The sequence below is a fragment of the Oncorhynchus gorbuscha genome, linkage group LG15, assembly GCF_021184085.1.
Source record: "Oncorhynchus gorbuscha isolate QuinsamMale2020 ecotype Even-year linkage group LG15, OgorEven_v1.0, whole genome shotgun sequence".
Lineage (NCBI taxonomy): Eukaryota > Metazoa > Chordata > Actinopteri > Salmoniformes > Salmonidae > Oncorhynchus > Oncorhynchus gorbuscha.
Window position 1 is genome coordinate 13,579,026 of NC_060187.1, and position 70,811 is coordinate 13,649,836.

Below are 70,811 nucleotides of genomic sequence, written 5' to 3' on the forward strand. Positions count from 1 at the left end.
TGTGTGTGTGTGTGTGTGTGTGTGTGTCTTTGTGCGTGTGTGTTTAATATGAACACCCTTTCTCTACCTCTGACAATCAGCCTCATCCAGGCTCCATTGATGGGACTGTCTCCCACGAAGCTGGCACTGTAGATGCCCTCGTTGGCACGAGCCACGTTCTCAAGGGTTACTACAGTCGTACTGTTGGACACATCACCCCAGTGGGTCATGTAGAAATAGTTTCCTGGTATAGAACACAGTATGAGTCAGTACATAGGACAAGATCTCATTAACATCATTAATCAATTAATCAAGCAATTGGCTATATTGCCATGTCATTTTCTCATTTAGATGAATCTACCCCCCCCCCATGCCATCGCTCCCTCCCTCCCTCCCTCCATAACTCACCATTGTACTTCCAGGTGACATCTCTCCTCTGGGAGCTGAGGACCTGCATGGCCAGGTGGACTGTGTCCCCTTTGTTAGTCGTCACTGTGAGGTGGACTGGGACAAAAAGACCTGGAAGGAGCAATACAGAAGATGTGTTTTCTCTCTCTCTCTCTCTCTCTCTCTCTCTCTCTCTCTCTCTCTCTCTCTCTCTCTCTCTCTCTCTCTCTCTCTCTCTCTCTCTCTCTCTCTCTCTCTCTCTCTCTCTCTCCCTCTCTCCTCCCTCCCTCCCTCCCTCCCTCCCTCCCTCTCTCCCTCTCTCCATCTCTCTCCCTCTCTCTCTCTCTCTCTCTCTCCCTCTCTCTCTCACACATACTCTCATTCTTTCGCTGAGAGCCTCTTCCTTACCTTTGCTGTAGTTGTTGATGAGAGTGACTGTGATCAGGTTTCTAGTAGGACTAGTTCCCTTTGATGCATGACAATAGAAGATGCCCGTCTGGTCCACTATACTAACAAACTCGTTGGCCACCACCTCCTTGGTCTTGGGCCTCGTGACGCTGTATTGGGATGGGGAGGGGAGGATGAGAATGCTGTTGTCCTTCTTGATGTCCAGGTCTAACTCTGCTGCGTCCCGCTCCCCTATGAGGCAAGATATGGAGAAGCGCTGAGGGGTGGAGGCCACGGCGTTGGAGATCATCGTCAGGTCTGTAACCGCACCTGTAAGGACGAGATGGCATCGCTCACATGATACAGTAATCTACACTATTTTGAGATAAAACAACAAAGGGAAGCTACTGTAGTAATCTACTGATGTTATAAAAATCAGTTCATTAATTCTAACCCAAACCAACAGACATTAGGCCAGGGCTATTTCAATCTTACCCTACGAGGTCCGGGCTATTGCTGGTGTTCTGTTCTAGATTATTAAGAATTGTGGAAAAAAGCAATGGAACTGGCTTCGAGGTCCAGATTAGAATTTGAGGGCCTGAGGGCATAACGCTACACCCTGGGGACATTTTTCAGTTACGAACTGACCTAGAATCAGGGCCCCCAACATAAATCATTAGGAGCCAAATAAGAAAACACATATATGGTGGCACAGAAATGGTGCAACATAAATCCGACCACATTCCTGTTCTGTGGCATTTGAGCCCTGATCCACGGAACAATAGAAGGAAACAGGGATGAGCTCCTGCTCCCTCAGGAGGATGCATTCTGCACTCCCCTTGAACTTTTATAGTAGCCCATAACTTGTTGTGTCAAATCAATTCTGATGTTCAGAAATCTAAATTACAGTTAGTTGCCTTGCATAACCTACGTTATAGCCTTCTTTATGGGGCTCAAACATTCAGTGGTAATGATTACAACATCTAATAAGCACCTTGAGTAACGTAGCTTATACCTATTTCAGATAGAATGTGTAGTATTTTACCTGTAAAAAAAATACCAGGCAATGTTTATATGGGCCCCTTTCAAAAAGAACCTTATTCTTGCATGTATACATACCGCTTTTATACATATCAGTGGGTAACTGGTCAATTAGGAAGAGAAGAGGGATGGGGGGGATGTTGTTAAACCTTGGGGGCTGTTTGTATTTCAAACAGGGAGGTCTTAACCTAGTGGTTAAGAGTGTTGGGCCAGTAACTGAGAGGTTGCTGGTTCAAATCCCTGACCCGACTAGGTGAAAACACTGACACTGTGCCCTTGATCAGGGCACTTAACTGTAATTGGCTAAATTAATCAAATGTAAAAATGAAAGCCGGAAAAAAATCATGAAAAAATATCCCAAAGCTCCACCTGTGTCAAGGTCAAGCCACGCGTTGTGTAAGAGCTATTGAAGACCGAGATCCGAAATCGTAATATATACAGTATACAGTTGAAGTCAGAAGTTTACATACACTTAGGTTGGAACTCGTTTTTCACCCACTCCACAAATTTCTTCTTAACAAACTATAGTTTTGGCAAGTAGGTTAGGATATCTACTTTGTGTATGACACAAGTAATTTTTCCAACAATTGTTTACAGACATATTATTTCACTTATAATTCACTGTATCACAATTCCAGTGGGTCAGACGTGTACATACACTAAATTGGCTGTGTCTTTAAACTGCTTGGAAAATATCATGTCATGGCTTTAGAAGCTTCTGATAGGCTAATTGACATCATTTGAGCAATTGGAGGTGTACCTGTGGATGTATTTCAAGGCCAACCTTCAAACTCAGTGCCTCAGCTTGACATCATGGGAAAATCTAAAGAAATCAGCCAAGACCTCAGAAAAAAAGTGCAGACCTCTACAAGTCTGGTTCATCCTTGGGAGCAATTTCCAAATTCCTGAAGGTAACACGTTCATCTGTACAAACAATAGTAGGCAAGTATAAACACCATGGGACCACACAGCCGTCATAACCCTCAGGAAGGAGTCGCATTCTGTCTCCTAGAGATGAACTTTGGTGCGAAAAGTGCAAATCAAACCCAGGGACCCTTTGAAGGGACCCCTGTGAAGATGCTGAACTGGTACAAAAGTATCTATATCCACAGTAAAACAAGTCCTATATCGACATAACCTAAAAGGCTGCTCAGCAAGGAAGAAGCCACTGCTCCAAAACTACCATAAAAAAGACAGACTACGGTTTGCAACTGCACATGGGGACAAAGATCGTACTTTTTGGAGAAATGTCCTCTGGTCTGATGAAACAAAAATATAACTGTTTGGCCATAATGACCATCATTGCGTTTGGAGGAAAAAGGGGGAGGCTTGCAAGCCGAAGAACACCATCCCAACCGTGAAGCACGGGGTTGGCAGCATCATGTTGTGTGGGTGCTTTGCTGCAGGAGGGACGGGTGCACTTCACAAAATAGATGGCTTCATGAGGAAGGAAAATTATGTGGATATATTGAAGCAACATCTCAAGACATCAGTCAGGAAGTTAAAGCTTGGTCCAAATGGGTCTTCCAAATGGACAATGACCCCAAGCATACTTCCAACAAAGTCAAGGTATTGGAGTGGCCATCACAAAGCCCTGACCTCATCCTATAGAAAATTTGTGGGCAGCACTGAAAAAGCATGTTAAAGCAAGGAGGCCTACAAACCTGACTCAGTCACGCCAGCTCTGTCAGGAGGAATGGGCCAAAATTCACCGAACTTATTGTGGAAACTTATGGAAGGCTACCTGAAACGGTTGACCCAAGTTAAACCATTTAAAAGCAATGCTACCAAATACTAATTGAGTGTATGTAAACTTCTGACCCACAGGGAATGTGATGAAAGAAATAAAAGAAATAAAAGCTGAAATAAATCATTCTCTCTACTATTATTCCAACATTTCACATTCTTAAAATAAAGTGGTGATCCTGACTGACCTAAAACAGGGAATATTTACTCGGATTAAATGTCAGGAATTGTGAAAAACTGAGTTTAAATGTATTTGGCTAAGGTGTATGTAAACTTCTGACAACTGTATATATATGTTTTATGGATTATTCATCCACCCCTGTTTCAGAATATACCATCTTCATAGTCATGGCATGCTTGGTTCAATAGCTATTGATAAGAGAATATCCACTGAATATCCCGTATGAAACCAATTTTACCTTGGTCAAAAAACAAGCAGGCATTATACATTTGTGTGATCTTTGACTGTGTGTGAACGGGGTATTACTGTGTTTTTAGGATACAATTTATTTAGGGTTCAAAATTGAATGGATCGGAATAAGCTTGTCCCCTCCACTTACCTGACACAGGTATGAGGCACAACAAGTACAAGATATCAATCATAATTGTAATCCTCAAAACCGCAAATCACAAATGAGCAGTGGCTTCTCCAATCCAATTCTTCGGTTAAAAGCGGACACTTCTACATTCCTAGCGGCGGTCCCCAGCGTGCCAAAGAACCGCGCGTGTTTTTGCGCATTTCCATCAATTCCGGTAACTGTTTTTAACAGTAAAGTAATCCTCGCAGTTATATCTCGTTCCCTATGAGTGTTCCAGATCATGTCACATTCTCCAGATCCAATCTGAGCGTTCTGACTCTGGGTGGGAGAGGAGAGGAAGGAAGAGCGTCACGAGGGGAAAGAGGTCGTTACTCTCCAAAAGCCTTGGTTCTGATTTCAGGAGTTGCAGAGTTTTGCATTAGTTTGTGGATTAGCCTACTTTCTACTTGTCATAGAATGTAAATTCGTTTTCCAATCAATTTCTATATTTCCACCAAATGTGTTGTTAGCCAAGTCAATAATTCACCTAGGCCTAAAAAAAAACATTTTGAAAAAGGATCCTGCAACAAATGTCATCATTGTTTTATTTATTTGCACAGTTTTGACGATGCCCAAGAATGGTTGGTTTTAATGCATTTAGATGTGCATGTGTTTTTTTATTTCCTTTCAGACATATTCTACATCTCTCTGCTCCAGGCTGGTCTCATAGACTAGACATAACATAGTAAACGAAAATCCGGGACACTCAAATTAGAATATGTTAGGTTTGGTATGGTTACATAAGACATAAGGTTACTTAAGGGAAAAACAATAGTAGGCTTGTTGGTTGGGGTAGATGGTTGGGCATATAACTAAAATGTTGCCTGTTTGAATCCAGCCTGGTCTCATAGACGTAACATAGTAAATGTATGTCAGGGACAGTGACATTGGTATATTTTTTTAACCTTTATTTAACTAGGCAAGTCAGTTAAGAACAAATTCTTATTTTCAATGACGGCCTGGGAACAGTGGGTTAACTGCCTGTTCAGGGGCAGAACGACATATTTGTACCTTGTCAGTTCAGGGGTTTGAACTTGCAACCTTTCAGTTACTAGTCCCACGCTCTAACCACTAGGCTACCCTGCCGCCCTATGTATACGTTTGGTATGGTTACATAAGACAAAAGGTTTCTTAACGCAAAAAAATGAAAGTAAGGTGGTTGGTCAGGGTGGATGTATAATGCAAACCTCTAGCGACTCAAAGGATGTGTGTTTGAATCGGAACACAGAAAACTTTGAATTGTATCTTCCCCTAAATGCTGACACTGCCTTTTGCATGGTAGTAATAGTAGGCCTATGCACACTGAGTTTTCTTTAGCTGCAAATCTGTTCTGAAAGGCCACAGTCAGATCTGTGTAATAATAGTAGATGGGTAATGTAATAACTGTGTTCTTTACCCCCAGTAAGTTGGTTGTGATCCCTGCAGCTGGTGGTCATTTGGCCTCTCCTTCACTGTTCCAACCAGCCTGAGGAAATGATTATGAACAGTCTGCTTGTTGAGTCTCTGCTATTCTATCATTACAGCTGTAATCAGATGGATCAGGTCCCGTGTCTCACTTTTTAATACTCATTTAGAAAAGTTGAAATATCACTCACTTCTCTTATTTCTGGACGGGCGTGCTTTGAAATGGTTGTCTTTACGTTTCCTGATGCCCTCAGATAACTGAAGTTGACTCAACGTCTTATTGTTCGAAACTTCCTGTTTTCGATAAGAGAGTTCAAGATTTGCTTAAAATGGAGTGTATTTCTGAGGGATTTGAGGGCTTGGTTCAGATAAATACAATTCTGATATAATCTACAACTCACTTGTTACATTTGTCTTATGTGATTGCATGAAACTGCTCAAAATAGGTGAGGACACAATATTTCACTGTATCATTGAATAGCATAATCATAATACAAAAAATACAAAAATACTTTGATGAGGTGTCCAGAGCAGGAGACTATTGTTATGTCTCCAGGTCAGAAAGTTTCCATTTTGATACAGGCCGAACGGAGGGCACTTCCCAGTGTTGGCTCAGGTTAGTTTTAGTCTGTGGTTCTATGACGGTGACCTCCCTGTCCCTGATACTGTAAATAGACCATCACCTTGAGAGGCCCTTCCTATTTCCTCTACACAGGGTCACAAACACTACACTCACACGACTGACTCATCACACATGACAATGAGGACAGAGACTCATCTTATCAGTCACACTGACTACAATTTCTGTCAGGGACACAAGAATTCCACACTTTTTTTTGTAATACAATTTCTTCCCAGAATGAATTACAAATAATTGCACAACTTTTTCTCAGAAGGAAATAAATCAAATCAGTTTCGTACCAGTTTTTAGGAGGAGATCCAACTTGGCCGCGGTGCAAACGCTTTAATGTGTTCCAATACTCTCACTGTTCTCAGAGATGGATGGAAGGTAGAGCACATGGACAGACAGATGCAGAAACAAACACACACGTTGGTGGTTGCAGAGTGAGTGAACCCACGGGGGAAAAGACTGGATACTGTGTCGACATAGTCACTGTGGCTGCTGGGTGCAGCGAGGCGTCAAGAAGCCTGAGACAGGGTGTGTGTGTGCATGCATTTGAGCACATGAGTGCCTGCCTGTCCACCGATGCATTTGTTTGTGTGTGTGTGTGTGTGTGTGTGTGTGTGTGTGTGTGTGTGTGTGTGTGTGTGTGTGTGTGTGTGTGTGTGTGTGTGTGTGTGTGTGTGTGTGTGTGTGTGTGTGTGTGTGTGTGTGTGTGTGTGTGTGTGTGTGTGTGTGTGTGTGGATATTGCAGGGTGGAGCTCAGAACGTGGCTCGATACTCCTCAGACATGGCTCATTGTCCAGAGAGCTATTTGTTGTCCTGAGGTAATTATGAGTGGTGTTTGTTGTCCTGAGGTAATTATGGGTGCTGTTTGTTGTCCTGAGGTAATTATGAGTGGTGGTGTTTGTTGTCCTGAGGTAATTATGGGTGGTGTTTGTTGTCCTGAGGTAATTATGAGTGGTGGTGTTTGTTGTCCTGAGGTAATTATGGGTGGTGTTTGTTGTCCTGAGGTAATTATGAGTGGTGGTGTTTGTTGTCCTGAGGTAATTATGGGTGGTGTTTGTTGTCCTGAGGTAATTATGAGTGGTGTTTGTTGTCCTGAGGTAATTATGAGTGGTGGTGTTTGTTGTCCTGAGGTAATTATGAGTGGTGTTTGTTGTCCTGAGGTAATTATGAGTGGTGTTTTGTTGTCCTGAGGTAATTATGAGTGGTGGTGTTTGTTGTCCTGAGGTAATTATGAGCGGTGTTTGTTGACTTGGTTTAGAGGACACCGCCAGACAAACCACCCCACCTCCCCTCGCTAGGGTCAAAACACAATATGTGTACCTCACACAAGGTCATCAGTGGGAGAGCAAACAATCAGAAGAGGTTTATGTATTTATGGTGTTTACATTGTTTTCTGTTATTGTTAATGTAAAGAGCAGTAGGATATGCTGACCACTGGCTTTCATTGTGTTGCATGTTGCACTATAACTGTATTACAGTGTTATTGCTTGAAGATAATCTGAATTGAAACACCAAACCTCAAAATCAAGTGGACAAATCTGGTCTGTGGGAAAATGTTAAACAGTAGAGGTGAATTTACAGCTGCACACTCCCCTCCATGTTTTAGTACTTTTTGGACATTTTGTTGTGGTTTTAGACATGACGTTGTTGGATGTCGGGTATGGGCGGACTGGTCATCTAGCCTTTCGGGCAAATGCCAGATGGTCTTGTCCATTTTTACTCTAGTGGGCACCTAATTATTATTATATATATCATTTTTGCAAAACGATTGTTATCTGGCTTATACTTGGGGCCTCAAGGGAAAACATGGGCCGGTATGGTGTGTTAGAAATGCCAGGACTGATTTCTGGTCCCAGTCCGTGCCTGGTGTGGAGTGGGGTGACGGTGGTGGGTGTTGGGAGTGGGCCTGGAAGTGAGACTTTGTGAGAAAGTTTGTATTAAATTCCCATTTCCACCCATTGTGTGAGGAGCTGGCAGAATTCCATAAACACTGACCCACTCCTGCAAGCTCATGCGAGCCGGGTTAGGGATGCAGTGTACACTTCTCTGGCCCCTTGAGACCCCCTACCCCCCTTCCCTCCTCCCCTGTCTGTGGAGGAACCACACCCATGGGACCCCAATCCAGACCCCTGGGGGTTCCAGGGAAACCAGTGATTACATTACAGAGGTGAGTGGAGTGGGTCAGAGGGCAATCAGTGTGATTATCTTATGTTAAACCCCCTTCGATGTGTAATATAATGTGTTAAAACATGTGTCTGCTCCCTGTCATCTGAGATAATGAGCTGTAAAACGCTGTCTGTCATCTGTATGGAATCTGTACATGTGTGCTGCTCATCTGTAGGATGTCTGTCATCTGACATCTGTATGGACGCTGTCTGTCATCTGTATGGACGCTGTCTGTCATCTGTATGGATGATCTGTACGACAAGCCATCTGTAGAATCTGACTTCTCATCTGTGGGGTGTGTGTGTCTGTCATCTGTATGGACGATGTCTGTCATCTGTATGGTGTCATATCTGTGTGTGTCCTGGTGTGTCCTGGTGCTTGGTGACAGCCAGGTCCAGACACTTGTCATCTTGCCCACCTTGTCACCATTCCCTACTCCAGGCGGTCAGTGGAATAAACCGCTCAGCAAATCCCACGCCTGCCACAGCTCTGTGTAATAATAAACAGCATCCACCCGGCCGTCGCCATCATCAGAGATGAAAATGGTGCTGTGTTTAGAGTTAGTCAGATGGGACGACACTGAGTGAAGTGATGTGTGACAGTCAGCAGAGGGATATGAGGTCAGGTCAGCAAGTGCCGCTGGATTCTGGGAGGAGGATACAGGGTCATCATAAGAGGAAGTGCATAGTTGCTTGCTAGTATGTAGCACGTCAGCCTCAAGGCCTAAAATCATATGAATTAATTTATGTTGGCTACTATGAGCCCAGAAAACCCCACTTGCATGGATGTAAACACATGTACACACGCACACACACACACACACACACACACACACACACACACACACACACACACACACACACACACACACACACACACACACACACACACACACACACACACACACACACACACACACACACACACACACACACACACACACACACACACACACACACACACACACAATGATCCTGTCAGTGTGACTAATACCTTAAAATAAAGTGCAATGATAAAACAGTTAACATTCAATTGAAACACTCCTCATGAATCACACAGCCATTTTATATATATTGTATTGTAATTGGCACTGTACTATGTATAGGACCTAGACATTGTGTGTATGATGATATGTAAGCTATGTGTGATGTTTTAAATTGATGTATTTCAGTCCTTGACTAGTAATGCTCTGTAATATGTAATATGTCCTCAGAGTAGCTGATGCTTTTGCAGTGGCGGTTGGAGATGCTAATAAATACCAATAAATACCAGAATCAAGTGAAGTCCCCATGGAAAGAATGCTCTGCTGTGTTCCATCCTTCCCATTTCCTCTGTTCCTCAGCAGTCTTCTTCTCACCACACAAATGTATTGAGTCCTTCAGATACAGCTTGGCACGCTATCCTATCTGGTACGGTCATGGCTAGAAGGGCTCCTCCAGCTTTCGGTCAAATTAACGTCAGATTTGACTTTTCGGAGCAGGCTAGGAGAATTAACATAGCAGGTTAGGAGAATTAGGTTAGGAAAGGGGTTCGGGTTAGCTAAAATGCAAAACAAAATGGACATTCATTTGACAAAAGCTGTATCCCTTCTATGGCCATCTGATACCCAAACCCAGTATTTCCCTGCTGTAGAAACACAAGATGTATTCGTGTTTTTCTTCCGCTTGATTTACTAGACAGCTTGTTAAACTTGTTTCAAATGCTTCCAATTAAGTAATTGGCAGTACATTTACTCCACAACCCATTGCCACCCACACATTAGTAATAATTGATACAATCAATCAATATGAAAGTGTATATCTTCAGTTCAGTGATCTCTAAAAGGACTGACACAGTGCAGTGGATTCATACTGGCTTCTCTCCATAATAAACCGTTCTACACCCTCTCCATGTGTGTCAGTTGAGTGGAAATTGGCACGACAATATTGGTCTATGTGTTTGGAACTGAGTGCCGTGTTTCCAGCCGTACCCTCATTCCCTTTGTCTGTCCTGATCTGGAAAGACAACATGGGCCTCATAAAGCCTGTGGCAGCCCCCAGCTGCTGCCCCGGTTGAGTGTGAGGCAGAGGGGGAGAATGGTTTGAGGGTAGGGCAGGGGAGATGATTGGATGAGAGTGAGGATGAGGATGAGGAAGGGGAAGATGGGTAGCCATTGGTCCTGCACCAGCTCTCGAACAGGGTTGACCCATAGTTCCAGGGAAAAAGAGCACCAAACAGGGGCTTCCCTTTGGAGCAGGGCACAGAGTTCGGTTGTTCCTGCTGTACATACCTGAATCTACACAGACCATACACTCATGTCTGCATTGACAACAAAAAAATCAAGAAAATACCAGGATAATAACCTCTCACTCAAACGTCAACAAAATAAAGGAGATTATCGTGGACTTCAGGAAACAGCAGAGGGAGCGCCCCCCTATCCACATCGACAGGGACAGCAGTGGAGAAGGTGGAAAGCTTCAAGTTCCTCGGCGTACACATCACTGACAAACTGAAATGGTCCACCCACACAGACAGCGTGGTGAAGAAGGCACAACAGCGCCTCTTCAACCTCAGGAGGCTGATACACGCTCAAAAGCATGTACTTTCAGGAACACGCACAAACTTTCAAAAACATGCAGGCAAACACACACCACCCAAACTCCCCTGTTGACATTATGGGAAATCAACAGATCAAACTATATATAATAATAATAATAATATATATGCCATTTAGCAGACGCTTTTATCCAAAGCGACTTACAGTCATGTGTGCATACATTCTACGTATGGGTGGTCCCGGGGATCGAACCCACTACCCTGGCGTTACAAGCGCCATGCTGTACCAACTGAGCTACAGAAGGACCACAAACTATGAAAGTGGAGGTGCAAATAGAAACACAACATTCAACATTTTCAAAGATTTTACTGAGTTACAGTTCATATAAGGAAATCAGTCAATTTAAATAAATGAATTGGGCCCTAATCTATGGATTTCACGTGACTGGGCAGAGGTGCAGCCATTGGTGGGCCTGGGAGGGTAAAGGTCCACTCACGTGGAAGCCAGGCCCAGCCATTTAGAATGAGTTTTAACCTACAAAAGGGCTTCATTAAAGATGGAAATAGTCCTCAGTCCTCCCCTTATGACGGTCTCGCAGGTGAAGAAGCCAGATGTGGAGGTCCTGGGTTGGCATGGTTACATGTGGTCTGCAGTTGTGAGGCCAGTTGGTCATACAGGTCAGTCAGGATCACCACTTTATTTTAAGAATGAGAAATGTCAGAATAATAGTAGAGAGAATGATTTATTTCAGATTTTCACATTCCCAGTGGGTCAGAAGTTTACATACATTCAATTAGTATTTGGTAGCATTGCCTTTAAATTGTTTAACTTGGGTCAAACGTTTCAGGTAGCCTTCCACCAGCTTCCCACAATACGTTGGGTGAATTTTTGGCCCATTCATCCTGACATAGATGGTGTAACTGAGTCAGGTTTGTAGGCCTCCTTGCTCGCACACGCTTTTTCCGTTCTGCCCACAAATTTTCTATAGGGTTGAGGTCAGGGCTTTGTGATGGCCACTACAATACCTTGACTTTGTTGTCCTTAAGCCATTTTGCCACAACTTTGGAAGTATGCTTGGGGTCATTGTTCATTTGGAAGACCCATTTTTGACCAAATTTGAACTTCCTGCCTGACTGATGTCTTCCGATGTTGCTTAAATATATCCACATAGGTAGGTAGGTACAGAATATAAATGTAGGAGGAGGTACAGTATATAAATATAGGAGAAGGTACAGTATATAAATACAGGAGGTACTGTATAGATATGTAGGAGAAGCTACGGTATATACTGTACATTTAGGAGGAGGTACAGTATATACAATATAGGAGGTGGTAGGGTATATACAACAGCCCAGAGAATAAGACAAAGACAGAGCTTGATTCTTTGGAAGAAAACACAGATGTATTAAAATGGGAGAGAAAAGCATGTCTGATGTTCCCACGAGGGAGGTGAAATGAGCAGCAAGCAAGTGAGAGTGAGAGAGACAAAACCATGAGCTCTGTTCGTCAGCTTGAGCACAGGAAATAATGCTGCTGGAGCTGATATGTGTTCAGGAAGTGGCTGGAGCGTGGGGCAGGAATCACCCAGCGTGCAGCCCAGTCAGGCAGAGGCAGCCTGGAGCAAAGGCATAGACAGGAAAGCCTATGTGTCTCCTGTCTGCCTTCGGGGTGTTTGCTCAGCCCTCTGCCCACGGCCCAGGGAGCAGGGACTATACTTCCCATCAGCCAGTGGGGAAAACAGCTGGAGCAGGGACTATGTAGTTCTCATCAGCCAGTGGGGAAAGCAGCTGGAGCAGGGACTATGTAGTTCTCATCAGCCAGTGGGAGAAAACAGCTGGAGCAGGGACTATGTAGTTCCCATCAGCCAGTGGGGGAAAGCAGCTGGAGCAGGGACTATGTAGTTCTCATCAGCCAGTGGGGAAAGCAGCTGGAGCAGGGACTATGTAGTTCCCATCAGCCAGTGGGGGAAAGCAGCTGGAGCAGGGACTATGTAGTTCTCATCAGCCAGTGGGGAAAGCAGCTGGAGCAGGGACTATGTAGTTCCCATCAGCCAGTGGGGGAAAGCAGCTGGAGCAGGGACTATGTAGTTCTCATCAGCCAGTGGGGAAAGCAGCTGGAGCAGGGACTATGTAGTTCTCATCATCCAGTGGGGAAAGCAGCTGGAGCAGGGACTATGTAGTTCTCATCAGCCAGTGGGGAAAGCAGCTGGAGCAGGGAGTATGTAGTTCTCATCAGCCAGTGGGGAAAGCAGCTGGAGCAGGGACTATGTAGTTCTTATCATCCAGTGGGGAAAGCAGCTGGAGCAGGGACTATGTAGTTCCCATCAGCCAGTGGGGGAAAGCAGCTGGAGCAGGGACTATGTAGTTCTCATCAGCCAGTGGGGGAAAACAGCTGGAGCAGGGACTATGTAGTTCCCATCAGCCAGTGGGGGAAAGCAGCTGGAGCAGGGACTATGTAGTTCTCATCAGCCAGTGGTGGAAAGCAGCTGGAGCAGGGACTATGTTGTTCTCATCAGCCAGTGGGGGAAAGCAGCTGGAGCAGGGACTATGTAGTTCTCATCAGCCAGTGGGGGAAAACAGCTGGAGCTGTGGACGGTCGCCACCGACCCAGCATAGAGTGCTTCCAACCAAGCCAGCGATCTAAGGAGAGTGTGCTGTATTAATAGTGATGCATACTGATGCACAGACAGTCCTTGCTCTGGTATCTAATCTAATGTGCAGTTTTCTGCAGAAGCCTGTTTGATGTCCTGATATGTCTTGTGTTTTACTGTTTGACAAGCTACCTAGATGTATATCATCAGGATGTATGAGGTAGCCCAGGTTTGATTCCCACCGGTTCAAGGGCACACCCCTAAAGTATACCCGTCACCTTGTATATTTACAGTACATGAACACCTGCTGTGGGGTTTACTACAGAGATGCAGATACAGATCTCTTTTCCTATTGTATAACTATGCAGAAGGGTGATTAAAGCTCTTTTATATCTGAGGGCCAACCAGTCCTATGAAGTGTGAGTCCACTCAATTCTATGTGTGGGTGCTTCCCAGTGGGTTTCTACTCTGCATCAGACTATTGTCATAGCCTGCTAGTTCACACACTGGGTGAAGAACCCAAGCCAAACACTGAAGTGATAGAAATAATTTATTAACACATCACTTGGACAAATCACTTTCCTCATAGAGCCCACAGTTTCTGGCGGTTTCCACCTCAAAAAGAAAGTGAATGTTCTTGCAATTGAATACAAATGTAAAATATCTAAATTTGTTGGATAATGAAGTCAAGCAATTGAAATGTAACAAAACTAGCAGTTGTGACCTTAGGCACCTAAAATAGAGAAAATAAAGAACATTATGTGTCTTCACCTATTGTGTAATATGTGGCAGCCAATCTAATATCCAGACAACACAACCTGGGCGTAGCATGGTAAATTTAAATCAGTCTCACTCCGTTTTGTATGATATGTTACAAATTCAAAATTGCTGTGGCTAACGCTAACGTTAGCTAGGCATCCAACGTTAGCTAGGCTAGGGGATAAGGTTAGAGGAAGGGTTAGCTAACATGCTAGTAGGTGCAAAGTAGCTAAAAAGTATTAGCAAGGTTGCTAATTTGTTAAAATGCTGAAGTTGTTTGAATCTCATCACAGACACGCAACCTTTGGGTTGCTGGACGTTTGCGTTACACACCCATCAATCCACTGTGGCATACCATCCTCCTTTTGTCTTTGGCTTGTAACCATACCAACAGTAACATATCAAACTAATTTCAGTGTCCCAGATTTACCTTTACTATGTTACATCTAGTCTATGAGACCAGGCTAAACAGTGAAAAACAGAAGTCCCTTAATGACATTCTAAGTGCCAAAAAACCCCAGCCCAGACTGTCTGCTGGATTGTTTGTGTTCTAGCCTCTCCCTGTCCCCCTCTCCATTGTAATGTACTGTACTGTACACACGTGTTGTTATTTCCCCTGCTTTACAGAGGCAGTGAGGCCATCACAGCTGTCTAACAGAGGGAGCTTGACCACTGACCTCAACTGCCATACCACGGGGACAAACAGCATGAGTCCCTGGAGGTACGGGTGGGAAACCCCACGACTCCTTCACTGCTGAGTGGCCAGTTTGCAGGGTCATGTTCCATAGGACACACAGTAGCAAATTGTTTTACAATAGAAGACAAAAGCAAGCATTTCTTATTAGACCAGTTCAGGTAGTCCCTCCGTTTGGCGCCTAATGAATATGACCCTGCTGTCCTGCCATCTGCCTCCCCTAAGGAGCCGAGGCCTCTGAGGAAGGTGCTAGAAGCACAAGAGGATTGGAGGCCTGGAGTGCATAGTGCAGGTTCGGCGCAGAGAGCAGGACAGGATGTGGCCCTATTGTTTTCTGGATCCCCCTCTTTTCCTTCCAGGGTTGCAGAAGGCCGCTCTCTCTCCCTCAAGGCCCGAACATCTTAAGTAAACAAAAAACACTTCACATGTATCTTGTCTGTTTCCCTCTCTCAGATCCAGACGTTTTGAGAGATAGGGTGGTTTTAGAAGAACAAAGCAAAATGTGTCTGTGGGGTGCGCTTTATTAAATGTGCAGTAGCGTCTGTGCTATATCATATCCTGACTGTGGATAGACTATGTTTGTGTAAAAGTAAGCTTATGTAATGTGTAAATGTGAATGTGTATTGACGTGTAAATAACATGGGTTCTCAGCTGTGAACCCAGATAACAGGAACAGTGTTCTGTGTGATACTGACTACTATTGTGTATAAACATTCTGACATATGGGAGGACAAAGCATGTAATTTTATAGCAACCACGTTGTTATTGAATTGACTATCGACTCTGATCAGGTCTGGTGTAGTACCATTGGATAAAGGGAAAGTAGGAGGGAGAGGCGAGCACACCTATGTAGTTACAAAGTTACTCATTAACTCAAGTCCTTCAGAACACGATTGAGGTGAACACACCCCTTTCAACCTTTGCACAACATGCCTCCATTTTATAGAAAAGGCGTAATACAAACTTACAGTGACAATGCTGCATTAATGTGAGCTTTAAGGAAGAGGACATATTGTTACCTGGGTTTCAGGTACATACAGACCAGGCTGACCAGGTAGGACACTTCTGATGAGCGGACTTTCTCTAAATGTTAACCTTTTGGGCTGTTTCCATTTGTCAACACTGAGATCATATGACCTCCCGATTCTCTTATTGATCATTTAGTACTGTGGTTATGGTAATACAGTATGTTGGTATATTTCTATGACATACTAGTATAATAACCAAATGCAAACAACCTTTTGATCAATCTCAACTACAGTATATCAATAATTATGTTTTGATGGCTATTTACGAGATATAATACCATGAAAGTGGATGAATGAGAGAGAAATGGATATAAGGATGCATGTTGCTCAGCCAGGCAGTCGTGCCCACGTGTTGTTACCCAACATTCGCTGTTTTGATCAAATAAGGCTAAACCTTTGACAGCCAACGTCTTGATAATAATGTAAAACATTGTTCATTTGGGGAGGATGATGTGGTGAAGTCTAGTTACATTAACAAGGAGACGCATTAAGCTAAAGGTCTGTCCAATGCATTACTCTTTGATCCCACTGACCTCTAAAGCTGAAGATATTAGTTTCTGGTGTATTTGTTTCTAGAAGTTGCTTGGCTCTATTGCTGACACTGTGTAGGCTTTTAAACAAATGTTAGAAAGGATTGTGCCTATTGCCAGTTGCTTTGTTTATGACTTGCTGTGGGATTAACAGAGTTGCAGATGTGAAACTCATTAACCCACAACAGTCTAAGCCGGTGGAGGGTTCTACTAAGCTATATGGAATTGTTTTAAGAAGGTCACACCAGGGATCATTAGCTATTTGATTTTGAATTTGAAGACCCCTTGAAGTATAAACAAATCAAATTAAAACATTATGTGATGAAAATGTTAATTTGGCCTTACTGGTATTAGCCCATACAAACAAATTGAATAACACATTCACCACATGGAAAAACAGATAGTCCCCCAAAGAATCTAAAGGAAGTTTGTTCTGAAGTATCGGTCCTATATCTCTCAGAAACATTTTATTACATTTGTACATGCATTTTAACCCCTTATTTTTCGTCATGAAACAGTCTCCACATATACACTACATGGCCCAAAGTATGTGGACACCTGCTCGTCGAACATTTAATTCCAAAATCATGGGTATAAATATGGAGTTGCTGCTATAACAGCTTTTCACTAGATGTTGGGACATTGCTGCTGGGACTTGCTTCCATTCAGCCACAAGAGCATTAGTAAGGTTGTGCACTGATGTTGGGCGATTAGGCCTGGCTCGCAGTCAGTGTTCCAATTCATCCCAAATGTGTTTGATGGGGTTGAGGTCAGGGCTCTGTGCTGGCCAGTCAAGTTCTTCCACACCAATCTCGATAAACCATTTAAGTATGGACCTCGCTTTGTGCACAAGGGCATTGTCATGCTGAAACAGGAAAGGACCTTCCCCAAACTATTGCCACAAAGTTGGAAGCACAGAATCGTATAGAATGTCATTGTATGCATTAGCGATAAGATTTACCTTCACTTGAACTAAGGAGCCTAGCACCAACCATGAAAACAGCCCCAGACCATTATTCTTCTTCCACCAAACTTTACAGTAGACACTACACATTGGGGAATGGTGAAGCGTGATTCATCACTCCAGAGAACCCGTTTCCACTGCTCCAGAGTCCAATGGCGACAAGATTTACACCACTCCAGCCGACCCTTGGCATTGCACATGGTGATCGTAGGCATGTGTCCGGCTACTCGGCCATGATTAACACATTTCATGAAGCTCCCGAAGAACAGCTCTTGTGCTGACATTGCTTTCAGAGACAGTTTGAAACTCAGTAGTGAGTGTTGCAACCGAGGACAAACAGTTTTTACGTGCTACGCGCTTCAGCACTCAGAGGTCCCGTTCTGTGAGCTGTGTGGCCTACCACTTCGCGGCAGAGCCGTTGTTGTTCCTAGACGTTTCCACTCCACAGTAACAGCACTTACAGTTGACATGGGAGGCTCAAGCAGGGCAGAAATTTGATGAACTGACTCATTGGTAAGGTGGCATCCTATGACAGTGCCACGTTGAAAGTCCCTGAGCTCTTTAGTATGGGACAATATACTGCCAGTGTTTGTCTATGGAGATTGCATGGCTGTGTGCTCAATTTTATACACCTGTCAGCAACGGGTGGGGCTGAAATTGCAGAATCCACTAATTTGAAAGAGTGTCCACATACTTTGTGTACATAGGTGTACTTCCATTAGTTTTTTCAACTGGTACCGGGGTACCTTCAGCGGAGTCTTGTGAGGCGTACAAGAGCAAAATAACTAACATCTACAGTTGAAGTCGGAAGTTTACATACACTTAGGTTGGAGTCATTAAAACTTGTTTTTAATTTCTTGTTAACAAACTATAGTTTTGGTAAGACGGTTAGGACATCTACTTCGTGCATGACAAGTAATTTTTTCAACAATTGTTTACAGACAGATTATTTCACTTATAATTCACTTATAATTCACTCACAATTCCAGTGGGTCAGAAGTTTACATACACTAAGTTGACAGTGCCTTTAAAAAGATTGGAAGCCTCCCGGGTGGCGCAGTGGTCTCGGGCACGCATCTGGGTTCGCGCCCAGGCTCTGTCGCAGCCGGCCGAGACCGGGAGGTCCGTGGGGCGACACACAATTGGCCTAGCGTCGTCCGGGTTAGGGAAAGCTTGGCCGGTAGGGATATCATTGTCTCATCGCGCACTAGTGACTCCTGTGGTGGGCCTGGCGTAGTGCACGCTAACCAGGTCGCCAGGTGCACAGTGTTTCCTCCGACACGTTGGTGCGGCTGGCTTCCGGGTTGGATGGCGCTGTGTTAAGAAGCAGTTAAACAGCCTGGAAAATTCCAGAAAATTATGTCATGGCTTTTCAAGCTTCTGATAGGCTAATTGTGTCACGGTCGTCTTATGGAGGAGACCAAGGCGCAGCGTGGTAAGCGTACATACTTATTTAATGAAAGAACGAACACTGAACAAAACTAACAAAACAACAAAACGAACCGTGAAGCTAATATGGCGAGTGCAGAACAGGCAAGATCGTACTTTTTGGAGAAATGTCCTCTGGTCTGATGAAACAAAAATATAACTGTTTGGCCATAATGACCATCGTTATGTTTGGAGGAAAAAGGGGGAGGCTTGAAAGCCAAAGAACACCATCCCAACCATGAAGCACAGGGGTGGCAGCATCATGTTGTGGGGGTGCTTTGCTGCAGGAGGGACTGACATCAGTCAGGAAGTTAAAGCTTGGTCACAAATAGGTCTTCCAAATGGACAATGACCCCAAGCATACTTCCAAAGTTGTGGCAAAATGGCTTAAGGACAACAAAGTCAAGGAATTGGAGTTTCCATCGCTAAGCCATGACCTCAATCCTATAGCAAATGTGTGGGCAGAACTGAAAAAGCATGTGCGGGCAAAGAGGCCTACAAACCTGACTCAGTTACACCAGCTCTGTCATGTGGAATGGGCCAAAATTCACCCAACTTATTGTAGGAAGCTTGTGGAAGGCTACCGAAACGTTTGACACAAGTTAAACAATTTAAATACTAATTGAGTGTATGTAAACTTCTGACCCACTGGGAATGTGATGAAGGAAATCAAATCTGAAATAAATCATCTCTCTACTATTGTTCTGACATATCACATTCTTAAAATAAAGTGGTGATCCTAACTGACCCAAGACCTGGAATTTTTACTAGGATTAAATGTCAGGAATTGTGAAGAACTGAGTTTAAATGTATTTGGCTAAGGTGTATTTAAGCTTCCGACTTCAACTGTACATTTTTGCGAGAGTCTCGCCTTTCCACAGAGGGTGTGTAGCCCAAACCGTTCAGAAGCTACAGACAGAAGTCGTCAGATGGGCTCTACCGACTTCAGTAAAGACTTCCCCATCATGGTGGTGAGACTCTCATCTTCCCATAGAGTGGTCATACTAGTTTGTAGTCCCCACCGTTCGGACGCTACAGACGATTTTATGAGAAGACCCATTTTCGGGATGTCTGAAGGCCTGACAAACGCCGTTCTAACTCTGTCACATCAACAGATGTGCTGGATTGAGACGCATCAAATGCAACAAATCAGATATCTCTAGCTCAAACTGACTGATGTTTATGGTTTTTAAAATGATGATAATTAGATTTCCACGGGAGGCACGGACATCGACTCTAGAGGGTTTGAAAGTAAAGAGCAACTTAGAAAAAATATTCTTGTGTTTTCCACCCTATCCCGAGTAGCAGGTACCCATTGCATGTGTCTAAAACATCTTCCTCAAACAACCTCCATCTCTGCCAGCTGTTTTCAAAACCATATCCTTTATTCTTGACAATCAATGGCATCACTTAGCTCCCGTGCAAAATATTTGATGAAACCAATGGCAAAGATATCTATCTTGAACCATGGATGAGGACTGAGGAGGGGGAAGAAGGCTTGCTCACCTCACCGGCACCACAGGGTGTCACCAGGAGGTCAGATGAAGGACTGCTTTGTGTGTCACTTCCGTATCCAGAGAGGAGAACGAGGAGTGGGGAAGGAGAGGGAAAAGCGGGACAGGACCCGGCAACCCATTATGTGGCATTGGGCTGCAAGGACGGGAATGTGTGGAGGGCTGGTCAAGAAGCCCCTTTCAAAGTGTACCCTTAAACATAAAGTACACACACTCATGCAGATGCACACACACACACACACACACACACACACACACACACACACACACACACACACACACACACACACACACACACACACACACACACACACACACACACACACACACACACACACACACACACACACACACACACACACACACACACACACACACACACACACACACAGGGCAAAAAACTGGTTGAATCAATGTGATGACAATGTGATGACAATCAATGTGATGACAATGTGATGGAAAACTGATTGGATTTGAAAAAGTCATCAACATAAGAGAATTTAGTGTTTTTAACCTAAATCCAATGACATTGTGAAATGTTTTGTTGATTTTATGTTGAATTCACGTTTGTTGACAACTCAACCAAATGTAAATTAAAACAAGACTTTGTACTGACGTCTGTGTCCAGTGGGCTACTACACACATAGTCTCTTGTGGGCTCCTGGGCTTCCCATAGCTCCCAGGCGTGGTGTTGTTGTGCCTTTACTGTGCGAGGACAGGAAGAGATTAAGAGATCCCCACTCGGGTCTTTACAGCCAACCGTGCTGAGCTTAATAGCAGAAGGAGGAGAGGCGAAGAAGCCTAATGGCAGAGCGACCAGCCAGTAGGCCCCCTCTGTGAAAAATCTCTTTGGTGCCAAGAGGACTCTACAAACAGGCCGGGATCAGATTAAAAAACAAAGAGAAAAGAAAGATACACAGTCACAGATGTGAGAAGAACAACATAAAAGCAATCTGCAGAACAAAATCTATTGTTAAAGTGTGTGAAAGAGCTCTTCAGTCTGTAACTAAATGCTTTAAATCTACTTTTTATTGTATATAAAATGTGTACACACCCCTGCATAGAAAATGTGTACACACCCCTGCATAGAAAATGTGTACACACCCCTGCATAGAAAATGTGTACACACCCCTGCATAGAAAATGTGTACACACCCCTGCATAGAAAATGTGTACACACCCCTGCATAGAAAATGTGTACACACCCCTGCATAGAAAATGTGTACACACCCCTGCACAAAACATGTGGGAACACTAAACTGGTACTCTTGTCTTTTTGAGAACATGCCAATAGACAATCTTCAGAATGTGCAATGAGTCTGTGGATCTGTATATAACATAATGAGTCAACACTGCCTGCAAACAAATGTAAATGTAGCACATTTGCTTCCAGAAGAGTATAAGAGGTCACTGGTTTTAGTTATATCAAAAAACTGTTTATATTTCAACACGATTCTGGTGTATTTTAGGGCCAGCCATTTTTCCTGGGCAGGTCACATAACTTGTTAGGGGCCTATGTCAGTAAGGTCACAGGCCCTATGAGTCTGGGCACAGTGAATAAAATTGAATTTATTTGGGTTTATAAACATATAAAACAAGATGTAGAATGAATTCCCAGAGGATAAAGTATGAATTAAAACACTTGTCTCAATGCAGTTCTAGTTATCTAGTTATTATTTCTCAATGCAATTCTGGTTATTATTTCTCAATTCAGTTCTGGTTATTATTTCTCAATTCAATTCTGGTTATTATTTCTCAATTCAGTTCTGGTTATTATTTCTCAATTCAGTTCTAGTTATTATTTCTCAATGCAGTTCTGGTTATTATTTCTCAATTCAGTTCTGGTTATTATTTCTCAATTCAGTTCTGGTTATTATTTCTCAATGCAATTCTGGTTATTATTTCTCAATTCAGTTCTAGTTATCTGTTTATTATTTTTCAATGCAGTTTTAGTTGTGTCAGTCTGATTAATACTTAGTTGTGACTCATTTGTCAGTCTGATTAATACTTAGTTGTGACTAATTTGTCAGTCTGATTAATACTTAGTTGTGACTCATTTGTCAGTCTGATTAATACTTAGTCTTTGTCTGTCCATCTGTGATTCCTACAGGAAGCGGGGGAACCATGGGGTCCTGGGGCCACGGCCTGTGTGTGGTTTTGTGTTTCTGGGGAACAGTTAGCGGGAGCATGCTTCAGAGTCGCACTGTTGGCCCGTGTACTGTCAATACTGGCACGGTAAGAAAGACACACAGCTTTCTTCTTCTCCTCTTTTTCTTCTCCTCTTTTTCTTGCCATTGTTCTGTTCCAAGCAGTCACGTGAGGAAAACACTACGGGGAATTTCCTGTTTGAGACAGTTTCCCTGTTGTTGATCATAAGATAATGTTACATCTGGGAGTGAAGTCTGATTCGTTACAGGATATCAACATAAGAATTATGTCAAGATTGGGGCTCTCTTTGAGCGAATGATTTGTTGTTCACAACTTTATTTGTTATATATTAGATGTTTTTTCTTTATCTTTCGTTTTAAAGTTACATGGAATATTTATTTATCAGCACCAGACGGTTGCAAAGACTCCTAATTAATTCATTAGCACCACATGTTTTTATTCACCCATATAATGGCTTTAGGGAGAAACTTCCAAAAATCATAAAGTTAATTTTACACTTCTTGATTCTTGCTAAATTGCAACCACAACATGGGAAGGGTTGGCTTGACCAATCTTGTCCATCTCTTCCCCAAGGCTTCATTTAACTGCAGTTGGAGGAAACTGGCCCATATTCCAACAGAGATATGGGACAATGCAACCACACTGGACCTCTCCCAGAACCACCTGAACCTTACTAACCCTCAACATCTCAGACAACTACAGAGGTTGGATCAGCTGGTTACCCTCAATCTCTCAGGCAACTACCTCCCTCTGCTGGGGAAAGACAACCTCTGCAGCCTCCCCTCCCTGCATACACTAGACCTCAGTGGCTGCCAATTGACTTCCATAGAGGCTGGAGCTCTGCAGGGTTTACCCAGGTTAGGGAAGCTGTTTTTGGGGCACAACAGACTGCAAGTCCCCCTGTCTGTCTCCACTCAAGATATAGTAACTATATCCTTCCTGGATTTCCATGGGAACCAAGAGCTTGAGCGTGGCTCTGATGATTTGTCGACAGGAATCAGAAGACCATCTCATAGAAAACTGTTGGCAAATGACCGTGAACATCCCACCACAACTCCAACAAACACAATGACTACAGCTAATGGTAAGGATCTCATAACAACTTACTTCTGCCTCATATCATCTCATTTATATGTAGTTAAGTCATATCATATCATTATCAGCTGTCAGATAATTATTTGATGCTTACTCAAGCGGTCTTGGTTGTTATAGCTGTGATGTAATTCATAATAATGATTTGAACAGTAAAACCTATTCCCCTCTTGCCTAACAGGCACAGAGTCGCCTGGTCAGAGCCGCCCCTCCCACAGTTGGCAATATTTGGTGGCAGTCCTTGTGACGGCAATCTCCCTCTCCATCCTCATCGCCAGCCTGGCCAAATGCCAGCTGGTCCGTCGCTACCTAGCCAGCTATCGCCACACCCGTCTGACCGAGCAGGACACAGCCAGCCAGTGTGACCCCAACAGTCTGGAGGTGGGCTTCTCTATGTACAACCATGGGGAACAGGCACAGAGCCCCCACCCTGCTGCTGTCCCCCAGGGAGAGATTGAGATAGAGGATGAGGAAGATGATGATGGCTTCATAGAGGATAACTACATACAAGCCAGCGAGAGGGAGAGGGCTAAGAGGGCACTTGAAGTGGAGGAAGATGAGGAAGAGGATGGGATGGACTTTACCATTGGCTAGGAAGAAAGGGAGAAGGTGGAAAGAGAGGGGAGAGAATGAGAGAGGGAAGAGAGAGAGAGAGAGGTCACTAGTCTATTTGGACACTGATTGGGGCCAATGCAGATATTAAACATAAGCATGTCCATTTCCATCATCTTTAGAGGGAAAAAACAGTCCAGAGACAGATGAATACAAAACTGATAATAGCAATAACTCAATTTAGCTCCGCAATAGGGCACCTTTGCCGGTGTCTTTCAATGGATTTCAAAATTGGACTGACTGTTGGTACAGACTTTGATAGAAATTTGTTCGAAAATTATTATTTAAAGTGGGTCAAATAATCAATCAATCAATTTGTTTTTGAGTTCGATTTTTTAAAGTTTTACCAATGCATTTGATGTTATTTGGGTGTGCCTGCACTCCATTTTTTTTTACATTTGTAGATAAAATAAAACGTTTTCAAATTCAATAGCGCATCTGTTTTTATTTCTGTAGAAAAATACATACAATTATCTTGAAACAGTTAGGCATATGCGTCGATCTATGATAATGTAATGCTTTATATAGTACAATAGACAAACACGCCTGATAGTAGCCTATGCATAACTTAAGCAGAATAGAAGAGAATCGATACCATATGTAGACCTAATAATTGATGTAGGATTGGTTTTGCATGCTCTGTTGCGTTGAAAGCTGCTTGACAGGTCTGACGACGAAATACTACCCGGAAAGAGCAGTGGCGTGCATTAGACAACAGCGCGTGAGATGGGAGATGCACTGAATGAAATGTTGTAAGGGATATTCAACGTCAAATATTTATATTTTTTGTGCTATTAGTTTATTAGGATGTCGGCGTCTGCTATATTCATCCTGGACCTTAAAGGAAAGGTAAGTTGAGACTTGACTGTCTACGGTGGCACTGGCGGATAAGTTTATAGTTTGACATCGATTAGTCTTGCGTTGCTGTTGCGGTTTTAAGGAAGACTAGTTCGCATCGATCAACAGCGCCTGCATCTGCCAGTGTAGCGCAGAAATCCAAGCCTAAAAGCGGACATAAGGAAATAAAAGAGCGGTAGGGCAGGCTATTGTAAAATTACATATTTGTTTATCGTTTCATATTTACAACTAAATGTATTTGTTTCTCAGAATTCGTCACTAGCTATGTTTCCAATAGCTTGTGCAGTGTTTTTTTCGTTGTCGACATTTATGAAAGTTCGCATAGAAAATAGATTCTACAATTGTCTGCGAAGGTGTTTCCATTGAACTATCTTGTGTCGATGAAAACAGCTGGACGCAATGACGTCACACCTAAAAAAAGAAATCGACAAAAAATGCAGTGGTTGATGTGTTTTGATTAACACATTTAGGCAAATTGCGCATTAATACATGGGCGACAGCCTGCATGCCCTCCCTATCCGTTTAATGTCTATCCATTCGCGAAAGCCAGAATGGATAGAATACAATAATGGACCATGGTGAAAGTTGCACTCTTTTTGATCTGAAATAATTGGATGGTGAAACTTGCCAACCAACCAGGAAATTGAGGCATAGGAATTCAGGCATTCTTGAAAGTCAGGCCAATCCTTATCCTGCAAATTCATGTTTTTTGTTTAAACCAAATATTTAGCAAGCAGTAGAAATGTAGAATTAAATGTGGAGTGGAGCTTATATACTAAACAAACATATAAACACAACATGCAACCATTTCAAATATTTTACTGAGTTACAATTCATACAATGAAATCAGTCAATTGAAATAAATGAATTAGACCCTAATCTATGGATTTCACATGACTGGGAATACAGATATGCATCTGTAGGTCACAGATGCCTTTTAAAAAAAAGTAGGGGTGTGGATCAGAAAACCAGTCAGTGTCTGGTGTGACCACTATTTGCCTCATGCAGCGTGACTCGTCTCCTTTGCATAGAGTTGATCAGGCTGTTGATTGTGGCCTGTGGAATGTTGTCCCACTTCTCTTCAATGGCTGTGCGAAGTTGCTGGATATTGGTGGGAACTGGAACACGATGTCGTACATGTCATTGTACACGTCAATCCAGAGCATCCCAAACATGCTCAATAGGTGACATGTCTGGTGAGAATGCAGGCCATGGAAGAACTGGGACATTTCATTTTCAGCTTCCAGGAATTGTGTACAGAACCTTGCGACATGGGGCTGTGCTGAAACATGATGTGATGGCGGCGAATGAATGGCACGACAATGGGCCTCAGGATTTCATCACGGCTTCTCTGTGCATTTAAATTGCCATAGATAAAATGCAATTGTGTCCGTTGTCTGTAGCTTATGCCTGCCCATACCATAACCCCACCACCACCATGGGGCTCTCTGTTCACAATGTTGACATCAGCAAACCGCTCACCCACACGACGACATAAACACTAGCTGCCGTCTGCCTGGTACAGTTGAAACTGTGATTAATCCGTGAAAAGTACACTTCTACAGCGAGTCAGTGGCCATCGACGGTGACTGTTTACCCACAGCAGTTGGTTACGACTCCAAAATGCAGTCAGGTCAAGTCCTTAGTGAGGACGATGAGCATGCAGACGAGCTTCCCAGAGAAGGTTTCTGACCATTTGTGCAGAAATTCTTTGGTTGTGGAAACCCAGTTTCATTAGCTGTCTGGGTGGCTGGTCTCAAACGATCCCGCAGGTGAAGAAGACAGATGTGGAGGTCCTGGGATGGTCTGCAGTGTGAGGCCAGTTAGACATACTGCCAAATTCTCTAAAACAACTTTATGGTAGGGAAATTAACATTCAATTCTCTGGCATATTCCTGCAGTCAGCATGCCAATTGTACGCACCCTCAAAACTTGAGACATCTGTGGAATTGTGCTGTGTGACAAAACTGCAGATTTGAGAGTTGCCCTTTATTGTCCCCAGCACAAGGTGCACTTACGTAATGACCATGCTTAGTAAGCCTCTTGATATGCCACAACTGTCAGGTGGATGGATTATCATGGAGAAGGAGAAACGCTCACTAACAGGGATGTAAACAAATCTGTGCACAAACTTTCAGAGAAATAAGCTTTTTGTGTGTGTGGACAATTTCTGGGATATTTTATTTCAGCTCATGAAACATGCAACCAACACTTGACACTTTTATATTTTTGTTCAATGACCAAAATCCACCCCATTTCAAACCCAGTTGATCTTTAGAAACATTTTTTCGCGACCTTGCTTTTGTCGAATACACCTGGGAAACCTGCCCTCATACCACAGTAGGCATTGACCACATAGGCATTCCGATTTGTGATCGGATCAATTATATATTTCACGTTTGTTGCCAGAGAAATAGCAATCTACTCCAAGGATCTCTGAACCCCAGATGGTTTATATGTGCCTCTTCTAAAATTGGAAATAATTTATTGTCAAATTATAGCGCATTCACATACAACCATTCACAGAAGACGATGGACTGTTGTCGGGCAGGTTACAGTGTAGCAGCAGTGCAGTCAGTAGTCCGAAAATGTGAGTTTCTATTGGACAAATGTAGGTAGGTCCCTCCCCGTTTCGTTCCGTTTGGATCTGTTTGGTTCGTAGTGAAGACATTGCTGAGGTGTATTCATTACGCCAAATCTGTTGCAAAACGTTTCAGTTGGACAAATTCCGGTAGGTAACCTCCTCGTTTCGTTTGGAAGACCTAATGAATATGGCTCCGGTGTTGTGAATAGAAACATTCCTGGTCAAACTTGTTCTGCAACACCAAAGTGCACCATGCCTATTCAATATTAGGCTTTACCTGACAGACTGGTCAGGCAACCTCTTCTCTTGTTCTGTGCTCATATTTCTTATTAGATTTACAGAATGTTTACAAAGTTGCTAACTGTGTAATTTACTAACATATATATCATTAACATGCAATAATAGCCTACATTCATTTGTTTGCATAGAAACAAACCATTAATAAAGTCTGGAGTACCTGGTCAAATCAAGCCAGCTCAGACAGCAGGGCTGCGTTCAGTACGTTTTTATGTTCTGGAACGTTCAACTGAACGTAAACGGTTGGGTTGTTGGACACAGTCAGCATGGCCACTGCCCTTTAAATAAGTCACTCATTGCTTCAAGCCACACTGCGCCACACCCACCAAATAGGAGAAAACATACCTCAAAGTCTGTTCAAACTTACAAGAATGTTTTGGAGAAACATGTCATTCAGTACAAACCATTCCATATCGTAGCAAACGTTCAGGCGAACTGAACGCACCTCAGAGTATAGTCTAATCACACCAAACCTGACTTTCCTTATTTGGATGGTCATGTTAATAATATTGTAGAGAAAGGACAAAAGGCCCCACCAGTGCCTGAAGGTGTCAGGGGGAAAGATTACAATCTCATAGGCCCTTGCCTGCATCCCTGATAGTGCTGATTAAAGCCTTTCTCTCCTTGCCCTGGGAGCAATCCAATACCTCTGACCCAGGCTGGGCTGTAGTGAAAGCCCCAGCTGCTCCCTGGTTGGAGGGCAAACAGACATGCTTCCAATGTAGCTGTTTCATTGTTTTGTCTGTCTCTTGGAGACTAGAGTGGCTGTGTACAGGCAGTGTATCAACACACTGGTTGTCTGTCTCTTGGAGACTAGAGTGGCTGTGTACAGGCAGTGTATCAACACACTGGTTGTCTGTCTCTTGGAGACTAGAGTGGCTGTGTACAGGCAGTGTATCAACACACTGGTTGTCTGTCTCTTGGAGACTAGAGTGGCTGTATACAGGCAGTGTATCAACACACTGGTTGTCTGTCTCTTGGAGACTAGAGTGGCTGTGTACAGGCAGTGTATCAACACACTGGTTGTCTGTCTCTTGGAGACTAGAGTGGCTGTATACAGGCAGTGTATCAACACACTGGTTGTCTGTCTCTTGGAGACTAGAGTGGCTGTATACAGGCAGTGTATCAACACACTGGTTGTCTGTCTCTTGGAGACTAGAGTGGCTGTATACAGGCAGTGTATCAACACACTGGTTGTCTGTCTCTTGGAGACTAGAGTGGCTGTATACAGGCAGTGTATCAACACACTGGTTGTCTGTCTCTTGGAGACTAGAGTGGCTGTATACAGGCAGTGTATCAACACACTGGTTGTCTGTCTCTTGGAGACTAGAGTGGCTGTATACAGGCAGTGTATCAACACACTGGTTGTCTGTCTCTTGGAGACTAGAGTGGCTGTATACAGGCAGTGTATCAACACACTGGTTGTCTGTCTCTTGGAGACTAGAGTGGCTGTATACAGGCAGTGTATCAACACACTGGTTGTCTGTCTCTTGGAGACTAGAGTGGCTGTATACAGGCAGTGTATCAACACACTGGTTGTCTGTCTCTTGGAGACTAGAGTGGCTGTATACAGGCAGTGTATCAACACACTGGTTGTCTGTCTCTTGGAGACTAGAGTGGCTGTATACAGGCAGTGTATCAACACACTGGTTGTCTGTCTCTTGGAGACTAGAGTGGCTGTATACAGGCAGTGTATCAACACACTGGTTGTCTGTCTCTTGGAGACTAGAGTGGCTGTATACAGGCAGTGTATCAACACACTGGTTGTCTGTCTCTTGGAGACTAGAGTGGCTGTGTACAGGCAGTGTATCAACACACTGGTTTGTAGTAGAGAGATGTTATGAATGTAGCTTTATGCTGTACTGTTCAAGTGAATGTTTCAAAATCTCTGTCTTTGAAATATATTGTTATGCTGATAAATGCCTGCTTTGTTTTGTACTCTGACTTCACTTGAAAGTTAAATGGCCACCAGCTCTTTAATTGAGCACATTTAAACAGCGGGAGCATTCATCAGGGTGCAGTGTCTATTCTTTACTTTGTGTACCTGCACCTGCAATTCTGGATGCGTGTACACTACTTTTAAAGTGCACATTTTCTGTCTCAATATGTGTGAAACTACACGATGTATAGATACTGTAGATCTTTCAGGATTAAATATTGAGTTGCCATGTGTGCTCGATTGTCAAACCCTGTCCTTCTCAGAGGTAAAAGGCACGTTTTTTGGAGACCCTCTGGGAGCTTGATAGATACTCCATGATTATTACCGCCAAATGACAGAGCTAGTTTTCCCAAACGGCACCCTATTCCTTATGTAGACTCTGGTCAGAAGTAGTGAGTCACATAAGAAAAGTGCCCTTTGAGACTGACCCGAAGCGATCGCAAGTCTGTTTATCTTAATTGAGATGTGCCGTCAGCCTCTGAAGAGCATACAGACAGTAGTTCATATCGATTGTAAACAATGCCTCATTAACAGTGACCAGTATCCTGTTACCAAACAATCTTCCCCTGGCAGAATTGTCCTATAGTTAAGGGGATGTGTGTGTGAAGCAGGCCTAAGGGCCCTCATTACGGCCAGTCAGTGTGTTTTACCGTTTGTCAGCCAACAGTGGGACTGAAGGTGAACCAAGCTTGATTTCAGCTTCCCAGACATGTCTCTCGTTCAATCTCAAATGGTAACAGCATCACTGCAGCAGTCTCTCAGATCTGTTTCACTGTAGCAGGAGGCACTGCCTGACTCTTAAGAGTTGCTGTGTGTCTGTAGGTTCACATTTAAAGTTAGCAGAATAGTCTCACGCCACCAGACCAACATCCTATAATGGCTGGAGTCTAGGCTAGCATAACACAAATGTAATGTTTCAGAGAAACTGTGGAAAGGGGATTTTCAGGGGAATAAAAGAGGTCACAGATATAGTCAATCTGGTTTAAATACAAGTTGCAACAGGGAGAATGATCTGTAAACACCAGCCCGAGAAGATGGGAAGACTACAGAATCATAGCTACATTAGTGTGACGTCAAACTTTAACCACGTAAGTCAACACTGGCAGACATTTGATACTGGCAGTTAAACAGATACTGGCAGTAGAACATCAGTACTTAGTTACAGTAAATCAAATCTGAAAGGAAATGATCAAACAAATCCCCATTAAAGTGGTTTAATGAAAAACAAAAAGGTGTCTGGAGTGAGGTTTGCTAGTTCATGATAACTGCAGAAAGTGTCTGGAGTGAGGTTTGCTAGTTCATGATAACTGCAGAAAGTGTCTGGAGTGAGGTTTGCTAGTTCATGATAACTGCAGAAAGTGTCTGGAGTGAGGTTTGCTAGTTCATGATAACTGCAGAAAGTGTCTGGAGTGAGGTTTGCTAGTTCATGATAACTGCAGAAAGTGTCTGGAGTGAGGTTTGCTAGTTCATGATAACTGCAGAAAGTGTCTGGGGATTTAAACATGGAATGAGGAACTTGCCATGGCATGTTCTGGTACATGCATTTGATTAACACAGGGGAGGTGTTGATGAAGGGACAGTGACAATGGGTTTGAACAATATTTTATACTTTTTCATTTCCTTGAACCTTCATGGCAGTTTACTGTACATTTTAATCAGAAGCCAAACATGTTCTTTTTAATTCTCAAAATGGTATTAGTTGAACACTGACATTTACCTCTACATTCTTAACAGTCAGGTAGCTTTGGTGTTTCCTTGCATGTGAGTCAAGACTCCTCTTTAAATGCAACAAGCTTTGAACTGTCTGTCGGTCTGTCTGGGATTCCACCATCCTTTTATAGCTAAAGAAAGAGGAAGAGCCTGTCCACATCCTTTCACTGTGTGAGGAGTATCCTATGTGACAGAGGGCCCTCTTCAGTGCAGACCTGGGAAGAACATTGTATTTAATATGAAAATACCAAACTTTTCAAATACTCAAGGAAGTCAACTAAAAAGGCAACTATTTTCTTTGATATTCAAATACAGAAAAATATAATATTTGAAAAGGTATTTGAATATATGCAAGTTATTTGAAAACCCTCAAAATATGTATTGATTGCTGCCAAATATTTGAAGAATCAAAAACTACACCTGTTGAGTTATTTCAAATATATGATCATAAGCACATGGTTTGGAGGGCTCTTAGATATGAATCTTAATATAGCCCAGAATTTAAAGAAGGTTATGTAATCACCTCAACATTAAAGTAGAACACTTTTGAAACTTCAAAACAGTAACAGAATAAAGCTAATAAGTGTCAAAAGGAAACTAAATATCCCCAAACTGCCTTCTTTAAATCAACTACAGCCAATGTAGATGGAAAATAATGGTTTATTCAGAATATAAACTATCCCTTTATAGATTGTATAGTGTTTGTTTGAAACAAGAACACTTACCCTCAGATCGACAAGGAGGTTTGAAGTTATTTTTGCTAAGCATCCAACTTGCTATTTGCAAATGGATTTGTTCAAATATAAAATATCTGCAGTATTTTCAAGTATCATAAAATGAATTGCAGCTTTTTCTACCTTTCCAGTGGCATGTTGAAAGATTCATACAGTAGTTGAGCATCACAACTTGTTTGTAAAAAATATAATTGGTTTGAATTGATTATGTACACCTGGAGCAAAATGTTCACATAGAAATGTATTGTGTAGATCAAATATGACTTTCAGATAGATTGGAATAGTATAGTAGATTGTGTGTGCTCTATTCATTCTGTTTCTATCTTCAACATGCAGTTCCAGAAACAGCCCTGCTAAAAATGGAAGGCAACCAATCCAATAGTTTCTGAAAAGTAGTCACTTCCTAACATCTGTATTCACATATTTGTTTCAAGTTGTTGCTTTCTCAGATCTGTATTCAAATAGTTTAAATGTATAAACTCTATAAAAAAAATGTCCTCTCACTGTCAACTGCGTTTATTTTCAGCAAACTTAACACGTGTAAATATTTGTATGAACATAACAAGATTCAACAACTGAGACATAAACTGAACAAGTTCCACAGACATGTGACTAACAGAAATGGAATAATGTGTCCCTGAACAAAGGGTTTGTCAAAATCAAGAGTAACAGTCAGTATCTGGTGTGGCCACCAGCTGCATTAAGTACTGCAGTGCATCTCCTCCTCATGGACTGCATCATATTTGCCTGTTCTTGCTGTGAGATGTTACCCCACTCTTCCACCAAGGCACCTGCAAGTTTCCAGACATTTCTGGGGGGAATGGCCCTAGCCCTCACCCTCCGAACCAACAGGTCCCAGACGGGCTCAATGGGATTGAGATCCGGGCTCTTCGCTGGCCATGGCAGAACACTGACATTCTTGTCTTGCAGGAAATCACGCACAGAATGAGCAGTATGGCTGGTGGCATTGTCATGATTTTTAAATATTTTTTATTTATTTTACCTTTATTTAACTAGGCAAGTCAGTTAAGAACAAATTCTTATTTTCAATGACGGCCTAGGAACAGTGGGTTAACTGCCTGTTCAGGGGCAGAACGACAGATTTGTACCTTGTCAGCTCGGGGCTTTAACCTTCCGGTTAGTCCAACGCTCTAACCATTAGGCTATCCTGCCGCCCCAAATGATGGAGGGTCATGTCAGGATGAGCCTGCAGGAAAGCTACCACATGAGGGAGGAGGATGTCTTCCCTGTAACACACAGCGTTGAGATTGCCTGCAATGACAACTATCTCAGTCCGATGATGCTGTGACACACTGCCCCAGACCATGACGTACCCTCCACCTCCAAATCGATCCCGTTCCAGAGTACAGGCCTCGGTGTAGCGCTTATTCCTTCGACGATAAACGTGAATCCGACCATCACCCCTGGTGAGACAAAACCGTGACTCGTCAGTGAAGAGCACTTTTTGCCAGTCCTATCTGGTCCAGCGGTGGTGGGTTTGTGCCCAAAGGGGACGTTGTTGCCGGTGATGTCTGGTGAGGACCTGCCTTACGACAGCCTACAAGCCCTCAGTCCAGCCTCTCTCAGCCTATTGTGGACAGTCTGAGCGCTGATGGAGGGATTGTGCTTTCCTGGTGTAACTCGGGCAGTTGTTGCCATTCTGTACCTGTCCCGCAGGTGTGATGTTCGGATGTACCGATCCTGTGCAAGTGTTGTTACACGTGGTCTGCCACTGCGAGGACGATCAGCTGTCCGTCCTGTCTCCCTGTAGTGCTGTCTTAGGCGTCTCACAGTACGGACATTCCAATTTATTGCCCTGGCCACATCTACAGTTCTCATGCCTCCTTGCAGCATGCCTAAGGCACGTTCACGCAGATGAGCAGGGACCCTGGGCATCTTTCTTTTGGTGTTTTTCAGAGTCAGTAGAAAGGCCTCTTTAGTGTCCTAAGTTTTCTTTACTGTGACCTTAATTGCCTACCGTCTGTAAGCTGTTAGTGTCTTAACGACCGTTCCACAGGTGCATGTTCATTAATTGTTTATGGTTCATTGAACAAGCATGGGACATAGTGTTAAACCCTTTACAATGAAGATCTGTGAAGTTATTTGGATTTTTTACGAATTATCTTTGAAAGACAGGGTCCTGAAAAAGGGACGTTTTATTTTTTTGCTAAGTTTCGTTACTTTCTTAGGTCTGTATTGAAATAGTTTAAACATGTAGTTGCTTTCTCAGGTCTGTATTGGATTTTTTTATTTTTACAAGTTGTTTCTTGGGATCTGTATTCAAATAGTTCTGGTCACATCTTTTGTTTCTCCAGAAAAGCATAGCTAAAACTAGTTTATCCCAGGTCTGCTTCAGTGTGTGAGATCCTTCAAGCATATGCTTTGATCTATCAGAGTGTGAGGGCTCCAGCCCAGCGACTCTCAATGCTGACTCATCTTGTTATTGGTGTTGAAATGAAAGGGTGTGTGCGAGTGTGTGAGTGAGAGTTCCCTCCGGTCACTCCAGTGTATCTTGTGGTGTGTGAGAGAGGGATATTTTTTTACACAATGCTGTCATTGGGCATTGTGATCCCAGATTAGTTGTCAGTTATTTTATGTTTCTAAACAGAGGCCTCCCAGCAGAGGCTGTTGCTCCTTTCATTTACTGTACATCTTCCACAGCTTACTGCTGAGCCTTCACAACAAGGGGAAGGGCATATGCTCCATGTTTGATGTTTTTGAATTTCTTCTGTTGCATAACTGCCTCTATGGACTCCCTGGATAACAGTGAGAATTGCTGCCGACAGTGCCGAGTGAACTATCCTATCTAAATAAAGATGAACCGAATTGAATTGAAAATGAATTTCATTAATGTGTTACAATGCCTCTCTGTGTCGTGTGGTTTCAGGTGTTGATATGCCATAACTATATGTGTGTGCAACACTTTACCCTATTTACAAATCTTCACCCTGTTATGTGTTTTCCCTGTAGGTGTTGATCAGTCGTAACTACATGGGAAACATGGACATGAATGAGGTCGACCACTTCATGCCCATTATGATGAGGATGGAGGAGGACGCAGACTCATCACCACTGGTGACACACGGCTCCGCCCACTTCCTGTGGATCAAACACAGAAACCTCTACTGTATCCTGACCACAGGAATTCCTGTTACTGCTCAGTCAGGCCGTCTTGGTTACCAAGCTTCTGTCTCTCTTACCATGCTCAGGACGACTGCTTGGTTACCAAGCTTCTGTCTCTCTTACCATGCTGAGGATGACTGCTTGGTTACCAAGCTTCTGTCTCTCTTACCATGCTCAGGACGACTGCTTGGTTACCAAGCTTCTGTCTCTCTTACCATGCTCAGGACGACTGCTTGGTTACCAAGCTTCTGTCTCTCTTACCATGCTCAGGACGACTGCTTGGTTACCAAGCTTCTGTCTCTCTTACCATGCTCAGGACGACTGCTTGGTTACCAAGCTTCTGTCTCTCTTACCATGCTCAGGACGACTGCTTGGTTACCATGCTCAGGCTTCTGTCTCTCTTACCATGCTCAGGACGACTGCTTGGTTACCAAGCTTCTGTCTCTCTTACCATGCTCAGGACGACTGCTTGGTTACCAAGCTTCTGTCTCTCTTACCATGCTGAGGATGACTGCTTGGTTACCAAGCTTCTGTCTCTCTTACCATGCTCAGGACGACTGTCTCTGCTTCTGACTCATCACACAATTCACACCCTCACTGCATGTCATTTATCTGTACATCTCATGTTATTCTGAACTGGAGGGAAATGCTGTGAACAAATAATCTTATGAGTCAACCATCTCAGTGGTTGTAAAAGTTCCATGTGAAAAATATTTTAAAACAGCAGTGGCCTCGTTACTTTTCTGTTCAACAGTTTTAGTACATTCTTAAGTTATTCTTCAGTGGTGGCAATGACCAAGAAGAATGCCAATGCAGCCCTGGTCTACTCCTTCCTCTACAAAATGGTGGAGGTGAGTGTGTGCTTCACTGATATACAGTCGTTGGCAAAAGCTTTGAGAATGACACAAATGTAAACTTCTGACCCACTGGGAATAGGATGAAAGACACAAAAGCTTAAATAAATCGTTCTCTCTACTATTATTCTGACATTTCACATTCTTAAAATAAAGTGGTGATCCTTTAAACTGAGTTTAAATGTATTTGGCTAAGGTGTATGTAAACTTCCGACTTCAACTGTACCTACTGGAGTACACTGCTTGTATCCAACCAATTGAATGCAATCCTATTGTATTAAGTTGTCTGTCTGTGTGCCCATCTGTAGGTGTTTAAGGAGTACTTTAAGGAGCTGGAGGAGGAGAGTATCCGTGACAACTTTGTGACGGTGTATGAGCTGATGGACGAGGTCATGGACTTTGGCTTCCCTCAGACCACAGACAGCAAGATCCTGCAAGAGTGAGTATTGGACTGAGTACCAGTCAATCAATACTGCAGTCTGTCTTGGAAGGCTTGGCTTGACATTTCAGACTGTAATACAGGGGCAGTACTAAAACATACCACCAAAATGACTGATATTCAACAGACTGATATCCTGCAGACTGATATCCAGCTGATTGATATCCAACATACTACCTAACAGACTGATTTCCAGCTGACTGATATCCAGCTGACTGATATCCAGCTGACTGATATCTAACATACTACCTAACAGACTGATATGCAGCAGACTGATATGCAGCAGACTGATATGCAGCAGACTGATGTGCAGCAGACTGATATCCTGCAGACTGATATCCAGCGGACTGATTTCCAGCTGACTGATATCCAGCTGACTGATATCCAACATACTACCTAGCAGACTGATATCCAGCAGACTGATTCCAAATGACTAATATGCAAATGACTAATATCCAACTGACTAATATCCAACTGACTAATATCCAACTGACTAATATCCAACTGACTGATATCCAACTGACTGATATCCAACAGATGACCATACTTACTGGTGTCCAACAGACTGAAATCCAACAGACTGATATCCAACATAGTACCAAACAGACTGATACCTAGCTGACTGATATCCAACATAGTACCAAACAGACTGATATCCAGCTGACTGATATCCAACATACTACCAAACAGACTGATATCCAGCTGACTGATATCCAACATAGTACCAAACAGACTGATATCCAGCTGACTGATATCCAACATAGTACCAAACAGACTGATATCCAGCTGACTGATATCCAACATACTACCAAACAGACTGATATCCAGCTGACTGATATCCAACATACTACCAAACAGACTGATATCCAGCTGACTGATATCCAACATAGTACCAAACAGACTGATATCCAGCTGACTGATATCCAACATACTACCTAAGAGACTGATATCCAGCTGACTGATATCCAACATACTACCAAACAGACTGATATCCAGCTGACTGATATCCAACATACTACCAAACAGACTGATATCCAGCTGACTGATATCCAACATACTACCTAAGAGACTGATATCCAGCTGACTGATATCCAACATACTACCAAACAGACTGATATCCAGCTGACTGATATCCAACATAGTACCAAACAGACTGATATCCAGCTGACTGATATCCAACATACTACCAAACAGACTGATATCCAGCTGACTGATATCCAACATAGTACCAAACAGACTGATATCCAGCTGACTGATATCCAACATACTACCAAACAGACTGATATCCAGCTGACTGATATCCAACATACTACCAAACAGACTGATATCCAGCTGACTGATATCCAACATAGTACCAAACAGACTGATATCCAGCTGACTGATATCCAACATACTACCAAACAGACTGATATCCAGCTGACTGATATCCAACATACTACCTAAGAGACTGATATCCAGCTGACTGATATCCAACATACTACCTAAGAGACTGATATCCAGCTGACTGATATCCAACATACTACCTAAGAGACTGATATCCAGCTGACTGATATCCAACATACTACCTAAGAGACTGATATCCAGCTGACTGATATCCAACATACTACCTAAGAGACTGATATCCAGCTGACTGATATCCAACATACTACCTAAGAGACTGATATCCAGCTGACTGATATCCAACATACTACCAAACAGACTGATATCCAACATACTACCTAAGAGACTGATATCCAACAGACTGATATCCAACAGACTGATATCCAACAGACTGATATGCAACAGACTGATATGCAACAGACTGATATGCAACAGACTGGTATCCAACAGACTACCACAGTGCTATGTAAACTACAGTATATAGGGTCCACATGCTTTAGCTTGTTAAAAATACTTTATTTTGGGGTTTTCTTCTCTGCTAAAGAGTGAGTGGAGTCAGTTAGTCCACCCCTCTGTCTGCACACCTTTCAACTAGATGGCTTGCCAGCATACTTGCATCCAGGCTAGTGACAGTATACAATAGCCTACAGGATTCAGAGGGTTTAGCTCTTTAACAGGAATTTGTTTTCCTGTTTTGCTCCTGGGAAAGGTGCCATGTTCTGACAGAAGGTTCAGCATTCACTTAATTAGGGCCAGGCAACCACGGCAACGGGCTAAATATGTCTCCTTAATTACATCTTCTTACACTTACAATTGAAAGCCTGCTTGTAACATCATACTATACTTTAGTATTTTATAATTGCTCAAGTAGACTGTTTACTGTGATAATATGGTGACTGTCTGGTGTAGACGTGAAGATTTTGCCCTGAGGTTTGATGAGGCCTTTATCGGTGTGATGTCTATGTTGTCTGTGTCCATGGGCCTGAATAGGGCTGATCATCGCTAGACTGTCTTCCATTGACACACACACACACACACACACACACACACACACACACACACACACACACACACACACACACACACACACACACACACACACACACACACACACACACACACACACACACACACACACACACACAATACCGCCGTCAGCTGGCTGCACTCGACACTCCAGACAGACGAGCTCTGTTCCGATCATCGTTTTGCCAAGGAGACACCCCACCCCACCTCATCCCGGCGTACTTCCATCCTCGCCCTCTTCTCCCCCAATTAGGCTCTTCCACCCCCCCCTTAAAACACTACCCACCTGACCTGCCAACCATTCCCTTGTCTTCCCCTGTGTGTGTATGTTAGACAATGAGTATGTTTGTGTGTATTGTTTCGTAGTATGACTGACATGACATTCTTATGCTAATCTGTCGATTTACCGCCAACTCTGCTCTCGGATAGACTCATTAGCATTTCTGAGAAGAATCAGGACCAAACCAAACAAGCCCGCTTGTCTTTCATCTCTTTCCACTCTCTGTGAGTCGTGATGAGGTGTTGAGATGAAATGATCTCCCTGCTTGAGGTGGGTTATCGTAAAACACAGTGCAGTGGTGAAATCAAACCAGTGTTTTGTAATTTCTTGGTCAATTTTGGGCGTCATCTTTCGGTGCCTGTGCAGTGTGCAGACACACGTTTTGAGCCATGCTCGCGTCTTCTAATCTGAGTGATAGGGGGCTTCTCAGATGAGCACGGGGAAGGTTTAGTGGAGGACGGGGTTTCTCAGACGAGCCCAGAGAAGGTTTAGTAGAGGACGGGGTTTCTCAGACGAGCCCAGAGAAGGTTTAGTGGAGGACGGGGTTTCTCAGACGAGCCCGGGGAAGGTTTAGTGGAGGAGAGGGGGTTTCTCAGACGAGCCCAGAGAAGGTTTAGTGGAGGAGAGGGGGTTTCTCAGACGAGCCCAGAGAAGGTTTAGTGGAGGAGAGGGGGTTTCTCAGACGAGCCCAGAGAAGGTTTAGTGGAGGAGAGGGGGTTTCTCAGACGAGCCCGGAGAAGGTTTAGTGGAGGAGAGAAATTCGGCAAGCATCAGAAGGTTCCATGATGGAGAATGGATCAATCTGTCTCATTACCCCAGGGGGAGCTTGGAGAGATGCAGGCAGAAGAGATCTATCAGGGGGGATTACAGGTGTGTGTGTGTGTGTGTGTGTGTGTGTGTGTGTGTGTGTGTGTGTGTGTGTGTGTGTGTGTGTGTGTGTGTGTGTGTGTGTGTGTGTGTGTGTGTGTGTGTGTGTGTGTGTGTGTGTGTGTGTGTGTGTATTTGAGGAAGTAGATGGTGTTGCTGTCTGTCACCTGGTTGTTTGTCAGTGAGATATAAAGAGAGGCAAAGGCAGGTGTCCCACAGATGGTAACGTTTGCATACTGGAGGTACATCCTCTCCCTCCTACCCACACCCCATCTCATCACATCATCCCTTCAGACACCCAGTCCTCCCTGGAGGACAACAAGCCTCTCTCAGAACAGTATATCTCTGCCTGTTGTACAACTCAGCACTGCAGCATACGTTACTGATAGTACAGCCAGTAGGAGACGATAGTCATACAAGGTCTGCTGTGTTTAAAGGCACAATGGGATCGGGCTAGTGACATGTAACCACTCTCACGGAGCTATGGGTGCAAGGCCTGACAGTCTATGAGGTCAACTTGATTGTTTTTAGCAATTGTAGATTGTACCAATTTAATGAGCACACAAGATGTACTTGAGGTACAAAATAAAGATTTGAGCTCAGAGTTTAGTTTAGCGCAGTCTGAGTCTTTTCGTTACAATTACAATGTAAACCCCCTTGTTCCAATTACAACCATGGTTACCGAGCTCACAACCCAAGACAAATCCTTTCAATAATCTATCTACTCCAGTCAAGAGGTTTATTAAAATTAACTTTCTATTCAGGGGTATCATAAGCTCTTTCATCAATAATGAATAAATACAAGGTATGAAATCACCTAGAAAACAAATATCTTCATAAAATAACTTCCACTGTCCTTCCAAGAGTTTATTTTCATCTTGTGCTTGCTCCTCTGTTCTTGCACCTAAGTGGAAAGTGAGGTAGCGATGCCTGTATTTGTCCCCCTCTGAACAAGCCTACATGGTATTTGTCCTCTCTACTATCTCCTCTCCCCCTCTCTTCTGTCCCCTCTCTCATCTCTCCTCTCCCCTCTCTCCTCTCCTCTCCCCTCCTCTCCCCTATCTCCTCTCCTGTCCCCTCTCTCCTCTCCTCTTCTGTCCCCTCTCTCCTCTCTCCTCTCCCCTCCCCTCCCCTCTCTCCTCTCCTGTCCCCTCTCTCCTCTCCTCTTCTGTCCCCTCTCTCCTCTCCTCTCCTGTCCCCTCCTCTCCCCTATCTCCTCTCCTGTCCCCTCTCTCCTCTCTCCTCTCCCCTCCTCTCCCCTATCTCCTCTCCTGTCCCCTCTCTCCTCTCCTCTCCTGTCCCCTCTCTGCAGGTACATCACCCAACAGGGTCACAAACTGGATGTGGGCGCCCCTCGCCCCCCCGCCACCGTCACCAACGCTGTGTCCTGGAGGTCGGAGGGCATCAAGTACAGGAAGAACGAGGTGTTCATGGACGTCATCGAGTCCGTCAACCTACTGGTGAGAAGCCTCTTTAATGGGATCTCGTTTGGTTTCTATTCTACCTGTTGACTGTGAAGATAAAGTCATGGCAACTCTAAAGTAAGAAACTGCTCAATAGAAAAACAGGGGAAACCTCTAGTAAACAATAATTATTAAAGAACACTAGCCAAGTCATAAGTTTCCACACATCTTTTAACCCTCTGAATGTGTGATGTATCTGTATAGAGTACAGACTGTACACTATACTGTATATGGCTTGTACTCTGCTAAATGGCATATATTATATTATTATTATTACTCAGTAATAACCTGCTGATGACGGGTGACAGTGACTAGTTGGGACAGTAGTATGATTATAAAACAGCTGGTCCTGCTTTGTGTGGCGTAACTGATTTGTGTGTAGGGTAAGACGAACAGACAATAGATTAAAGGCCCAGTGCAGTCAAAAACTAGAATTACCTGTGTTTTATATACACTACCGTTCAAAAGTTTGGGGTCACTTAGAAATGTCCTTGTTTTTGAAAGAAAAGCACTTTTTTTTGTCCATTAAAATAACATTGAATTAATCAGAAATACAGTGTAGACATTTAATGTTGTAGATGACTATTGCAGCTGTAAACGGCAGATTTTTTTTATGGAATATCTACATAGGCGTACAGAGGCCCATTATCAGCAACCATCACTCCTGTGTTCCAATGGCACGTTGTGTTAGCTAATCCAAGTTTATCATTTTAAGGCTAATTGATCATTAGAAAACCCTTTTGCAATTATGTTAGCACAGCTCAAAACTGTTGTCCTGATTTAAAGAAGCAATAAAACGGGCCTTTTTTTAGACTAGATGAGTATCTGGAGCATCAGCATTTGTGGGTTCGATTACAGGCTCAAAATGGCCAGAAACGAATAACTTTCTTCTGAAACTCGTCAGTCTATTCTTGTTCTGAGAAATGAAAGCTATTCCATGTGAGAAATTGGCAAGAAACTGAAGATCTCGTACAATGCTCTGTACTACTCCCTTCACAGAACAGCGCAAACTGGCTCTAACCAGAATAGAAAGCGGAGTGGGAGGCCCCGGTGCACAACTGAGCAAGAGGACAAGTACATTAGAGTGTCTAGTTTGAGAAACAGATGCCTCACAAGTCCTTCTTTTAAAAACAAGGACATTTCTAAGTGACCCCAAACTTTTGAAAGGTAGTGTATATTTCCACACTATGAGGTTGGAATGAAAATGATGAGAATGCCCTTTAGTGGAAGAGCTCTTTGAAAAGACCGCCTTAATTTTCAGCCTGTTTTGGAGGGATGAAGATTTGGCCTGCCTGGTGACATCACCAGGCGGTAAATTAGTAAATAGACTATTAACAAATAGTTCCAAAACTCTCTGCCAATAACAGCTAGTTTAGAGTTTAAAAATATATTATTGTCACGTACACCTGATAGGTGAATTGAAATGTGTTGTTTTAGAGGGTCAGCCATAGTACGGCACCCCTGGAGCAAATTAGGGTTAAGTGCCTTGCTCAAGGGCACATCAACAGGTTATTCACCTTGTCGGACTCGGGTATTTGAATCAGTAACCTTTTGGTTACTGCCCCAATGCTCTAACGCAAGGCCACCTGTTGCGCTTCCCCCCTCCCCACTCACACCACTCGCAGACAGCCCTAGCATAAAATGTTGCTTGAGAAATTGCTCTTTGTTAAGAAGCACTTTTTTCCCCCTCGTTTTGACCATTTTAAATTAAAACAATCCCAGTAAGGTACTTAATTGTTACCCAGAAATTATATTCAGATCAAAATGGCTGCATTGGACCTAAACCAGGAAATTGTTTGAGTAAAGGTAAACATTCCCAGGTACATTCCTAAGAGTACATAGTCATACACTTTACTGTACACACCGTTTACTGTATACCAATGATAGGAAACTTTGGAGGTGGTGGCCACAAAGAAACGTATCTCATCATGAGGGGCCGCAGTGGGTCTGCGTACTCAGGATAGATACATTTTTGTTCAAATTTGATTTCTAAGAGTTGGATATATATTTAGAGTGATCATTATTTAGAATGGACAGGCCAAGAAGCAAGGTCAGGTTTACAGTAAGCTGTATGAGAAGGTTCTTCCAGACACCGTTTCTCCACTTCCTTGAATCGAAAATGAGAGGAAATGATTTCCGATTTCCTGTCTTACAACAATCCTCCGTTTTTTGTGCTAACGTTGTTACACCGGGACACCCATGTGGCCACAACCTTTTGGTTTGGCACGTAACCAGCCCCCTGAGCCCCTGATGTATCCCAGGGGTCACAGACAGAGACATGGCTGATAACTGATTGTAAGGAAGAGCAGGTCTGATGGGCCTCTATTGCCACATTATCATTAAACTGGACAGCTAGATCTCTGAGCTCCCTTTTTGTGACAAGCCACTTTATCATGTTCAGTCTCAAACACCTTCCTTAACCTCATATAAACCTGCCATCCTTGGTTCCTCCTTGTCAAAATCAGAGTTTTGTGATTAATATTTTGTTGCTGTCTGTAACCCTCCCTGTAGGTGAGTGCTACCGGCACTGTCCTGCGTAGTGAGATCGTGGGCAGCATCAAGCTCAAGGTGGTCCTGTCTGGGATGCCTGAACTCAGACTGGGCCTCAATGACAAAGTGCTCTTTGAAATCACAGGACGTGAGTATAAACACCTACAGTATAATGTCTATACACCATAGCCGTGGGAAGTAGGGGTGCTGAGGTGCCCCCCCCCCCACAAAACATTTAAATAATGTTTCCAAAATGGTAATGTTTTAAAGTCATGTTCTCAAATTGTTCAGAGAACGTTAAGAAACAACGTTCTTCTGTTGGAATTTCAGTATTTCAGCGTAACATTTTCTGCCCGGTTTCTTCACGATTCAATTTAAAGTCGTGTTCTCAGAACATTAAGAAAACGTTAGTCAAATTCAAAGAACGTTCTAAGAATGCTATTTAAAAACATATTACAGTCCATTTCGTTCTCAGCATCAACAAAACTCTCTCTATCCTCAATCTTGTTACGTGTGTTGGCCACACCTGATCTTAATGAGTGCTTGTTTCCTTTGAAATGGGGTCTGTTTTGAATAGACAAAAATGAACAGCTATGTAATGAGTTCAGAAAACATGGCAGGCTAGCTCCATGCTAGTGGCGCAGTGGACTAATTCCATGTATAGAGAGCAGAAGATAAAAAAAGAATGTGTTTGCATAATTAATGTGTCCTATCTGTGCTTGGAGTTAAACAACGTTAAACTAAGCTAGCAGTGTTATCAAAAGTTTCATTGAAAGATACTCAGAATGTTATTTAATTACCTTCAAATAACCTAGCATTTTTGTTCTTGGGACGTTAATAAAACCACCAAGGAACATTTGAAGGGCACCATAGAATTGTTTTCTCAGAACCTCCCTGCAACCTAAAAATGTTCATTCCCAAAACAGGCTACATTTTCACTTCTATTCAACGTTTAAGAAAAAGTTCAGTTTTAACTTACAGAAAACATATGGCTTTATTCCCAGAACCAATGTGAAACCAAAAATGTACATTCCCACTTCCAAGGAACCAAATGTGCTAGCTTTTGGAATCTCACTCTGGTCATTTTTATTTATTTATTTAATTTTACCCCCTTTTTTCTCCCCAATTTCGTGGTATCCAATTGTTAGTAGCTACTATGTTGTCTCATCGCTACAGCTCCTGTACGGGCTCGGGAGAGACGAATGTTGAAAGTCATGCGTCCTCCGATACACAACCCAACCAAGCCGCACTGCTTCTTAACACAGCGCCATCCAACACGGAAACCAGCCGCACCAATGTGTCGGAGGAAACACTGTGTACCTGGCAACCTTGGTTAGCGCTTTCTGCACCCGGCCCGCCACAGGAGTCGCTGGTGCACGATGAGACAAGGATATCCCTACCGGCCAAACCCTCCCTAACCCGGACGACGCTAGGCCAATTGTGCGTCGCCCCACGGACCTCCCGGTCGCGGCCAGTTACGGCACAGCTGGCGCTGCGGTACAGCGCCCTTAACCGCTGCGCCACCCAGGAGGCTCACTCTGGTAATTTGACTGGTAAACTCATGGATATGCTCAGTTCTAACTTGAATGGGCACTTCATGCATTCTATTTCTCTACTCCGTCAGCGAATAGTTAAAGGACTTTCACAAATGTCTAAATATAATTGCAGGAAGTATGTTTAGAAAGCGAATGGCTACTGCTGAAAATAGAAGATTAGTTTGTCAGGAGAAGCTACCAGTTCTTTTTCTTCTCAACTCAGACGAACAGCACTGTTTTTCAAAGTAGCTCTGGCCTCTCTTGAGACCATCACCGGTACGGTGAGAAGCCTGGGTTATGCACATTCATGCTATCTTCATCATTGGGTAAGTCTGTGCCACTGGACAGTTGATTCAGTAGCTTACTGCAGCCTATAATATTGATATATTGTTTCCCTTATTTTTATTGGCCCTGAGCCAGGTCAAGACCAAGGCCCGGTTTCTTAAAACTAAATTCATTTTAGAACCATAGAATCCCAGAATGACATGAAATGCGTTTATAAACTACCATATTTTCCAGACCCTCCTAAAAATACTTCTTCTTAACTAGGCAAATACGATAATAGAATACGTTATTATAAAGGGATTTTTATACACCCAACTCAATATCTTTCCGTGGCTATGCTGTACACAGTATACACACAGACTGACTCACAAGTACACAGACACACACCAAAAGGTAAGGACAATCATAGCCGGGACAAGATCCCCAACCCAAATAATTGGACTCTTCATCTCTGGAGAGATGTGGTCACAGATAATATGGACAATTACCTTCCATGCCCAAATCCTCAACCTTCAATATCTTAGTTTGTTCCCAATCCTGCCCAACTAACTCCATACCCCCTGCCTCCCATCCCTACCTACACCCCTCTGCCTCCCATCCCTACCTACACCCCTCTGCCTCCCATCCCTACCTACACCCCTCTGCCTCCCATCCCTACCTAGACCCCTCTTCCTCCCATCCCTACCTACACCCCTCTGCCTCCCATCCCTACCTGCACCCCTCTGCCTCCCATCCCTACCTACACCCCCCTGCCTCCCATCCCTACCTACACCCCTCTGCCTCCCATCCCTACCTACACCCCCTGCCTCCCATCCCTACCTACACCCCCTGCCTCCCATCCCTACCTACACCCCCTGCCTCCCATCCCTACCTACACCCCCTGCCTCCCATCCCTACCTACACCCCTCTGCCTCCCATCCCTACCTACACCCCTCTGCCTCCCATCCCTACCTACACCCCTCTGCCTCCCATCCCTACCTACACCCCTCTGCCTCCCATCCCTACCTAGACCCCTCTTCCTCCCATCCCTACCTACACCCCCTCTGCCTCCCATCCCTACCTCCACCCCTCTGCCTCCCATCCCTACCTACACCCCCTGCCTCCCATCCCTCCCTACTACACCCCTCTGCCTCCCATCCCTACCTACACCCCCTGCCTCCCATCCCTACCTACACCCCTCTGCCTCCCATCCCTACCTACACCCCCTGCCTCCCATCCCTACCTACACCCCCTGCCTCCCATTCCTACCTACACCCCTCTGCCTCCCATCCCTACCTACACCCCTCTGCCTCCCATCCCTACCTACACCCCTCTGCCTCCCATCCCTACCTACACCCCTCTGCCTCCCATCCCTACCTACACCCCTCTGCCTCCCATCCCTACCTAGACCCCTCTTCCTCCCATCCCTCCCTACCTACACCCCTCTGCCTCCCATCCCTACCTGCACCCCTCTGCCTCCCATCCCTACCTACACCCCCTGCCTCCCATCCCTACCTACACCCCCTGCCTCCCATCCCTACCTACACCCCCTGCCTCCCATCCCTACCTACACCCCTCTGCCTCCCATCCCTACCTACACCCCCTGCCTCCCATCCCTACCTACACCCCTCTGCCTCCCATCCCTACCTACACCCCCTCTGCCTCCCATCCCTACCTACACCCCTCTGCCTCCCATCCCTACCTACACCCCCTGCCTCCCATCCCTACCTACACCCCTCTGCCTCCCATCCCTACCTACACCCCTCTGCCTCCCATCCCTACCTACACCCCTCTGCCTCCCATCCCTACCTACACCCCTCTGCCTCCCATCCCTACCTACACCCCTCTGCCTCCCATCCCTACCTACACCCCCTGCCTCCCATCCCTACCTACACCCCCTGCCTCCCATCCCTACCTACACCCCTCTGCCTCCCATCCCTACCTACACCCCTCTGCCTCCCATCCCTACCTACACCCCTCTGCCTCCCATCCCTACCTACACCCCCCTGCCTCCCATCCCTACCTGGTAGCCCCGGTGCTAATCACTCCCTGGTAGCCCCGGTGCTAATCCCTCCCTGGTAGCCCCGGTGCTAATCCCTCCCTGGTAGCCCCGGTGCTAATCCCTCCCCCAGGCTACTGCTGCTGTCGGCAGATGAAAGATGGACGGCTCCTCACATGCAGTCTACGGCCTGGTAGTGAAGTGGCATGTCTGGAATAGAAAAAGAAAAGTACTCCTACAAATAATGGATAGATAAACAAGAGTATGCAAAATGGGCTTCTGCACTCTCCCTATTGGGGCGGCAGGTAGCGTAGTGGTTACAGCGTTGGAAAGTTGCAAGATCGAATCCCTGAGCTGACAAGGTAAAAATCTGTCATTCTGCCTCTGAACAAGGCAGTTAACCCACTCTTCCTAGGCCGTCATTGAAAATAATAATTTGTTCTTAACTGACTTGCCTAGTTAAATAAAGAAAAAATGTATCAAATTGCAGCAGGTAGCTTATGTTGGGCCAGTAACCCGAAGGCTGCTGGATTGAATCCTCGAGCTGACAAGGTAAAACATCTGTCATTCTCCCCCTGACAAAGGCAGTTAACCCACTGTTCCCCAGGCATCATAGGTGTGTTTTAAGGCTGCCCCCCCCCTGCACCTCTCTGATCCACAGGGGTTGGGTTCAATGCAGAAGACACATTTCAGTTGAATACATTCAGTTGGACAACTGACTAAGTATCCCCCTTTCTCTTTCCCATAATCAGAGAAAGAAGTGACATTAATTATTCTCCCAAAATGTATATTGCACTTTGTTTTTGCATAACATGCATATGTATGTATGCCTTCGAGGGATCCTACTAAAATCCTGAATTTGGGACAAGTAATTTTGAACCATAAAGGTGTGTTTTGATTACGAAGTCATCTTTATTAATGTCTGTCCTGGCTTGCTACATTGTAAACAGCCTTGTGTGGGTGAAACAGCACCCTCTTCTGGTCAAAGTATGTTAATGTCACTCCACATGAAGAAGATACTGTTGGAGAGTCAGGGCTGTCAAATCTGGGTATGGGGAAATCATGCTAATGATACATACAGGAAAGAAAATCACATGAGCTTACAGGGAGAGTTTTGAAGTAGGCTTTGAGAAATGAGAGCTGAAACAGATCAAATTGTGAAAACGAATAAAACACGGGATTCATTTCTGTGATATGGACACATGACTGTTTTGTTGCCTTGTTAGGGAGATAGTGAACCACAGGGGACAGTGTGATAACCTGAACCCTTCTACGTCTGGCATCTCTCTCTCCCTCCACCCCCTTAGAGCCTAAACATGACTGTGCCTCCTTTTTGACCGTTCCACAATCTCTCAGTAATGATGCTACTAGGGGGACCATACTTACAGTATATTGGGGAGAGTAGCGCTTCAAAGGGCTAACCTATTGGGATGTCATGATCTGATAGGCCTGCTAGGTCTCTGATCTCCAAAGACTAGACGCTAGCTCTCCCTGGAGGATGGGGCTTTACATTGAAATGTCACACACACACACATACGCACGGACGCGGACGCGCGCACGCACACACACACACACACACACACACACACGGTCAAACTCCGTCACCTTTGTGTGGACAGGGTTCATTCTACCTGGGTTCATGAGGGGCCCAGAGTCATTAAGAACTTTTAACAGCAGCTCTGCTGGGCCTTTTTCTATGTGTTCAGGAAAGCAACGGGAACATTAGGCTTGCTCACCACAGTACACAGCCACATTGCCAGGTCATTGTTTTCTAACCCACTCCTGAAGTGGATGTTCTTCCAAAACGTTCTCTTACAACAGCTATGATCGATTGAACTCTTTATAAAGTACCTACGAAGAAGAACCCGTGGTGTGTTTTCTGATCAGGAAGGATGACAATGGAACCTACAGGATACTTTTTATTTAGTATCTGAAGCATATAAGACTGTACAGTATTTGAACTGAGACTGGAAAACTTCTATGGACTCCTATGGATATTTCGCACTGATCCAATGTGCACCTGTCAGGCGCTGTGTATTAGGACATAGCCGTACAATAACCCCTCCCCCTTACCTGTCCTGTCAGGAGAGAAAAGTAAGACGGTAGAGCTGGAGGATGTCAAGTTCCATCAATGTGTCCGTCTGTCCCGTTTCGAGAACGACCGCACCATCTCCTTCATCCCCCCCGACGGAGAGTCCGAACTCATGTCCTACCGCCTCAACACCACGGTCAGCAGAACACATACACACACACGTGCACACATCTCCTTTGCTCCATGTTAACCTTCTCTCCTCTCCTCTCCTCTGTCTGCCAGGTGAAGCCTCTGATATGGATTGAGAGTGTGATTGAGAAGTTCTCCCACAGCCGAGTGGAGATCAAGGTTAAGGTAAAGGATGTCCACCATCATCCGCACCATGTTAGCATGGCTCCAACATTGGCTTTCCTATGAACCCTGGCTGCAATGTGGGACAATGTTTGGGTTGGGACTGTTTCCTCAACCTTTAACTTTAGATGCTATGAGTTAATCATTAAGCAAGGAAGTCTTCATACAATAACCTCTGTGTTTCTTCTTGATGACTGTATCCTTTCTTTCCAGCATTGCACGTCTCTGCTGGTAACCCTGTGACCGTTTGACCTTTCACCTCCACCCCACAGGCCAGGAGTCAGTTTAAGAGTCGCTCCACTGCCAACAATGTGGCCATCATGGTACCTGTGCCCAGCGATGCAGACTCGCCCAAATTCAAGACGAGCACAGGCAGCTGCAAGTATCTTCCCGAGAAGAGCGAGGTGCAGTGGAACATCAAGTCCTTCCCTGTAAGTAGCTAACGTCACTGAGATGAACTAAACATTACTACACTGAACAAAAATGTAAAGTGTTGGTCTCATGTTTCATGAGCTGAAATAAAACATCCCAGAAATGTGTCATTCCCACAAAAAGCTAATTTCTCTCATATTTTGTGCACAAATTTGTTTACATCCCTGTTAGTGAGAATTTCTCCTTTGCCAAGATATTCCATCCACCTGACATTTGTGGTATATCAAGAAGCTGATTAAACAGCATGATCATTACAGAGGTGCACCTTGTGCTGGGGACAATAAAAGGCCACTCTAAAATGTGCAGTTTTGTCACACAACACAATGACATAGACGTCTCAAGTTGTGAGGGAGCGTGCAATTTGCATGGTGACTGCAGGAATGTCCACCAGAGCTGTTGCCAGAGAATTTAATGTTAATTTCTCTACCATAAGCTGCCACCAACTTCTGAGGCCCATTGTGAGGCCCATTTTTTTTTTTAAGTATCTGTGTCCAACCGATGCATATCTGTATTCCCAGTCATGTGAAATCCATATATTATGGTCTAATGAATATATTTCAATTTCCTCATATGAACTGTAACTCAGTAAAAATCAATTGCTGCATGTTGCATTTTTATATATTTGTTCAGTATAATAATAACATATTGTAGATGGCAGTTAAGTCAATGCCTCCCTGTTCGTGGGTCATCTGCTACAGTATGGTAATATTACCATAGCATAGGTCCTGTGTGGCTTAGTCGGTGGAGCATGGTGCTTGAAATACAAAGGGTTGTGGGTTCAATTCCTGCTGGGACCACCCATACATAGAATGTTTGCTTCTGCTATATTATTGTGACAGTAGCCATGTGTTTAAGATACTACTTTGTTCAATCCACCCTCACACAGTTGTACTCTTCAAAACCATACTATGGGTAATTATTGACCAGGGACAGCTGGTGGGAGGAGCTATTGGAGGACAGGCTCATTTGAATGGCTGGAATGGAGTGAATGGAACGGAGTCAAACGCGGTTTCTATATGCCGTTCCATTGATTCCATTCCAGGCATTACAATGAGCCCGTCTTCCTCCTATAGCTCCTCACACCAGCCTTCTCTGTTATTGGCTAAATAGTAACTAAATGGTAAACATGCGGTCTTATCCATTAACAGATTCTGAAGGCTACAGTATTCTCACAGGAAGCAGCACATTTTCTAATAACATGTTTTTCCACAGCCACCAGAAGAATCACGGGGAGGTTAGACAAGTTATGTCTGATAACAGCTAGAGGAAACACTTCACATTGATAAAGACTGACAAGGATACTTTACTCAACCTCATGGCCTAACTATTACATTCAGCATGACTCTGTCAACTCTCTCTGCTGCTGTAAACCCACACCCTTCCTGCCTCTGAGAAACAAGCCGCATGGACAGTTTAAACAAATAACTGTGTGTGGAGGTGGTATTGGTGGTGTGTCGCAGGAGACTGTGTTTATTAAAAACAAAAAACAATGTTTTAAGTGAGAAGTAAGCATTGGTCTGAAGCTGAAAAAGAAAGGAAATTCACATGAGCACCACAATGACTATTCCATCCATGCTCTACCAAGGTTTTCCAGCACACAGCTTAGACCTACTACAGTAACTATGTTGGTATTGTACTTTAAACTATGTGTTGGCAGGTTGCTTGGGATTCAAACCTTCTCAAACAGCCTAATTCATACTCTTAGAGGAGGTGCTTCCACAATAATGTGATTTGTACCGCCATCCAGGTCCTCTTGTAGTTGTTTACCTAACAAGGAAGTCCTGTGCACTGTTGATGTATCCTGCACCAGTACAGACGTGAGGAGTGTTTTAATACGACTGCATGGCCTAGCTAGCTTCATTGTGATAAGATCAGGTAGGGAGGGGTTTGGCTTCAACAGGCCATTTGTTTGCTTTACAGTGCTATAAAGTACACTATATATACAAAGTATGTGGACACTCCTTCAAATTAGTGGACTCAGCTACTTCAGACACACTTGTTGCCAACAGGTGTATAAAATCGAGCACACAGCCATGCAATTTCCACAGATAAACATTTGGCAGTAGAATGGCCTTACTGAAGAGCTCAGTGACTTTCAATGTGGCACGATCATAGGATGAAACCTTTCCAACAAGTCAGTTGGTCAAATTTCTGCCCTGCTAGAGCTGTGCTGTTATTGTGAAGTGGAAATGTCTAGGAGCCACAACAGCTCAGACGCGAAGTGGTAGGCCTCACAAGCTCACAGAACGGGACCGCTGAGTGCTGAAGCAACACTCGCTACAGAGTTCCAAACTACCACTGGAAGTAACGTCAGCACAAGAACTGTTCGTCAGGAGCTTCATGAAATGGGTTTCCATGGCCGAGCAGCCACACACAAGCCTAAGATCACCATGCGTCAGCTGGAGTGGTGCAAAGCTCTCCGCCATTGGACTCTGGAGTAGTGGAAATGCGTTTTCTGGATTGTTGATTCACGCTTCCTCATCTGGCAGTCTGACAGTCGAATCTGGGTTTGGCAGATGCCAGGAGGACACTACCTGGCTGAATGCATAGTGCCAACTGTAATGTTTGGTGGAGGAAGAATAATGGTCTGGGTTGTTTATCATGGTTCGGGCTAGGCCCCTTAGTGAAGGGAAATCTTAACGCTACAGCATACAGTAATATTCTACACGATTCTGTGCTTCCAACTTTGTGGCAACAGTTTGGAGAAGGCCCGTTCCTGTTTCAGCATGACAATGCCCCCATGCACAAAGCGAGGTCCATACAGAAATATTTTGTTGAGATCGGTGTGGAAGAACTTTACTGGCCTGCACAGAGCCCTGACCTCAACCCCATCAAATACCTTTGGGATGAATTGGAACGCCGACTGCGAGCCAGGCCTAATTGCCTGACCTCACTAATGCTCTTGTGGCTGAATGGAAACAAGTCCCCGCAGCAATGTTCCAACATCTAGTGGAAAGCCTTCCCAGAAGAGTGGAGGCTGTTATAGCAGGAAAGTGGGGGACCAACTCCATATTAATGCCCATGATTTCGGAATGAGGTGTTAGATGAGCAGGTGTCCACATACTTTTGGTCATGTAGTGTAGATCACAACATAACAAAGAACCTTAACTTCTTATGGCTGCAGGGGCAGTATTGAGTAGCTTGGATGAAAGGTGCCCAGAGTAAACGGCCTGCTCCTCAGTCCCAGTTGCTAATATATGCATATTATTAGTAGTATTGGATAGAAAACACTCTGAAGTTTCTAAAACTGTTTGAATGATGTCTGTGAATATAACAGAACTCGTATGGCAGGCAAAAACCTGAGAAGAAATCCAAACAGGAAGTGAGAAATCTGAGGCTGGTCGATTTTCAACCCAGGCCCAATTGAATTCACAGTGGGATATGGCTGAAGTTGCACTTCCTAGGGCTTCCACTAGATGTCAACCGTCTTTAGAAACTTGAATGAGGCTTCTATTGTGTTGTGGGGCTGAATAAGAGCTGAGTCTGTTTACTGGCAGAGAGCCATCTCCTGGTCACGTGCATTTCACATGATATCGACCTGCGTTCCATGGCTTTTCTAGACACAAAGGAATTCTCCTGTTGGAACTTTATTGAAGATTTATGATAACACCCTAAAGATTGATTCTATAATTAGTTTGAAATGTTTCTTCGACCTGTAATATAACTTTTTGCCCGACGTTTTGCTGGACCTGCACGAGCGTTTGGATATGTATACCTAACGCCCTAACAAAAGTAGCTACTTGGACATAAATAATGGACATTATCGAACAAATCAAGCATTTATTGTTAAACTAGGATTCCTGGGAGTGCATTCTGATGAAGATCATCAAAGGTAAGGGAACATTTATCATGTGATTTCTGGTTTCTGTTGACTCCAACATGGCGGAAAATTGTATTTATTTTCTGAGCGCCATCTCAGATTATTGCATGGTTTGCTTTTTCCGTAAAGTTTTTTTTAAATCTGACACAGCGGTTGCATTAAGGAGAGGTATATCTATAATTCCATGTGTATAACTTGATGATGAGTATTTCTGTTGAATTGATGTGGCTATGCAAAATCACTGGATGTTTTTGGAACTAGTGAAAGTAACGCGCCAATGTAAACTCAGATTTTTTAATATAAATATGAACTTTATCAAACAAAACATACATGTATTGTGTAACATGAAGTTCTATGAGTGTCATCTGATGAAGATCATCAAAGGTTAATGATACATTTGATCTCTATTTGTGCTTTTTGAGACTCCTCTCTTTGGCTGGAAAAATGGCTGTGTTTTTCTGTGGCTTGGTGGTGACCTAACATAATCGTTTGTGGTGCTTTCGCTGTAAAGCCTATTTGAAATCGGACACTGTGGTGGGATTATCAACAAGATTACATTTAAAACATTATAAGATACATGTATGTTTGTGGAATTTGGTGCCCTGCACTTTCTCTGGCTGTTGTCATATCATCCTGTTAACGGGATCACAGCCCTAAGAAGTTCTAACGAAGAGAAATGCTCCAGTTTTCCAATAAACCTCATACCTGTGTGTTTCTATGTTTGAACAGGGGGGGAAGGAGTACATGATGAGGGCTCACTTTGGTCTGCCTAGTGTGGAGAGTACTGAGCTGGAGGGGAGAAGGCCCATCACTGTCAACTTTGAGATCCCCTATTTCACTGTATCTGGTATCCAGGTAAGCTAACAGATCCCTTAAATCTATGTTTATCAAAGTGGACCCTTGTAGAGCCAGGTATGAGTTCCATCATAGTGCATACAGGCTGGAAGGAGCTGACTCACGTGTGCGTGTGTGTGAGTGCGTGTGTCAGAGCGTTAATATACTGTGATCAATTGGCGGATAAAGAAATGAGAGCATAGAACTCAGAGATAGCTTATTGGCAAATGCAGCAGTAGGCCTTTAACATCCATCGGCAACTTAGTAAAATGCATAGGCCTAAAGCTGACAAATAACAACAGTAGAAAATATCCTGATGAAAGAACCTGAATTTTCAATCACGTTGATCTCTACCTCCCTTTCTATCTGTCTTGACTTGACGTATTGCTAGTGAACTGAAACATGTTATCAAATTATCACTGGGTCCAGTAACTTGCAACATTGTATCAACTAGCCAATTCCAGGTCCTCAGTGTTTCCTGCCCCAGTGAGCACGGGACAGACAACTGTTGTTTTTATTTTTATTACATTTCCACTGGATATATGGCATCATCAGATCATGATAATTTGTTCTTTCACACCGAGTCTTGGCAATTATCGGTGTTGGAAAGATTTTTCAAATACTGAGGAACTATCATTGCAATGGATGTAAAAAATACAACTGACTTCGTTGACTGAGGCAAAGAAAAAATCACTTTGAAACTCAGCTTGTTAGTGGTGTATTGTCACTTAAGACAATCAGAAAATCAACATTGCCAAATGTGCATTTTCCTATATATGCATGTATTATGGAGAGAGAAGCTCCATATCTTTGCCCCACACCCATCCACTTCTTTTAGATTTGTTTAATTTAACCTTTATTTAACTAGGCAAGTCAGTTAAGAACACGTTCTTATTTACAATGAAGGCCTAACCCGGATGACGCTGGGCAAATTGTGCACTGCCTTATGTGACTCCCAATCACGGCATGTTGTGATACAGCCTGGAATCGAACCAGGGTCTGTAGTGACGCCTCTAGCACTGAGATGCAGTGCCTTTGACCGCTGCGCCAATTGATGCAACATTTTTTATTGTACTCAAGACATTATTTTCACATATATATTTTAGACCCTTTTCACTGACAGCCGCAACTCAATCAGCTCAATCTATTGTTACGTTCACTACCCATATTGCGGGCTTCCCAAACACACTGGTGATTTTAAAACTATCCACAGCTATTTTTATAAAATAAGCTAATGACTCTCTGTGACTAAGTCATGCTCCCCAGTGAAGTATTTTGGATGCTTTTATTTACAGTAAATATATAATTTTGGCGAAACATCAATTTACTTTAGGACGATCCAGCATCCTAACAGGGCACTATGCACCCACCCAACTTTCCTTTCCAATTCACAAGAGGCTGAAACCTGAGATCTGTATATATTGAGGAGATGCTGATGTCTCCACCCTAACAATGGGAGTCTTTGTCCTAAAAGCTTAGGTCTGCATCACAGGAGGTTGGTTGGCACCTTAATTAGGGAGAACGGGCTCGTGGTAATGGCTGGAGTATCAAATGCATCAAACGCATGGTTTCCCCCTCTCATTATGTTTAGACCATGTTTTGTCCCCCTACTGTGTTATTGACTGTATGTTTGTTTATTCCATGTGTAACTCTGTGTTGTTGTTTGTGCCGCTTTGCTTTATCTTGGCCAGGTCATAGATGTAAATAAGAATTTGATCTCAACGAGCCTAGCTGGTTAAATAAATAAATCTAAATAAATGTGTCTGATGCTGTCTGGACAGAAATAATATGACATGCCATACTCTTTTGGTCCACACAGCATCAGATACATGGTCTACACATACTGAGACAGAGGGGCGCTGTTTCGCTCTCTCGGATGCTTTAACCCTCCTGTTGTGTTCGTTTCATGTTAATTAATTCTGTGTTCCCATTATAGATGATTATAAATCCATAATAATACATATATTATCACTAATGTTGTGTTCGATCTTTTTATCAACTTAAGATCTTGTGAACATTACAAGTTGTGAACTTCTATTTGCTATTTATGGCCTGTAGGCCTCATTGACCTGAGCTCATACAACTCGTTTTTGAGTAAAAGATTCTGCTGCCACAGAATGAATGGTGAGCAAGGCCTCAAAAAAGCTTTATATACCAGAGCTGCGAGAAAAATTCTATATATTATTGAAATAATGTTGTGATTGTTTGTGAGAATGCCAACAGGTGTGGTTCCCATGGGGGAAATATTCTATTGGGGAAAGGTTCCCGTGGGGGTTGCCATGGAAGCCAAGAAGGGATGTGTGTGTGTGTGTGTGTGTGTTTGTGTGTGTGCTCAAACACACATGCATGTGGGGGTCTGGGAGAGGAAGTGTGTCCATCTGATGAATGGGCATGTGCCTGAACTCAATTTTATACACTAATTGTAGTCTCACCAATTAATTTCTAATGACCGTTCACTTTTTGACCGGGAACACCACAAGTGTACAAAAGTTAAATAAAACACCCAAAATGTAATGAAAATCATCAAAATGTATTTTGTGTGTCCAGATGCCCTGTGTGGACAAAGTCATGGAACCTTATGACAATCAGATTACATTTACATTTAAGTCATTTAGCAGACGCTCTTATCCAGAGCGACTTTAACTAAAGAAAAATTCAGAGAGAGAACTTTCTGTTGGTATGGGTCTCGTTCAAATAAATGATCAATATTTTATTTGGACAGACAAGGCGGGACAGACAAGGCGGGACAGACAAGGCGGGACAGACAAGGCGGGACAGACAAGGCGGGACAGACAAGGCGGTACGGTAGGGCGGGACAGACAAGGCGGTACGGTAGGGCGGGACAGACAAGGCGGGACAGACAAGGCGGTACGGTAGGGCGGGACAGACAAGGCGGGACAGACAAGGCGGTACGGTAGGGCGGGACAGACAAGGCGGGACAGACAAGGCGGGACAGGCAAGGCGGTACGGTAGGGCGGGACAGACAAGGCGGGACAGACAAGGCGGGACAGACAAGGCGGGACAGACAAGGCGGTACGGTAAGGCGGGACAGACAAGGCGGTACGGTAGGGCGGGACAGACAAGGCGGGACAGACAAGGCGGTACGGTAGGGCGGGACAGACAAGGCGGGACAGACAAGGCGGTACGGTAGGGCGGGACAGACAAGGCGGGACAGACAAGGCGGTACGGGACAGACAAGGCGGGACAGACAAGGCGGTACGGTAGGGCGGGACAGACAAGGCGGGACAGACAAGGCGGTACGGTAGGGCGGGACAGGCAAGGCGGGACAGACAAGGCGGTACGGTAGGGCGGGACAGGGCCCCTAAGGCCTGCCCATAACGTTGTCCCTGGTGTGTGTATGTGCTGAAACTGTTCTTTGCTCCTCCTCAGGTACGCTATCTGAAGATCATTGAGAAAAGTGGCTATGAGGCCTTACCATGGGTACGCTATATAACACAGAGTGGAGGTGAGACACACACACCATTCGGCCCGGCAGTGAACCCAGCTATTACCTCTCTCCTGAAGCTGGGGCAAGAGGGATTTGAATGATGCCTTACTTCCATTAGGTTCTCTGTGACACTGCTCTGCATGCCAAGGTGGCTATCACCTTTTCATTGTGATCAGCAGAGGTAGGGTGAGAGGGGGATGGAGGGAGAGAGCGAGAGAGTGAACAGAAGAGAAAGAGGTAGAGAAATAGAGAGAGAGAGTAGTGTTGACTTATTGATAAGGGAGTTGTAAGTAGTTATTGTAAGGCCATAATAACTACTACCCTGACCCTAATGTGTATCTCAGTCACCCAGAGCCCCAATGCTAATTTGAATGTTAATGTGACGCCACAGTACAGGAGTAATGTGATGATGGTTAGAAGAGTGTTAATGTATTGCTGTTACTTTCACTTCTTGGCAGATTATCAACTCCGGACAAACTAAGGGCGAGCCTGCTGCTAGACAAATAGATCGTCACTCTCTCCCTCTCTCTGGGAGTGAGGGACAACAGAGGACAAGGAAAGGGGAACAACTTTCACCACTGTCAATTCTCAAAGGACCATGTAGTCATCTTGCAGACATGAGGACCTTCAAGACTCAATTTTCCTTCAGAACTCGACTGTTGTCACCTTCGACCTTTGCGACCTTTGCTGTGTTACATCATCTGGAGAAACATGTTTTATCTTTTTAGAATAATGAACCTAGTGGTTTTCTTACTGGTCACATTGTAAACATTTGTATAGTTGTATTTTCTTCTTAAAGCTGGAAGAATTCAGGACATTTATGATCTCTGAAGTGTGAACGTTGAAACCTGTGTACAGCACTGATATAAAATGATATCTGGTTGGTGTGGATGCTAGCGGTTAATGTTATCTTGGGGCCAGCTGTAAGCATATAATCCCCACTGTGTCCAATGAGATGAACACCAAGATAATGAATAGGCCTGCTTAATATCAGCAGCTGTGTTTTACCATATTGTTGTCACAGTTCCTAGACATGTGCTTGTACTCAGCTGACGACCAGGAGGAAAAGGCTGAAGGAAATCTCTGTGTGCAAATTACAATTATGTAGTGTTTCTAACAGTCTTGTGATACAGACACATTTAACGCCTCGAGGAAAAGCCACGATCAAAATAAGTAAACCGATAATACAGGTGGTCCGATATGAAGAGAATGTTGTTTAGATAGATACAGTGCCTTGCGAAAGTATTCGGCCCACTTGAACTTTGCAACCTTTTGCCACATTTCAGGCTTCAAACATAAATATATAAAACTGTATTTTTTTGTGAAGAATCAACAACAAATGGGACACAATCATGAAGTGGAACAACATTTATTGGATATTTCAAACTTTTTTAACAAATCAAAAACTTAAAAATTGGGCGTGCAAAATTATTCAGCCCCTTTACTTTCAGTGCAGCAAACTCTCTCCAGAAGTTCAGTGAGGATCTCTGAATGATCCAATGTTGACCTAAATGACTAATGATGATAAATACAATCCACCTGTGTATAATCAAGTCTCCGTATAAATGCACCTGCACTGTGATAGTCTCAGAGGTCCGTTAAAAGCGCAGAGAGCATCATGAAGAACAAGGAACACACCAGGCAGGTCCGAGATACTGTTGTGAAGAAGTTTAAAGCCGGATTTGGATACAAAAAGATTTCCCAAGCTTTAAACATCCCAAGGAGCACTGTTCAAGCGATAATATTGAAATGGAAGGAGTATCAGACCACTGCAAATCTACCAAGACCTGGCCGTCCCTCTAAACTTTCAGCTCATACAAGGAGAAGACTGATCAGAGATGCAGCCAAGAGGCCCATGATCACTCTGGATGAACTGCAGAGATCTACAGCTGAGGTGGGAGACTCTGTCCATAGGACAACAATCAGTCGTATATTGCACAAATCTGGCCTTTATGGAAGAGTGGCAAGAAGAAAGCCATTTCTTAAAGATATCCATAAAAAGTGTTGTTTAAAGTTTGCCACAAGCCACCTGGGAGACACACCAAACATGTGGAAGAAGGTGCTCTGGTCAGATGAAACCAAAATTTAACTTTGCAAAACGTTATGTTTGGCGTAAAAGCAACACAGCGCATCACCCTGAACACACCATCCCCACTGTCAAACATGGTGGCAGCATCATGGTTTGGGCCTGCTTTTCTTCAGCAGGGACAGGGAAGATGGTTAACATTGATGGGAAGATGGATGGAGCCAAATACAGGACCATTCTGGAAGAAAACCTGATGGAGTCTGCAAAAGACCTGAGACTGGGACGGAGATTTGTCTTCCAACAAGACAATGATCCAAAACATAAAGCTAAATCTACAATGGAATGGTTAAAAAATAAACATAGCCAGGTGTTAGAATGGCCAAGTCAAAGTCCAGACCTGAATCCAATCGAGAATCTGTGGAAAGAACTGAAAACTGCTGTTCACAAATGCTATCCATCCAACCTCACTGAGCTGGAGCTGTTTTGCAAGGAGGAATGGGAAAAAATGTCAGTCTCTCGATGTGCAAAACTGATAGAGACATACAGCTGTAATCGCAGCAAAAGGTGGCGCTACAAAGTATTAACTTAAGTGGGCTGAATAATTTTGCATGCCTAATTTTTCAGTTTTTGATTTGTTAAAAAAGTTTGAAATATCCAATAAATGTCGTTCCACTTCATGATTGTGTCCCACTTGTTGTTGATTCTTCACAAAAAAATACAGTTTTATATCTTTATGTTTGAAGCCTGAAATGTGGCAAAAGGTCGCAAAGTTCAAGGGGGCCGAATACTTACGCAAGGCACTGTATGTTCACTTTGTTTCCTATGTCAATGTGTCCCCACCAAACATACACCCAACTTTTCCAAAGCAGGTATTGGTTGGTATGGTTACAGTAGTATGTTGTGCGTGCAATGCACCACCCCTCATATCAGTTCTGGTTCTCTATGTCAGGGAAATAGCTCTGGTTTGCTGTGTGTAGGCCTACTGTATGAAATCCAGACCTGGTTTCAAATACATGTTTATTTGAGTATTTGTTATTTAAATACTAATTTTCTGTATATTTGAGTATTTTCAAATGTGGTGAATCAACTTTTTTCAAAATACTATTTTCAAATACCTGGGATAGATGCATGAGAGTATATTTGAGACGGTCTATTTGAATATTTTGAAATACTTTCCAAGTGTATTTCCAAATATATTCCAATATTCAACTACTTGTTTTTCCAAATAAAAAATAAATACTTACTTCCAAATGTCTTTGAAAGTAATTGAAATAGCCTAAATAGTATGTGAACCCAGGTCTGATAATCTCATATTAAACCATCCATATAAAATGGCTGATTTATGAGGAACAGGACAAATATGACTACACACGTCCAGATATTCTCTCCAGTGGGGTTTTAATGATTGAAAACCACAATCTATTAATATCTTATTTATTAACCTCTATGTCAATGGGAGACAAAGGGATCTAGAAATAAATAAATTACTTTGTACCTTACTATCTTTACTGGTTATCTCTCACTTATCTCTCTCTCTCTATTCAATTCAATAGACTTTATTGACTTTGCAAGATTAATGACTTACATTGTCAAAGTATACATATAGCAAAAATTGTGGGACCAACAGCAATAATAGTAGTAGTAGTGGAAATGGGATTACCATTAACAGCAACTACAACAACAATATTAATGAGAATAACAATACATAAAAGCAATGGTAGTAGACCAGTGTCAACATGACTGAGAAGACACATGACCTGGTAGTAGACCAGTGTCAACATGACTGAGAAGACACATGACCTGGTAGTAGATCAGTCTCAACATGACTGAGAAGACACATGACCTGGTAGTAGACCAGTCTCAACATGACTGAGAAGACACATGACCTGGTAGTAGACCAGTGTCAACATGACTGAGAAGACACATGACCTGGTAGTAGACCAGTCTCAACATGACTGAGAAGACACATGACCTGGTAGTAGACCAGTCTCAACATGACTGAGAAGCCACATGACCTGGTAGTAGATCAGTCTCAACATGACTGAGAAGCCACATGACCTGGTAGTAGATCAGTCTCAACATGACTGAGAAGCCACATGACATGGTAGTAGATCAGTCTCAACATGACTGAGAAGCCACATGACATGGTAGTAGATCAGTCTCAACATGACTGAGAAGACACATGACCTGGTAGTAGATCAGTCTCAACATGACTGAGAAGCCACATGACCTGGTAGTAGATCAGTCTCAACATGACTGAGAAGCCACATGACCTGGTAGTAGATCAGTCTCAACATGACTGAGAAGCCACATGACCTGGTAGTAGATCAGTCTCAACATGACTGAGAAGCCACATGACCTGGTAGTAGATCAGTCTCAACATGACTGAGAAGCCACATGACCTGGTAGTAGATCAGTCTCAACATGACTGAGAAGCCACATGACCTGGTAGTAGATCAGTCTCAACATGACTGAGAAGCCACATGACCTGATAGTAGATCAGTCTCAACATGACTGAGAAGCCACATGACCTGGTAGTAGATCAGTCTCAACATGACTGAGAAGACACATGACCTGGTAGTAGATCAGTCTCAACATGACTGAGAAGCCACATGACCTGGTAGTAGATCAGTCTCAACATGACTGAGAAGCCACATGACCTGGTAGTAGATCAGTCTCAACATGACTGAGAAGCCACATGACATGGTATGAAACCCAAAACAAAACTAAATGGGAAATATTGACATTACATTGCACTTTTCACTGGTCGTCCCTCAGGTTGTGGCAGGAGGACACATATTTGGCTGCCAAAACTGCACATTTTGGCTTTTCACCCAATAAATATTAGAGTTTTTCTTCATCTTTTACAGTTTCAAATTCTTTGTACTGAATGCTAATTTTGGGAAAGAAAAATTCTCATAGGTCTGAGTATTTGTAATAGTGTAATAGAAAATGCAGCTCTGTCTCTACCTCTCCCCTGGAGCAGAGTGAACACAGCCTGTCCTCTCTGGGCAGCCAGGTTGGCCTGTGACGACCGGTCTCTATAGCCAGACTGTGCTCACTGAGTCTGTACCTAGTCAATGTTTTCCTCAGTTTTCTATCAGTCATAGTGGTCAGATAGTCTGCCACCATGTACTGTCTGTTTAGAGCAAAATAGCCTTGAAGTTTACTTAGATTTTTTTGTGGTGTCTTTCCAATAGGTGATAGATTTTTCTTTTTGCTTTGTGATGATTTGGTTGGGCCAGATTTTCTGAGTGATCTTCAGGCTCTATGGGGTTGGTATGGGTTAGTAAACTGAGCCTCAGAACCAGCTGGCTGAGGGGACTCTTCTTTTGTTTCATCTCTTGACATTGTAGAGCTGTGTGATGGAATAGTTGTAAAATTTGATGGCTCTTTATCTATTTGAGCAAGGAGTTTTTTTTGCCCAATTCTTCTCTACATGTGTTATGTGGAGGTTTTCTTTGCACTTGCAATACATTCTTGCAAAACTCAGCGTGCAGTATTTCGATTGGATGTTTGTCCCATTTGGTAAATTCATTATTAGACAGCAGACCCCATACTTCGCTGTCATATAGAGCAATTGGTTCTATAACTGATTGGAACATTTTGAGCCAGATTCTAATTGGAATTTCGATTTTAATGTTTCTTTCAATGGCATAGAATGCTCTTCTTGCTTTGTCTCCCAGCTCATTCACAGCCATGTGAAAGCTACCTGTGTTGCTGATATTTAGTTCTAGATACGTGTAGTTTTTGGTCTGTTCTAATAGAAGTGTGTCCAAATTAGATTTATATTTGTCATCCTGATTTTGCTGCCGATTCTTCTAATGTTTTTGCCAATTCATTAATGTAGATGTTAAATAATGTTGGACTTATTGGGCAGCCCTGTTTCACTCCACGTCCCTGAGAGAAGTCTGTTTTCTTGTTGCCAATTTTAACCACACATTTGTTTTTAGTGTACATTAATTTAATAAAATCATGTGTTTTCCCTCCAATACCACTTTCTATTAGTTTATAAAAAAGACCTTCCTGCCAAACTGAATCAAATGCTTTCTTGAAGTCTACAAAACAAGTACATTTTGCCTTTGTTTAGGTTTACTTGTTTGTCTATTAGTGTGGAGGGTGTAAATGTGGTCTGTTGTACAATTGTACGAAATTATGCAGTCTGCTATTTATGATACTGCAGAAAATTTTCCCCAAGTTGCTGTTAACTCACGATAGGTATTTTCCCCGATATTTGAAACCAAGATCACACCAATCTATAACAATGGAGACAAATTTGATCCAAATAATGAGTATAGCAATTTGAATTTGTGGTCTGTATTATTTGATCATTTCATTTAAATTACCGTCAGCTCCACAGGCCTTTTGGGGTTGGAGAGTGCATCGTTTTTCCCCAAAATGTCTTCTGTCATTGGGGTTTCCTCAGGATTCTGATAGTCTGACTGCTGATTCAAGGATTTGTCATTTTTCTTGTATATCTTTTTGTTCTGGGCTCTTTGTTATATGTGATTTCTCCACATATCCCCATTATGGCAATTCCTCATGATGAGGTTTGTTTAATTTATTCCAATTCTCCCACAAGTAGTTTGATTCTATGGATTCCTCAATTCCATCCAGCTGATTTCTAATGTGCTGTTCCTTTTTTGTTCTTAGGGTGCGTTTGTATTGGTTCAGTGTTTCCCCATATTGACGGCAAACATTTTTGTTGTCTGGTTCTCTGTGTTAAAAAAAACACTTTCTGAGTTTTCTCCAATCATTATCAACCAATTTTCATAATCTGTTATTTCTGGTTTGTTCTTATGTTTCTTTAGATTAGCCAAGGAGGCTAATTTGTCAAATATAAAGTTTATGTTCCAAACAGCCAAATTTACACCTTCATTGCTGTAGGAGAATGTTAAGGCTAAAAGATTGTCCAGGAGAGATTGTATTTTTTTTGGCTAATAATTGCTTTTTGGTAGATGTCTGTACTGTTTGCACTTCATCTATAGGCCTGTTTAGTACCATGTCATTTATTGCTTCATGGTTGGGTTCCGCTCTTCTCAGATACACTGTGATTTTACTGTGGTCAGAGAGGTGTTAGTGGGCTGACTGTGAAGGCTCTGAGAGACTCTGGGTTGGTCTGAGAGAGGTGTTAGTGGGCTGACTGTGAAAGCTCTGAGAGACTCTGGGTTGGTCTGAGAGAGGTGTTAGTGGGCTGACTGTGAAAGCTCTGAGAGACTCTGGGTTGGTCTGAGAGAGGTGTTAGTGGGCTGACTGTGAAGACTCTGGGTTTAGGTCGGTGAGGAAGTAGTCTACAGTGCTGCTGCCAAGGGATGAGCTGTAGGTGTACCTACCAAAAGAGTCCCCTCTCAGCCTACCATTGACTATGTACAGACCCAGTGTTCGACAGAGCTGTAGGTGTACCTACCAAAAGAGTCCCCTCTCAGCCTACCATTGACTATGTACAGACCCAGTGTTCGACAGAGCTGTAGGTGTACCTACCAAAAGAGTCCCCTCTCAGCCTACCATTGACTATGTACAGACCCAGTGTTCCACAGAGCTTCAGGGGCTGTACTCCGTTTTTGTTTTTCACTTTGTCATAGTTGTTTCTGTGGGGGTATGTGGGGAGGGAAAGGTTGTTGCTTCCTGTCTGTCTGTGGGGAGGGAAAGGTTGTTGCTTCCTGTCTGTATGTGGGGAGGGAAAGGTTGTTGCTTCCTGTCTGTCTGTGGGGAGGGAAAGGTTGTTGCTTCCTGTCTGTCTGTGGGGGGAGGTTGTTGCTTCCTGTCTGTCTGTGGGGAAAGGTTGTTGCTTCCTGTCTGTATGTGGGGAGGGAAAGGTTGTTGCTTCCTGTCTGTCTGTGGGGAGGGAAAGGTTGTTGCTTCCTGTCTGTCTGTGGGGAGGGAAAGGTTGTTGCTTCCTGTCTGTCTGTGGGGAGGGAAAGGTTGTTGCTTCCTGTCTGTCTGTGGGGAGGGAAAGGTTGTTGCTTCCTGTCTGTCTGTGGGGAGGGAAAGGTTGTTGCTTCCTGTCTGTCTGTGGGGAGGGAAAGGTTGTTGCTTCCTGTCTGTCTGTGGGGAGGGAAAGGTTGTTGCTTCCTGTCTGTCTGTGGGGAGGGAAAGGTTGTTGCTTCCTGGTAGGTGTTTGTCCCCATGACTGTTAATAGTGTCTTGTTCTTCTGCTGTTCTAGCATTCAGGTCTCCACAGACCAGTACGTTGCCTTGGGCCTGAAAGTGACTCGTCTCCCCCTCTAAAATGGAGAAACTCTCTTCATTGAAGTAAGGTGACTGAGGGGGAAATGTATGACGCACAGAGGAAGATGTTTTGATAGCCTCTTTGTTGAGTTTTAACCAGATAAGAATTCTCCTGTTTTGATTTATACCATATTAGCATCCCCCTGAGTCTCTGCCCTGTCTGATTCCTTTTAAGTTGGTGGATGGTACAATTATCTCCCTATAACCTAGTGGACAGCCGGTGGAAACATCCCCTCTGCACCATGTTTCCTGTAGTACTACAATATCAACATCATCAATTTGTTTCAGGTAATCTGTGTTTCAAGCCTTGTAAATTCCAACATGCAACGTAAAAAGATTTCACAACTATTTTTTCTTTACCTTCAAAAAGATATACACTCACAATCCAACAAGAACTATTAAAATAGGATTTTTCAATTAATGTAAACTCTTATTATGTAAATGTGATTTGTTTATAATTTAAGATAGCATTTATGTCATGCGACTTGCGTGGATGTAGTGTGAGGATGGTGGAGTTCTTGTGCTCATCTTACCATGACCCTCGGCCTATCACGTGAGCATAAAATACTCAGCATTTGTTTAATGTCACTCATTTGATTGGTGGAGGCTGGGCCAGTTGCTCCTCTCACAGACTGTGCATAGCTCTGTCTGCAGGGTTTTGGCTCCTCCAGGTGTGGGTCTGCGGTGGGGGGTGGTAGGCCTCATCTGGTTGGGTCTGAAGCTGGTGTGGACTGTGCCGTGCCTGGCTGTGATGGGCATTGAGGGTGGTGGTGCTGTGGCCGTGGCTGGGGGGGTCCAGAGTTCTGGTCCAGGGTGTTATCTCAGTGGGGTGGAGATTGCTCCGCTGTTCCTGGTTTGAGAGATCGGGTTGCGGTTTAAAGCAACGTCCTTGAGAGTCTTGGCAAGGATGGGGACTGTCTCCCTGTACAGGTGAACATGGTCATAGAGTCAGTTCAGACCGAGGGTGGGATGATGGGCCAGGTGTACATTGGGTTGCAAGGCACAGTCCCGGGAGAGGCTGGCGTTAATTCTTTGGATTGTGGAAGGGTGGAAGTCCTTCCTCTGTAGAAGGGTTGACACCAAGATTCCTTGAGTTGGTGAAGATTGCTCCTCTGCTGTGTGAGGGCAGGGTTGGGGAGGCCTGGCTGGTTGAGGTGGGCTCCTCTGCTGTGTGAGGGCAGGGTTGGGGAGGCCTGGCTGGTTGAGGTGGGCTCCTCTGCTGTGTGAGAGGCAAGGTTGGGGAGGCCTTGCTGGTTGAGGTGGGCTCCTCTGCTGTGTGAGGGCAGGGTTGGGGAGGCCTGGCTGGTTGAGGTGGGCTCCTCTGCTGTGTGAGGGCAGGGTTGGGGAGGCCTGGCTGGTTGAGGTGGGCTCTTCTGCTGTGTGAGAGGCAGGGTTGGGGAGGCCTGGCTGGTTGAGGTGGGCTCCTCTGCTGTGTGAGGGCAGGGTTGGGGAGGCCTGGCTGGTTGAGGTGGGCTCCTCTGCTGTGTGAGAGGCAGGGTTGGGGAGGCCTGGCTGGTTGAGGTGGGCTCCTCTGCTGTGTGAGGGCAGGGTTGGGGAGGCCTGGCTGGTTGAGGTGGGCTCCTCTGCTGTGTGAGGGCAGGGTTGGGGAGGCTTGGCTGGTTGAGGTGGGCTCCTCTGCTGTGTGAGGGCAGGGTTGGGGAGGCCTGGCTGGTTGAGGTGGGCTCCTCTGCTGTGTGAGAGGTAGGGTTGGGGAGGCCTGGCTGGTTGAGGTGGGCTCCTCTGCTGTGTGAGGGCAGGGTTGGGGAGGCCTGGCTGGTTGAGGTGGGCTCCTCTGCTGTGTGAGGGCAGGGTTGGGGAGGCCTGGCTGGTTGAGGTGGGCTCCTCTGCTGTGTGAGAGGCAGGGTTGGGGAGGCCTGGCTGGTTGAGGTGGGCTCCTCTGCTGTGTGAGAGGCAGGGTTGGGGAGGCCTGACTTGTTGAGGTGGGCTCCTCTGCTGTGTGAGGGCAGGGTTGGGGAGGCCTGGCTGGTTGAGGTGGGCTCCTCTGCTGTGTGAGGGCAGGGTTGGGGAGGCCTGGCTGGTTGAGGTGGGCTCCTCTGCTGTGTGAGAGGCAGGGTTGGGGAGGCCTGGCTGGTTGAGGTGGGCTCCTCTGCTGTGTGAGGGCAGGGTTGGGGAGGCCTGGCTGGTTGAGGTGGGCTCCTCTGCTGTGTGAGGGCAGGATTGGGGAGGCCTGGCTCGTTGAGGTGGGCTCCTCTGCTGTGTGAGGGCTGGTCATAGAGTGGTGATATAACTGCTCTCTCCTGCAGCCTGTCCTCTTTCTCTTCTGCAGCCTGTCCTCTTTCTCTTCTGCAGCCTGTCCTCTTTCTCTCCTGCAGCCTGTCCTCCTGTCCTCTTTCTCTCCTGCAACCTGTCCTCTTTCTCTCCTGCAGCCTGTCCTCTTTCTCTCCTGCAGCCTGTCCTCTTTCTCTCCTGCAGCCTGTCCTCTTTCTCTCCTGCTGCCTGTCCTCCTGTCCTCTTTCTCTCCTGCAGCCTGTCCTCTTTCTCTCCTGCAGCCTGTCCTCTTTCTCTTCTGCAGCCTGTCCTCTTTCTCTCCTGCTGCCTGTCCTCCTGTCCTCTTTATCTCCTGCAGCCTGTCCTCTTTCTCTCCTGCAGCCTGTCCTCTTTCTCTCCTGCAGCCTGTCCTCTTTCTCTCCTGCTGCCTGTCCTCCTGTCCTCTTTCTCTCCTGCAGCCTGTCCTCTTTCTCTCCTGCAGCCTGTCCTCTTTCTCTTCTGCAGCCTGTCCTCTTTCTCTCCTGCTGCCTGTCCTCCTGTCCTCTTTCTCTCCTGCAGCCTGTCCTCTTTCTCTCCTGCAGCCTGTCCTCTTTCTCTTCTGCAGCCTGTCCTCTTTCTCTCCTGCAGCCTGTCCTCTGTTCTCTTTCTCTCCTGCAGCCTGTCCTCTTTTTCTCCTGCAGCCTGTCCTCTTTTTCTCCTGCAGCCTGTCCTCTTTCTCTCCTGCAGCCTGTCCTCTTTCTCTTCTGCAGCCTGTCCTCTGTTCTCTTTCTCTCCTGCAGCCTGTCCTCTTTCTCTCCTGCAGCCTGTCCTCTTTCTCTCCTGCAGCCTGTCCTCTTTCTCTCCTGCAGCCTGTCCTCTTTCTCTCCTGCAGCCTGTCCTCTTTCTCTCCTGCAGCCTGTCCTCTTTCTCTTCTGCAGCCTGTCCTCTGTCCTCTTTCTCTCCTGCAGCCTGTCCTCTTTCTCTCCTGCAGCTCCTCTCTTGGTGTGGTCAGATTGTACTGCTCTGCCTGTCTTTTTGGAGCTCTCTCACCTCCTTTGTTAGATCAGCCAGTTCTCTCTTGTGTCAGTCTCTCTCTTGCTGAACCTCTTTCAGCTGTCCTGCAAGGCTGCTGTCCTGCTCTGTCCTCACCTTGGTTAGGAGCTCTTCTAAGGTGTGGATGTCTGGCTACTGTTTGCTCACGCTCACCCTGAGCAGGACAACCTCCCCCTCCAGTTTGGTGAACTCACCCCTCATGGCAGCCATGGTGGTGAGGAGGGCCTGAGCCTGCTCTGCACTGAGGGGGTCGCTCTCCTCCTTGGGCGTGTCCTCCACTATGATGGGAAGAGAGTTGCTGGA

The 70,811-nt window shown here is 44.2% G+C and overlaps 3 protein-coding genes across 8 annotated transcripts in view; 2 read left to right on the forward strand and 1 right to left on the reverse strand.

The window, feature by feature from the left end:
• The window catches only part of LOC123997102 (tyrosine-protein kinase receptor Tie-1-like), a 24,414-nt gene extending 17,830 nt beyond the window's left edge, over positions 1-6,584 (reverse strand). For 2 of the 6 annotated variants that reach the window (XM_046301142.1, XM_046301140.1), the window contains exons 1-4: positions 4,101-4,395; positions 775-1,083; positions 388-498; positions 68-223 (exon numbers count right to left, since the gene is read on the reverse strand). In XM_046301142.1, coding sequence (XP_046157098.1) covers positions 68-223; positions 388-498; positions 775-1,083; positions 4,101-4,143 — 619 coding nt within the window. In that variant the 5' untranslated portion in view covers positions 4,144-4,395. Of the gene's footprint in view, positions 1-67; positions 224-387; positions 499-774; positions 1,084-4,100; positions 4,397-5,514; positions 5,584-6,443 lie in introns of those variants that run through there. The other 4 variants (XM_046301144.1, XM_046301141.1, XM_046301139.1 and 1 more) reach the window with 4 other exon arrangements.
• Positions 6,585-15,816: 9,232 nt separating this feature from the next.
• lg15h1orf210 (linkage group 15 C1orf210 homolog) lies at positions 15,817-24,664 on the forward strand. The gene is made up of 4 exons (XM_046299737.1): positions 15,817-15,952; positions 22,472-22,596; positions 23,104-23,614; positions 23,804-24,664. The coding sequence occupies exons 2-4, from the start codon at positions 22,486-22,488 to the stop codon at positions 24,214-24,216; spliced, it is 1,035 nt and encodes a 344-aa protein (XP_046155693.1). The 5' UTR covers positions 15,817-15,952; positions 22,472-22,485; the 3' UTR covers positions 24,217-24,664.
• A 268-nt stretch (positions 24,665-24,932) lies between these two features.
• LOC123997971 (AP-1 complex subunit mu-1-like) lies at positions 24,933-60,313 on the forward strand. The gene is made up of 12 exons (XM_046302729.1): positions 24,933-25,083; positions 35,327-35,483; positions 36,263-36,330; positions 36,642-36,772; positions 41,638-41,785; positions 44,300-44,426; positions 50,162-50,304; positions 50,391-50,462; positions 50,732-50,890; positions 55,441-55,566; positions 58,936-59,011; positions 59,452-60,313. Exons 1-12 carry the CDS (start codon positions 25,042-25,044, stop codon positions 59,472-59,474), a joined length of 1,272 nt encoding a protein of 423 aa, XP_046158685.1. The 5' UTR covers positions 24,933-25,041; the 3' UTR covers positions 59,475-60,313.
• The last annotated feature ends 10,498 nt before the right edge of the window (positions 60,314-70,811 follow it).

Bases quoted from the DNA above. Each gene is read 5' to 3' on its own strand.
- lg15h1orf210 (XM_046299737.1), top strand. From the start codon at position 22,486: ATGGGGTCCTGGGGCCACGGCCTGTGTGTGGTTTTGTGTTTCTGGGGA. The intron at 22,597-23,103 runs GTAAGAAAGACA...CTCTTCCCCAAG, and splicing joins GTACTGTCAATACTGGCACG to GCTTCATTTAACTGCAGTTG. The intron at 23,615-23,803 runs GTAAGGATCTCA...CTTGCCTAACAG, and splicing joins CACAATGACTACAGCTAATG to GCACAGAGTCGCCTGGTCAG.
- LOC123997971 (XM_046302729.1), top strand. From the start codon at position 25,042: ATGTCGGCGTCTGCTATATTCATCCTGGACCTTAAAGGAAAG. The intron at 35,484-36,262 runs GTATCCTGACCA...GTTATTCTTCAG, and splicing joins CAAACACAGAAACCTCTACT to TGGTGGCAATGACCAAGAAG. The intron at 50,305-50,390 runs GTCAGCAGAACA...TCTGTCTGCCAG, and splicing joins CCTACCGCCTCAACACCACG to GTGAAGCCTCTGATATGGAT.